Genomic DNA, 72,089 nt, shown 5'->3' on the forward strand with positions numbered 1-72,089 from the left:
GGAGATCAAATCATTGGGATATGTGCCTCAGTCAGATCACTGAGAAGAAACGACTGAGGATAAAGAGTGGAAACCCACACAGGTACTTCACATTTTTTTAGTTTTTGGGTATATTTTGAATTTTTACTCTTACAAAGGTGTAGATTTAAGTGTTTGATTCTTGAATTTGGTAGTTTTTTGAATTTTTGGAATTTTGGAGAAACAAAGTGTAAAGTGAATGCCATGGTGTAATTTTGGTTCATGGGCTACTCATTTTCAGTAGATACCATAGTTTCAATAGATTGAATAATTCAATAACTATGATTATAGTGCTATCTGATTATATATTTTGTAATAAACAATTGTATTTGATGATTTATTTATAAAGTGATGCATCTAAGTAGTTTGTAAATTTTAATTTTTATAAATAAATTAAATCTTGTTGTATTTGATTATTCTAATGTATTGGATTTATCTAAGTACTTTTTAAAAATTTAATATATTAATTAATTAAGTGTTACAAATTACATCATTTTAAAAATTTTACTTTTGAAAATAATAATAGTTTTTGTCGAATTCAAATTTTTTATTTTTTTTATTTTACAAAATAATTTATATTATAGACTTTAAATTTTTTTTAAAGATATTTTAATTATGAAAAATAATATGTATATCTATTTTTTTATATATAAATTTCAATTTATCTAAAATATGTGACTATCCTCAATAAAAATGTAGTATTAAATTTCAAAAAAATAGTTTAAAGAATAAATATTCATTAAATTTCAAAAAAACAATTCATAGAATAAAGTTTTACCAAATCTTTTATTTTAATTTTTTTTATGGAAAAAAAAAGACAAAAATCACCAATCAAGTTTGAGATTTTTTTAGTCCAGTGCCTTTTCTTAACTTCCAAATCAGCGGCCCTGATGTTGGCAATTTTGAAATGTATAAAGATACACAAACTCTCCTCTCTACTTCACAAGACTACAAACGAAAACTGTCTAGCAAATCAAAAGTGCAACACTTTTAGAACTTTCAGGCAAGATATTTTCTATTGGGTACGTGAGAATTCGCCTCGAGAAGTTTGTGACCACAAGTCTGGTGGATGATATATCCTCAACTTCATGCTTACAAAGTCTTAGTGTTTTATTACTGTCTGTGTGAATTCTTGGATGGTTTTTCTGCCTTCCTCTGCCCCTCTTAGCATTCATGATGGTCTACATATCAGAGATGGAAGATGGTAATTGCAAAGAAGGAGTTTATAATATCTTTGACATGCAAAATGAGACTGAAGGTGGAGAAATTGAAGGCTGGAATGGTACTCATCAGAAAATATTAGAAGAGGAATTTGAATTGGAGCCTTTTTATTCCTCCCAAAAAATTGACGGCTTTGATTCTCTACAAATGGAAGAGATAAAAGCATTGGAATGCAAACTAGATGCTGGCAAGGATGATGACTCGAAATCCACACAAGTAATATATTCATTTTTTTTTCATTCATACCATTTGAATAATTACCTTACAAAGATCTCTCTCTTTGTAGATTTTAACAATTCATTTCTTATATTTTGCAATTTTCTGAATTGCTCAAATTTTAGAGAGAGAGAGAGAGAGAGAGAGAGAGAGAGAGAGAGAGAGAGAGAGAGAGAGAGAGAGAGAGAGAGAGAGAGAGAGAATAAATGAAGGCTAAGTGTTGGTCAATCTCAATGGCGACTCCTGAAAAGTTGCATCTAACAAATAATGTATTTTACGTTTTCTTCTGATGCTCATTTACTAATGTAAATTTGCATCTGATAATGTGTTTGCTATTCTACAACTTCATCTAATGATGTTGTATTAGCTCAGCCTGTCTAACATGTCTTGTAAAACATTTTAGTAAATCTTATTTTAGAATGGTTATCAAATGATGTTTAGTAATTATCAGTGATGATTTTACTAATAAGATTAAAATTCTTCTAATACTTTTTATATATGTTTAAATTAAATATTTTATTTCATTATGTTTGGGTATTGCATTTAAAGAAACTTGATTTTTCATTGGTTCTTTGTGAGTCATTAAATTTCTTATTCCAAAGATCTATTGATAGTAATTTATATTCAGTAAGTATAATTCATTTTATTTAATTATTTGAATTAAAAATTAATTTATAGATTATATCTTAAATTTATAAAATCTAACATTTGTCATTATTCATTCTAATTGATTTATTGATGATAATGTTTTTTAGGGAAAGTGTTGATTCTCTCTCTCTCACACACACACACAAAAGAGATAGAACTATCATTCATTTCTTCATTCAATTGTCTTCCAAGTAATTGCCCATTTCTTCATTCGACTCAATGTTTTTCTGTGTGCACTTCACTGTATATAACTTTAGTTTTAATGAATCAAATCTTTGTCAATGTAAACCTCACACATTGATCATCCAAAAAAAAATTTAAAAATAAATTTGTTGTTGCAATTGGTTGCTGGGACAAGCCTTGCACTCGCAAAGACTTGATTTTAGATAGACTAATTGAAAAGCTTTGAATTTCAATATTAGCTTTGAAGAAGTTATTTTATAGATTTCAGGAATTAACTTAATTGTTAGAAATGGGTGCCTTTAGTCTTTGATATTTACCCATAATTAATGGATATGTTAACGGCATGCAAGGTCTAAATTTGTTCATGTAGTCATTTCTCACTTTTTAATTTCTAATCAATTTTTCGTATTAAGGTGGAGATAGATTTCCATTGTTATTGAATCTTCCCATCGACTCAAGACATTGTAGCTCCAATGATCTCTTTTTGTATACAATTAAATTATGGGTTTTTAATACTTTAATTTGTGGGGTAATTTGTATGTGTTGAGCTAAATAAAAGATACAGAAAATAAAGTAAAACTGAATCAAAGGATGGAAGATTGGACACAAATTATATAGTGGTTCACCTAACTAATTTGGTCTACATCAACTCTTCAAGCAGGGAAATTTCTATTATTCAGATAAATCACAAGTTACAATGAACAACATCATTAACTACCGTTTCTATTCTATACCAGTAATATTCAATGGAAGCCAAAAAGGTTGAGAAGAGGAAGAGTTGGCAATGATTAGACTGCACATTCAGAGCCATTACATATTCCCCTGTGAGAACCATTACAACCTCCCACTTGAAGTCCAATCAGTGCTACACAAACATATCCCCTACATGGAATTCTTATGGCTATGGTGTGACAATGCCAAGTTATGGCATGACAATGCTTAGAGAAGCTCAACAAAATTCAATATTCTCTTGAGGTACAACTTTTCTAAACATATGAGTTGGATTAATCTTTGTATCAATATTATCTAATTGTAGTCTTCCCTCTTCAAGAACATGATGGATGAAGTGAAATATGGTTTCTATATGCTTTGTGTGACTATGGAAAGATGAATTTTTAGCCAAATGAATGGCACTCCTGCTATCCAAAAATAGAGTAAAGTTGGATTTCTGAAATCCCAGCTCTCCAACCAACTGTTGTAACCACATCAGCTATTTAGTCCCCTCAGTAAGAGCAATATATTTGGCCTTGGTAGGGGAAAGAGCAACAACTTGTTGCTTACGAAAATTCCAGCTAACTATTGCCCCAACAAAATTGAACATATAGCTTGTTGTAGACCTCCTTTTATCTAAATCTCCAACCATATTAAAATCATCATATCTACAAATATAAGTGGTCTTAGTGTTAAAACATAGAACATGAGAAGAAGTGCCTCTCAAATACTGAAAAATTCATTGAATTTCTTGCCAATGAGTTTTAATTGGATTATTCATTTAAAACCACTTACAACTCCCACTTCATAAGCAAGATCTAGTAGCATGCTAACCATTGCATACATTAAACTCTCAACTATTGAAGAATAAGGAGTACCATCCATCTCATGTTTTTCTTCTAGAGTGGGAGGACACATCTTTGAAGACAATAAAAAATGATCAGCCAATAGAGTGACAACAGGTTTAACATTTGTGTAATTTCCTCACTAGCAAGGACAATAATAACTGTAAAATCAATGTTAGAATTTATACAACAATAAAATAGATCCTTGGTTACTATTTCCTCTTCTATGAAGTAGTCCCTTTAAGGTCCTTCCTACAAGAGATATTCTCTATCTAGGACCCTTGACACATATGCATATGTTAACATCTATAGAATATTTTGGCCGTATAACCATGTTAAGATCACTCTCTTCCTAGAGGCATTCTTTTGACCTTAAATTAATAAGATCACTCTCTTCCCACTAGACTCTCTTGATCTTAATAAATAACCATTATTTTCTTGTATATAAATAAGATTCAAAATAGATTGACATTTATGCTATCTTAATAACTCATTATATATTAATACATAGTATCTTTGCCTTGGTGAGATGGTCCATATTAACCTCTAAATTATTCATATCTTTTATGTATGGGTGGATTTGATTGGAGGAACTATACTCTACGTAATTGTATATCCTTGACTTTCTTGATTTCTTGGTTTGATAACTCTATATCGTAATTGTCTTGGCTGGCAAATTGGGACATGGTTGATGATTGAGTGTGATCTCTAAAATGTGTCTCGATTGCATATGGCCTAGTCAATGGTTGGTGTGAACTCTCCCTCATATATGTTTGGAGTGTGCATAACCTCCTTCTTGATTGCTTATGTGGCCATACCTTCCTCTTCTAATTTTCTTTCACTATACTCTCATCCACCATATTTTATATGCTCGGATCATAAGTGATGTGACTCTTCATAGGGTGCTATGGTTTTTTAATTTGGATTTAGTAATTAGCTTTTTAATTAAATGAATTCATATATTATAGTATTAGATTCTACATCATGATTCATCATTAACTTCATAATCTTTTATAATAATATAATGCAAAATTATAAGAAATTTTATATAAGTTCATCTTTACAAAAAATATCCTCTAGAAAGATCTCTATAAGATATATTATACTTACAAATATTTGGTAATAGTTTATTTAAAGGCTCATTTCAGTCCTTACTTCTTGAATTTTCTTGTTCTTACACAACTTAATCATTCATTTATTTTCCCATGTAGCATCTTTCTCAAGTAGGTTCTTCCACTTAATTAGGAATTTAGTAATGGTTCTATTCCTCATTCTTTTCTCACAACTGTCTATAATTACTTCTAGTATTAGAATGAGTTGACCTTCATCATCTAAGGGGGGTTACTCTTCACATGGAGTTACTTTTTGTCCTAAAGATTTTTTGAGAAGGGAAACATGGAATGTGTTATGTATGTTGCTATCTTGGGGAGGTTTGAGTTCATATGCTACTTAAGAAATCTTCTTAAGTCATTTATAGGATCCATAGAATCATGGCTTCAACTTCTTAGCACCATTTTTCTTGATTGGTGTTTGTATGTATGGTTGCAATTGTAAGAATACTAGATCCTCAACTGTAAACGTTCTTTCAGTTTGTTTCTTATCTGCATAAGGTTTTGTTGATTTTGTATTTGATGGAAGTCTTCTTTAGGTTTTGATGATGTCCATACTCTGTTTAACAAAATTTTGTGCTCCTAGTACTAAACTTTCTTGTATTATTAGGTTCCCAAAAGATGTAGCTTCATATCCGTAGAGTGTTTTAAAGGGGCTTATTCCTATTAACATATGGTGAGTAGTATTATAGAAATATTCTCCAAAATGTAACCACTTAATCCAAGCACTTTGATGTCTAGTAACATAGTTCCTAAGGTATCCTTCTAATCATTTATTTTCAATTTCTGTATGTCCATTAGTCTGAGGATTATAACTTGTGCTAGGAGTCAAGGTTGTGCTTGCTAAATGGAAGATTTCTTTCTAGAACTTACTGAGAAACTTGATGTCTCTATCACTTATAATATTTTGAGGGAGTCCATGGATCTAAAAATATCTTTAAAGAATAATTCAACTATGTGGTGTGCTTTTTATTCCCTTGAGATGGGAAAAGAAAGTGCATATTTTGTAAGTCTATCTATGACCACAAGTATGTTGTATTTTCCTTAGATCTTTAGAAGTCTTCTATATGAAATCCATTGATATGCTTTCCTATTTTTTATTTGGAATGGGTAACGGTTGTAGTAACCCTAAAGGGTGTTAAAATTCAACTTTATTTCATTGACACATCATACATTCTTCTACATATTTTAGTACATCTTTCTTTAACAGTTTCCAAGAATATTTCTCTCTATATGCTTCTACGTGGTGTAGTATCCTTGATGACTTGCTAATGAGTTGTCATGATATTATTTAAGTATTTTTCTTTTAATCTCTAATTGTGGGGCTAAATATACCCTTCCTTTTTAGAGGATTAAACTATCCCAGACTTTGAAATATTTATTAGGTAATTTCCCTTTTAATATTTCTTGTGTCTGAGGATCCTTTGTGTATTTTTCTATAATGTCTCCCTTCTAGTCCATGGTTATGCTACTGATATTATTGATATGGGATTTTCTCAAGAGGGCATTTGTAACCTCATTATTAATGCCCTTAACATGTTCTATATCAAAATCATAAGCTTGGATTCTGCTAACCCACTTTTGTTGTCGATCGTTATGATCCTTATGATTTAAGGAGAATCTTAAGCCATTATGATCTATTTTTACAATGAAACTTCCACAAACTAGATACTATTTGTACTTTTCTAGAGCATGCATGATGGCTAACATCTCTTTATCATATATTGAGTAATGTTTTTCTACTTCAGTGAGCATACAACTTTCAAAGGCTATTGGTTGTCTTCCTTGCATAAGTACTGCTCTGATTCCAACTCTTGATGCATCACGTTGTAGTTCAAGAAGTTTGTTGAAATTTGGAATCGCTAGAACAAGGCAAGTATACATAGTTTCTTTGAGTTTTTCAAAAGCTTGTCAAAATATGTCAGTGAGGGGTGATGCAATTTTCAAAAACCCTTTTACAAAATGTCTGTAGTAGCTACATAACCCAACAAACCCCCTTAGTTGGGTTAGGGTTTTGGGTCTTGGCCACTCCTCGATAGCTTTGATTTTTTCTTCATCCACACTTACTCCTTTTGCACTAATTTTGTATCCCAAGTATATAATCTCTTCTTATTTGAATTCACATTTCGACATTTTCACATATAAAAACTCTATCTCCAGGATGTTTAAAACCTCTTTAATATGTCTCAAATGTTCTTCCCATGTTTTATTATAAATAAGTATATCATCAAAAAATATGAGTATAATTTTTCTAAGTGTTTCCGAAAGATGTGGTTCATACAAGATTGAAAGGTTGTTGGTGTATTTATGAGACCAAATGGAAGGACTAGAAATTCAAAATGCTCATATTGGCACCTAAAAGTAGTCTTTGGAATGTCTTCCTTTCTCATTCTTATATGGTGATATGCAAACCTTAGATCAATTTTTGAGTAGCATGCTTCATGCAATTCATCAATTAATTTGTCAATCATTGATATAGGATACCTCTTCTTTATGGTTTTCTTATTTAGGGCTCTGTAGTCTATTCACATCCTCATGGTACCATCTTTCTTTTTTGCTAATACTATGGAAGAAGCACAAGGGTTTTTGCCAGGTTGAATATCACCCATTTCAAATAATTCTTGAATTATCTTCTCTATTTCTTCTTTGACCTTCCTAGGGTGTCAATGTGGAGTTTTTATCAATGGTTTTGCCCATTATTCTAGTTCTATAGAGTGTTCAAACCCTATTTTTGTGGGAAGTCTAATAGGAATTTCATCAAAAACCCTTTTGTGCCTTTTCAGTATCAGTTTGATATCTTTGTGCCTTTTATCCTTGTGGATTTGATTTGTCCATTACTAAACATTGTGCAATCAATTCATCTTGGTTATGACTAAGTATTTTGGCCATTTTCTTACAAGAGACTACCTTTGGAGAAGATTCTTGTAACCCTTTAAGTGTAATTTCCTTACCTTGATGTTTGAAGCAAATTTCTAGATTAGGACTATCCATTATGAACTACCTTAAGGAGTTTATCCATGGAATTCCTAAGATAATATGATTTTGGATATTCATTACATAAAAGTTCCTTTTCACAGTCTGTCCTCCTAGGTTGATTTTCAATTGGGGTAAAATAATGGTGCAATGGTCTATTGAACCATTTCAAAATGCTACTTTGAACCCCTTGAATTCTTCAGTTTTTAGCTTTCATCTCGAGACTCGATGTCTTCCAATTATCTCTTTTTTGATACAAGATTAAATAATCATTGCTCATTTTGGAAGTTTAATTTGTAGGGCAATCTGTGTGTGTTGAGCTAAATAAAAGATATATAAAATAAAGTAGGGGAATCTCTCTTATTTAGATAAATCACAAGTTACAATGAACAACATCATCAATTGTCTTTTCTATTATATTTTAGTAATGTTCAATGGAAGCCAAAAGGGCTAAGAAGAGGAAAAGTCAAAAATGATTAAACTACACATTAAGAATCATTACATATTCCCTTATCAGAACCATTACAATATCCCACTTGAACTCCAATTAGTGCTACACAGAGATATCCACTACTTGGAATTCTTGTGGCTATGGTGTGACAATGTCAAGAGAAGCTCTACAAAATTCAAACTTCTTTCAAGGTACAACTTTTCTAAACACATAAGCTAGATTAATCTTTTTATCAATCTACTCTAATGATAGCCTTCCCTCTTCAAGAGCATGATAGATGAAGTGAAATTAAGTTTCTATATGATTTTAGCCAAATGATTGGCATTCCTACTATCATAAAATAGAGTAAAGTTAGGCTTTTGAAAACCTAGCTCTCTAACCAATCATTATAACCACATCAGCTCTTTAGCCCCCTCAATAGAAGCAACATATTTAGCCTTGGTAGAGGAAATAGAAACAACTATTGCTTGTACAAGAAGTCCAACTAATCACCACCCTAAAAAAAGTAAACACATAGCCCATTGTAGGCCTCCTTTTATCTAAATCTCCAACCATATTCAAATCATCATATCTAAGAATATAAGGGATATTAGTGCTAAAACATAAAACATGAGAGGAAATATCTCTCAAAAATTGAAAAATCCATTAAATTTCTTGCCAATGAGTTTTAACCAGATTACTCATAAAACTAATTACAACTCCCATTGCATGAGCAAGATTTGGTCACATGCTAACCATTGCATACATAAACTCCCAACTACTGAAGAATAAGGAATACCATCCATGACATATTTTTCTTTTGGAGTGGAAGGAAGCATCTTTGAAAACAACTAAAAATGATTAGCCAATAGAGTGGCAGCAAATTTAGCATTTGTGTAATGTCCTTGCTATTAAGGATAATAATACCTGCAAAATCAAGCTCAAAATTTATACAATACTAAAATATAATTCACTAATATACCCTCTATCCTAACTCAACCTTAAAGATATCTCCACACTAGGATTAGTAACCCTTTTGAGGATCCTTAGATCCCTGGGTACTATTTCATCTTCTATGAAGTGCTCCCTTTATGGTCCTTTCTAGAAGAGATATTCTCTATCCAAGGCCCTTGACACATATGCATATGTTAACATCTATAGAATATTCCATCCTTATAACCATGTCAAGATCACTCTCTTCCTAGTGGTACTATAATGCAAAGTTATTTAATAAATGTTATATAATTTCATCTTTACAAGAAAGCTCCTCTACAAAGATCTCTATAAGATATATTATAGTGTATCTTTATAAGATATATTATAATTACAAAGATTTGGTAATAGTTTATTTAATCAAGGCTCATTTCAATTTGACATATTAAACTTTTCTAAACCTTTAAGAATATGCTTTTGTTGAGATACTTAAATTTCTCTTTTATGTCTATCACAGACCATATTCATCCCAAGAATCCTCTTTGTTGCCCCTAAATCTTTTATGGAAAAACAAAGAACCAAATGCATCTTCAATTCCTAAATAACTCTCATAGTATTTCTCACAGTTAACATATCATCAACATACAATAGAAAAATCGAAAACTCATTGGTAGGAAGCCTTTTGTAGTAAACACATGACTAATTCACAGTGTGTTAAACCTTTTTGAGTCATGAAGTTATCAAATATTAAATATTATTGATGTAGAGTCTACTTTAGCCCATATAGACTCCTCTTTAATCTGCAATGTAAATGTTCCTTCCCCTATTTAGTAAATCCTTATGGCTGCTACATATACAATTCCTCCTCAATATCCCCATGTAGAAATATTGTTTTGACATCAAGTTGCTCAAGCTTAAGATCCCAAGTTGTTGCTATGCCCAAAACCAAATGAATGGTTTGCATTTTCACTACTGGAGAGAAAATATCAATAAATCCCCTCCCTTTTGCTGAGTGAATCTCTTTACCACCAATATGGCCCTATATCTCTTTCATCCTCTATCTTCCTCTTTTATTTGATACACCCATATATTTTTTAGAGCTCTATGATTTGGTAGGAGAGGAACCAAATCCCAAGTTTGATTGGTATGTAGAGACTCCATTTCATCTTTCATAGCATCCATCCAATGCACTGAATTTACATAATTGTAGGCTTGCTTAAAAGTTTGTGGTTCTACGTGATCAGAACACAAAGAAAATAAAAGTTCATAATAATCCAATTTGTGAGGACATTTTTTCTCTCTTGTAGATCTCCTTGGTTATGGGACTACACTGATATCTTCTATATGTGAAACTTGAGAGTTAACATCAATGCCTTGTTCAGTGGCTCGATCTATGTTTCCAAATTCAAATTGGACACTATGAGTCCCCTATTGTAGAACTTGAGACTGGTGCATTTGAATTGGACTACCAAATTCCAATTGTAGTGGCTATGAGTGAGAAATATGGGTTTGGCCCTTTATGGAATCAATTCTCATCATGGAAGGACTGAGGGCTTTATCTTTGGAGTTGGGGGGACCAGTTAACAAATGAATTTGTGTAGAAATGGAGGGCTGAGGTGTATGATGTCTAGCCATCATGGATGTTGAGAAGTTGGAGTTGGGAAAAGAGGTATGATCTTGCATTAGACAAGTGGTAAGTGTGAAGGGAGTCTGACAAGATTTGGCTAAGGAGGATGGAAAAAACTAACATTCAGAAAAAGTAGGGTTATCACTACCTAAGATGGGTACATGCTAGATTGGTTATGGGGAGGGAATCATATGTGAGTGTGTTCCACATAAAGGGTCATGCTCGATATGAGGACCAATACTAAGTTTAGGTTGTTGTTTGGAAATTGCAACACTTGTAATGTTCACTTTGGCATTTTCAGCATGAGTAATATTTGGAATAATACACATTGTAGATTTGGGAATTGTAGGGATTCTAATGAAGGTAGGAGACATAATCATGGTGATGGGATTGAATATAACTTGAGTGGTCTTTGGAATGTACCCTATGTTATTGTAACAAATGGTTTTTTATAACAAAAACAAAGAAAATCTATGTAAAGATTTTCCAACATTCATTGACTAGATAATTGAAGTTTCTTTTCATTTGACATTAAATTTTTAAAGAATTAACTAAAAAAACTATAACCATATTAGAAAATAACTAGATTAATGATTAACTAAAAATAACTATATTCATGATCATCTAAAATAACTAGATTAATGATTAACTAGAAATAATTCTATTCATGATCATCTGAAATAACTAGATTGAAGATTAACTAGAAATAATTGTATTCGTGACCTCCTAAAATAAGTTGATTAACGATTAATTGGAAATAACTATATTCATGATCTTCTGAAATAAATTGATTAATGATTCACTAAAAATAACTAGGTTATTCATTAACCATCCTTTCTATATACAAGTAAATGCTTATATAAAAAAAAAAAACATACAAGTATCTTTTGAAGGGTCTTTAGTTGATCATGCAAACCTTGACTTTTGGTAAGAGGAGAAGCATTGACATAGGCTTAACCTCCCAACCTCAGACAATACTTATCCCCACACAATCTATTGAATTATAAAGGCCCTCACCTCAAGATTGGGCTTGGGATGTTCATAGTCCAGCCACCTAAGCATCCTAGTGTTTAGAATGTCCGCACAGTTATGAACATAGACATGTTTGCATAACTGGCACTACAGACATCAAGTGATCAATAGATTATAGAAATTCCTTTAAAATACCTTGGCCATGGATTTATGATCAGTTCAATTACCTAATCACCACCACTCAACTTGATAACAGTAGGTTACATTATTAGAAATGAGCATGAGCTATTAAGTAAGATTTATTTATTTTGATTTAAAATATCAATTTTTGATTTCACTCTCTTTATCCTTGTTGGATTTCATCTCACCTTTTCACCTTTTTAGTGGCTAAATGGCTGGTGAGTCTTAGATGTTCCAAATTTTAGAGTATCCAGCTCTGTTATATTAATTTATGGAAAATGGTTGCTTCCAGCATTTCACATTATCTGATTAAAGACTTAAAAAAATAAATTCTCTATATTTTAACTTTCATTGGCTAAATAATTTATGATTTCATGACTTGGTATTTTATTATGAATTATAGTAATAATTTCCTATGATTATTCAAGTAAGAAATTAGTATAACTTGCAAGCTATTGATATGGAATTCGAAAGCATTACTAGTTATGAAGGGAATATAGCAATATTGAAAGAATGATCATTCACATGACTTGGTATATTTTTTGGAAATGTCTGAGCTTTTCTAGATGTTGGATATTTTCTCTTCTTCAAATGATTTCATGGTGTATATACGCAACTTTAATTTCAACAAGGTGAAAAATGTACGACAACATGTACAAGGATGGCAACACATATATTCTACAAAAAAATTCTAAGTTTGGTAGAGGTTCAAAGGTTGTATGAACTCAAAAATATGAGCATGGAAAAATGGCAAAATAAGGGAGGAGTCAAGATTAAAAGGAGGAGCCGATCTTGAGTATGACAGTCAGGTGTATGGAAAAGGCAAAAATGCCTACTCAATATCGTAACATGCAAACAAGGTGGTTGGGTGTATTCAAAATATGTCTATCTTCTACACACGACTTCAATTAAAAAGAATAAATAATGATTTCTTGGCTTCTATAACATAAGAATATTTTTCAATTCATTATCCCAAGTGTTAAATCGGTTATAAACAAGGAAAGAATAAAAATGGAAAAAAAGTTGAAATGTTATAATTCAAATATTGTTATAATTTATATTTATATATGTATATGTAAATATATTAGTGAAGTGGCATTGTGTTATATTATAAGAAAATAATCTAATGGTGCCACTTCCTTTTTATATCTATATGTGCATACATATATATTATAATAATATAGTGAAAGATCATTTTAGATTCTTTGAGGTACTAAGTTTGGAAGGAATTCAACTCTATGTCCATCTCTGAGGCGAGTGATTTGGTAGATTGATAGGAGATTTGGACTTAGGTTTGGAACATAGAGAACATTTTGAAACTCTCCATTTTCTATCTCCACATTTTTTTTTCCTTCAACTTCCATTTTGCTATCATTTCCCATGAAGATGTGTGGTACCTTCAAGTGATTCAATGAAGAAAAGTCCTCCTTTGAAGAACCCATATGATATGAGGCACCTGAGTCAAATATCCATTCCTTTGAAGAGTTTGAATTATCCATGAGTGCTTGCCCTTTGCCCTTTGAATCTGAAGAAGATCCCTTCTCCTTGTAAGCATTAGGCAATGAAACATTATGTTTCTTCATGATTTTGGTCAACTCATCAATCTTCTTGAGATAACATGCATGCTCTTCATCACCCGATTTCTTGCAATAAGCACACTTTTTCTTCTCCTTATTGTTGTTTTCCCTCTTCATGTTGGAATTTGAGGACTTGCATTGTTGATTGGATTGTGTTGTTGTCTTTTTTGCATCCTCAAATTTGTCCTTCTTCCATTTTTGCTTACCCTTTCCTTTATTTGAAGACTATCTAGCTGAATTTTGGGAACCCTCATTGGCCACCAATGCTTTAGACTAAGGTGATTTGAGAATTCCCATTGATTTCAACTCCTTTTCTTCATCATCCAATAATTTAGAATATTCATCAAAAGTGAATTTCTTATAGGAAGACCCTAAGGTAGTCTTTGAGGTGTTAAAAGAAGATACAAATGTGAAATACAACATCTCTTTATGAGATACACTTATGTAAACTTATCCTCTCATCAATGCACAAATTCCTATACTCAATGGAGGATAATCGACTCTTGGTGGACATGTGCTTAGTTGTGATGTTTATCTCTTTGCTAACTCCTAGTCATTATAGTTGCCCTTATATACAAGACACTTATAGTGTGTATTCATATCTTTTCCAATTATCTCATATCCAATCATCTAATATATATTCTCATTTGATCACTATTTGTCTCTCTTGTGCTATCTATTGAGCTTCTTGATCTTGGCATTTAATTATTGCCTTAGGAAAATTCTTCCATGGTATCAGAGCTATATCAAATTCTTACATTTCTTACAACATTGGGCAGAATATTTTTTCTCCCACATCAAATTTCAGTTCGAGATAGGCTTGGCGAGACCAAGCCTATCCCTTGACCTCTCAAAATTTGCCTAAGGTATTACACTAAAAAATTCATACCTTGCCATAATTTGTAGAGTGTCTTCCAAACCAATTTTTTTCCTGAAACAAAAATCTGTTAGAGTTCTCAGTGTCCTAATTTCATAAATATAAATTTTATAGTGTTATGATGTTATTTACTATTTTTGTATTATTTTTTAATCAAAGGTGGTATGTAAATGTAAAATAGCAAGGTTAACTAAACCTTTAATAATTTTTTTATGTTATGATTTTTCTTAAATTAATTTATTTGTCATCCATATACATACAATTATTTTGAAGTTTAAAAATGAATTTTAAAAAATTTACTTTTACAGTCAATTAATAAATTAATAATAAATAGATTATTTAATAAAAAATTAGGAAAGAATAATTTTCATCAATCTTTGGTTGCTAACTTCCTTTAGAAGGATTTACAAAAAATTATTTATTTGGGTCAAATTATGGTGTTCGTACATGAGGCTGGTATGGTTCCGAAACAGGCATTTTGAAAAAGTGATTTTTAGATATCCATACCAAAAAATAAAATCTATCATATAGCTATACAAATGAATTACATATTCAAAAAGTAGTTTCCAAGCACTACAATTTTTATTTTTGAAGTTTTTTTACATTCAATCTCTAAATGCTTCAAATTTCGACATCAATTGACAGTAAATTTCAAAAATAGGAAAAGCACTTCCACCTTTTCCCCAAAAGTGAGACCCAACTTCTTGGAGTTACCCTACTTTATGATGATATTATAGCTTCTTGCAACAATATTGTGTTGTAAGAGATTACATATTGTAATCACTGAATAATAATGAAATTGGACTTCTTGTTGGTGGACATAGCCTAGGGATTGGGTGAACCATGTTAAATCCAAGTGTGTCTTGTGTTCTCTTATGTGTGATTTATTATTTTTTGATATTGGTTATTTTTTCATGTAATTGTTATTTCTATTTGTGGTTGATCCTAACACTTTTAATGGTAAATCACATAACAATTTATTTATTTGAAAACAATATTTCATAAATTTTGTATTATTCATCAACATTTTTTTGTATTCCATGGTGACTTATCAAATTCTAAAAACATAGTGTTCAAATAAGAGTCTAAAAATTGCATATCTTATTTTCTCTCAAATAATATAAAAAATATGTCTATATAAATATTTTTATAAAATTTTGTTTGATGAAGCTAAAAACACGACCTTCACTTTTGTATTTCTTTTTCATGTCATTAGACTATGTAGTTCCCTTCAAATGGATGTTAGAGAGTCATAAAATTAACATGCCCAATTATGTATATATGAATACTGTAGCTAGATATATAAGTCATATTTCTTTTGCAATGGTAATCTAAATGTTATTGGATAGATGGAATCATGAAATATATCTATCTCTATAGGTAAAAAAATATGCATGTTAAATACTACATTCACAATTTTTTTATCATTGAAAAAAATTAACAAATTACGTGTGAGAAAATAAATTATTATGTTACATTCACTTTTAATGCACATGAAATTTTTTCTTCTTGAGAGTTTACATAAGTCCATGCCATTAAGGTAGAATACAAAAGATTTTGGTTTCAATTTTAGCATTAGTTTGTGTCTAGAAAATTGTCTAACATTCCTTAAAGCTATTTATGTATTAAAGTGATATTTACATTTTCAATTTCTTTTTTTCCCATTACCTAGTGGCATTTTTCCAGTAGTTATCTTTTTCCATCCAAATATTATGAAAATATAGAAAATCATAAACCTCATAATAGTAAAGTTTTTGAGTGAGTTTGAAGCTACAAATAATATAGCTAAGAAGTATAGGATCACTTTTAAGGAAGTTAAAAGTTGGCACACTAGGTTGAAAGAGACAATTTCATATCTTGGTTCCTCATTGATTCACTGGTCTTTTTAATCTTCCTTCATAATTTCATTATTATATATTAAGGAATGTAGTCTCCTAAGGCCCCAACTATATAAGGGGAACCTATAAATTTACTCTTTAAAGATATATCCACAAAATTAATTGGGGTATGCCCCTTGGTCCTGGGAAAAATTGGAGGTTTTCTTCTTCCGTTCTTTCCTACTAGTGTCCATTTGAACAGAGACTTTGTAACTTTGTATTTATTCATTAATATAATATATAGGACTTCGATCTTTTATTGACGCAGGAGCATCCAGAGGTATAAGGGCAATCCTGTGTCACCCAAAAAAATGTACTTAGACTTAGTTTTTGTTTCATGTGTTTTCATTTTTGGACACCCATTTGGGTCAAATAAAGGTTCCAACTCTCACAGTTCAACTATCAGTGTGCTACAAAATCCTAAAAAAATAGGAGCATGCAATTTGGCCATCATTTTGGTGACCTAGAAGGTGTGAATTGGCCGGATGAATGTAATTATGATTTAGAGAATTCCAGGAAAAGAATCAGGTCAAAAGGCCCCATGGTTTGAAAGTTATTGCAGTTTTTCAAGTTTTGGAGACCACCTTAGAATGCTTCAAAGTTAGGTTACGGGCATTAAATGACCTCAAAAAGGGTTGAAAAATGGGGGACAAGTGAAGCTCATCCATAGGGCTATAGAGTGCTTCGAGAGCTTTCCAAAAATGTAAACAGTTCGTCAATCGGAGCTACGGTTCAAAAGTTATGCCTCCTAGAAGTTCGGTTATCATTTTTGGATTCTTCTAGATTTGCACCAACTTCTAAAGCAGCTTTTGGAACCTTCTATTTCATCGTTGGATGCCTACTAGCACTTTCTAGAATGTACTTGTAGTCCTTAACCCTCCGGGGTCTATTTAAGGAGATTTCTGGCATTGTAAAAGGCAGTTCAGAGTGGAGTTTGAGAGGAGGTACTGAAAGGAGAAATTATCTCTAGATTTATGCTATTGTAAGCCCTTAGGGCATGTTTCAAAGTTTATTTTCCTGTACTGTTTGTATTAGCTTATTTTCTCAGTTAATATAATTTTCCCTTTCTGTTGTGTCCATTTTGGTTCTTGGGTTGCGTCCCCACCATTTACCAAGCAAGAAAAATAAAATAGAGAAAATTGTTACAATTTGGACAAACTTATTTTTATTTTTATTTTCCAAATAAATCAATTTCAGGGATATGAAGGAAAACCATTGATGTTGTATGCAATTGAAAAATATAATACTTTAAGGTGAAGCAATTCTTTTTAATGGCTCTTCTTCGAGTTTTCAAAGCCTTCTAGGGGATTAAGGAAGGGAGATCTCATTTCTCCTATTCTCTTTACTTTAATGGTAGAATATCTTGGCCATTTATGGAAATCTACTGTTTCTTTAGTTTTGCTAAAGTATTTGAAACCTTCCTTTGAGGATGTGATTGACTCTCACAAAGAGTTTGTTGACAATACTATTATACTGAGAGAGGCTTTAGTAAAGGGAGCTTGAGGGTGCAAAAATCTCCTTCACTGTTATACCCCAGCCACTAGACAACTCATTAACTGATAGAAAGTCATTTTTTTCATTAATACTGTTGTTAAAAGGTAAAGGAAAATGCCTAGAATTTTGGATTTTCAAATTGGTTCTTTTGCAGCAACCTACCTAGGTCTTCCTCTAGATATAACTCACCCTAAATTTTTTGGGTTTCTTTGGTTGACAAATTCCATAAGAAACTCTTAGGATGGAAATGATCACTTCTAAGACAATTTGGTAAACTTTAATTAATTAAGTCTTCTTTCCAAAGAATCCATGAGTATGCTTTGAGTTTGTTTAAAATTTTGGTTAAATTCAAAAATTCTAAATTCTAAATAAATTTCTCTGGTTTGGGGTGGAAGAAAAGAAACATCTATCCCTCGTAGCCTGGGACATGGTTTGTAGACCTAAAAGGAGTAGTGGTCTTGGTCTTAGATCTTTGAAATCTACGAACTTGTCCCTTATGGATAAAAAGTTTGGAAGACTTATGGAGAGAAGAAAGATTGTAATAGTATAATGCAGAGAAAATACTTAAAAGACCTCCCCTCTCTATCGAAACTCCTTTCTAATGACATTTTGATGTTGGGTTCTATCTTCTAGAAGGGCATCCAAAATAATAAAGCCTTTGCTAGCCTAAAAGCTAGATTGAAATTGTGATATGGCTTAACCATTGAGTTTTGGAAAGACTAGTGGCTAATGAAAAAGCCTTATCATTGATTATGAATAATAATCTTCTTATGGAAATATGTCTTCACCACTTTGGATAAAAAGTGGCTAACTATTAGAAAGAAGGTAGGTAGTTTTGTATGTTAGACAATGATCCTATTCCAAATTCTATCCAAATCTATCTTAATGCTTCTATCATTTTTCCTATATAGGAGGATTCTTTAATCTAGGATGGAGACCCTTAAGGGGTTTTCTCTATTTCTTCAGTTGTTGGGGCTATGACTGAGACAAATAGTCATCCTCCTATTTAGGCCTAAGTTTGGAACAAAAACCTTATTCCTAAGATAAACATATTTTAATGGCTTGCCCTCCAAGATAAAATCATACCTTTGGATAACCTCACTAAAAGAGGTAGGTGATTTCCTAATAGGTGCTTTCTTTGTGTAGCTTGGCTTGAGTTGGTTGATCACATCTTTATTGATTTCTTTTATCCTTGTGACACTTGGATGGATATTTTGAATTCTTTGAACCTCTATTTGATTATGGCACAAAACTTGGTTGATATATGGAGATTGTGGAATGATTACAAAGGAATCGTAGATAAAGATCTTTGGATGCTCTTATTTACCCAAGTTTTATGGTCCCTCTAGAAAGAACATAACAATAGGGTGTTCAAGGATTAAAAATGACCTTTCCAAATGTTGGTTTATCATATCTACAACAATGTCTCTAATTTTTTTAACTCTATGTATATAAAAAAGTTGGATTTCAATGTAGGAGGAAACAGTCACTTAAGGAACAGATAGGAGGAAGGGATCAAAGAAAAGAGGGATAATGCTACATGGGAACATCCCCTACCTGGTTGGATGAAAATAAATTTTGATGGAGAAACTTAGGGTAATCTAGGCTTAGATTTGGTCCAATATTAAGGGATGAAGAAGGTAATTTGATTAAAGTTATGGCTACTCCATTAGGATCCCCACCACATGGCTGAAGTGATGGGTCTTCTTAATGGGGTTAAGTTGGCAATAAATTTAAAACCTAAAGGAATATGGATTAAAGGTGCTTCCCTTAATATTATTAATTATATATCTAAAGGTGTTTCTCCTTTAAGGACAATACAAAATATGATAAAGGAAGTTAAAGCCCTTCTAAGAATTTTTGAAAAAATCTATATATCCCATTTATATATAGTGGCGAACAAAGTTTCTTGCTCACTTGCTAACGTGGAGGTGATGAAGGGAATCTCTTCCTTTTGGAGCTATGAGGATTAAATTAATCATGAATCTAAGGAACTTATTAACTATGAGAAGACATTTAGAAAAAGTGGAAATATTCTATGTAATATTGTATAGGATGAAAAATTTTTAGGAAATGAAGAGTAATTATTGTGAATTAATATAAAGTGTGGAACGGTGTGGTTGTTTTTAATGCACACACTTTATTGGTGCTTTTGAAGCATTCTTATCTTTTTTAGGCTTTAAATTTTTTCTTTTTTTCAACAAATTTTCTAAGTGTTTGGCTTTGCATATTGTGAGAATTGATGGAAAAGTAAGGAAGAGGGAATCTAGTAATTGTATCAAGTGGAGAAAAGAAAAAGATGTGTGGGATAAAATAGAAGAGGGAGGGATCATGTAGCATATGAAATACCAGAAACCTATGAAACTTGATGTGATGGATTCTTTCATTAATGGATAGATAAATGGAGATTTTAACCTAGGGGGGAAGAAGTTGAGGCTCAATGTTACAGTAATAGCTAAATTATAGGGTTGAGTTCTCAAGGTAAGTGTTTCTTCCAAGACCTAAAGTATTCTAAATTGGCAGTTAGTAATTTTCTAAGGGATCCAATGGCCAACTTATCATAGGGGAGGGGATATTTTTGTGACTTCTTCTATTAAGTTTCTTTGGCATCAGGTGATCACTCTGATTATAGTATATTACTCTAGATGGGAGGTGTGAAGGGTCCATGCTTACCATTTTGTCTTACTCAACCACTTTTGTTCTAAGAAAAAGATATTTTTCCCTTTTTTTTTTGTTTTTTTTTTTTGATGAGAGTAAATTCCCTAATGTCTAACCCTAATAAACCCATAATGCATGAGGGTTTGATAATTCATTCCTATGTCAAAAAAATTGTCTTGGATCCAATCCTGAAGAAAAAAAACAAAACAAGTGTTAAAAATTTGGAGTCAAGGAAAAGGGTAATAGAAGATTTTGGGATATCATGGTTGACATAAACGATGTCAAGAAAAATAAAATATCTAAGCTGAAAGTAGATATTTTATTGGCCAATGAGGAGGGAAGTGATAATGAAGGGGAGGAAGAGGAGAATGTGAGGGAACGAAATGTGGAGATGGAAACACACATTTTTTAGGAGGAAGAAGAAAATTTTGAATGGAAGAAAAAATTTGTTGGAGGAGGTTTAGAGACTCCATCTTCATCAATTTCTAGGCAATATGTTCTCCCCTACTCAGCTAAAAAAGGTAAAGATTCTCAAATTAATTTTGGTGAGATGAGTACCTTGGTTTCCCTTATGAACAAGAAAATATAGAACTTTATCCTTGGAATAAAAATAGTGAGAAGCATGATGAACCAAAAGAAGCTAAAAGATTAGTTAACTATGATGAATCTATCAACCATGATGTGCTCATTTCCCTTCCTACACATGAGAACAAGGACTTTGAGTACCACTCTAATAAAATTGATAGAGACTTTTGGGAGAAAGAAATGAGGAAGAAAAAAATCCCTATGTTCCACGTTATGGATAATGATGAGGTCAATGAAAAACTCACAAAAAATGACATTAAAACTTTCCTATTGACCCTCCCTATGGAGTCTTGGAGACTAGAAAAGTCATCTCTCTATGTTCCCTTAGATTGGGGAAATGATCCTTCCACTTTATTAAATTTTTGAATCTCAAACGCACTTGTAGGGATTTAGGGGGAAAGTTGAATAATTTGAGATCAAGAGTGCTCAAAAGGATAACACAAAAAAGAAGCATGGGAATTAGGAGGCCTTATATGATTTGAGAAAAAGATTTCCTAGATGGAGAAGAGTACAGAGGAAGTTCTTGTAAAGTATTATGGGTTAATCAACTCTTTAATTAAATGTTTGAATAGGATTTTAATTTTCACTAATAAGGGGAAGGAAATTAACATGGTGCTAGATCTGAAGAAAATAGAAAATGATGAAAAAATGATAGGCTCCAATACAAATAAGAAATAGAAGAATAATTTTTAGATTTACCAAAGTGAGATAAAGAAAGTTGTAGAGGAGATTAAAGTGATAGAAGAAAAAGTTAAAGATCTAGCCTAAGGTGCTTTCATTTGTGCTGGTATTTTTGTTCTTTTTATCTATGTTGTTTTAGCTAGGTCAGTAGCTAGTTTTTTTCAATCTATTTTTTAGTGTTAGTTTTGTTTCTAGGGTCTATTGGTTGTGGTTTTGGGTGTGTCTACTACTCAAAACACTATTCCATTTCAAGGCTTAATGAGTTTATTTTATTGTAAATATTTTAGAGTTTTGGGTCCACTGTAAGTAGCTTGTTTTATCCTTAATCAAAAACATTCCAAATGTCACTAATACATAGTCTATTATATTTATTACATGCAAATGTGTGGTTACATCAATCTTTTTTCTTCCAAATACTCTAAAATAACAAACATTAGCATCTAGCTTTCCTTACATATTTTGATATATAACATTTTCTTCCAAATACTCTGAGATAACAAACATTAGGCTTGTACCCATACCATAATTCATAAGGTAATTTATTTGTACCATTTTTAAGTTCAACTTGATTAAGTGTATGAATTGTTGTGCTAATTGCTTCTCTCCAATATTTTGGTGCTATATTCTTCTCAAGTATTAGTATTCTTACACACTCCATGATGGATCTATTCCTTCTTTCTACTATACCATTTTCTCTGGAGTTCTAGCTATTGATACCTATCTTTTGATTCCTTTTTCATTCTAGAACTCATTGAATTCATTTGAGATGAATTCTCCTCCTCTATTTGATCTCAAGAATTTCAAATTCTTCCCTAATTCTTTCTCAACACTGGTCAAATACCATTTAAACTTTTGAAATCATCATATTTTTATTTTAAAAATATTACAATCACCATCCTAGAGAAATCGTCAATAAATAGAACGAAATATATTTCCCTAGATGGCCCATAAATATTTGTATGTGCTAGTTCCAAAATCTCTTTAGAATTGTAGGACATACTTCTGAAGCTTCTTTTACTCATCTTTCCAATCAGACATTGTTTGCACATGCCCATCTCAAGTTTCTTCAGATAAGGTGTGCCTCTTACTCTTTTGTTCTTTCTTATGGTAACTAGGTCATCACAGTTAACATGGCACATTATTTTATGCCATGGCCAAAACTCTATTATTTGTGGTAAAAAAACATGTACTTTAACTGAGATCTAGGTATAAAACAAGTTACTTTTTTTCTAATTGCTAATTCCAACAAGGTTTCCTTTTCCATCTAATAGTTTAGCTTTTCCATTCATGAATTCTATTTTATATCCTATATTTTTAATCTGAGCTACAATGAGTAGATTATGTCTTAGTCATTCAACCTAGTAGGCATTTTCATATTTGATTCATTATGTTAATGCTATGATTCATTTTCCTTTAACATAACATAGTTCATTGTTTTGCAAATCTAACACTTCCACCATCATACTGTTTTGAATGTTCAAACTTAGTTTTGTCACTAGTCGTGTGAGGAGAAAAACCATTATCTATGATCCATGTATCATATTTTCTAACATGAGATATAAGTGCCATCTTTTATTTTTTCTCATTATCAGATTAATGTTTAACAAAAATGTAAACTACTTCTTCTTTGTTAGCATCACTATCAGAATCTTTAGCAATATAACAATATTTCTTATCTCTCTCTTTTTCATCCTTGTAGGCTTTGAAATCCTTCTTTCCTTTCAACCTATGATTCATTTTTTCATCTTTATCTTCTTTATTTGGATATCTTCCAAAAATATGACTAATCTCTTCACATAAGAAATAGATCAATGTGATTTTGCTTCTGAATTTTCCTTTCCCTTTTGATACTTTTTCTGTAAGTAGGGCTTCAACAACTACAAGGTATTAATATAAATCATATTCTTCATCACTTTCAACTTAATTTCCTTTTAATTTTTCTCTTTTCTACCAAGGGTTATTTTGGATTTGAATTCATATTCAAGATTGCTAGAAGTAGGAGCGTAGTTAACAAAGTTATCCAACTCAAAAGTACTTAATCTTTCCACAACTACATCCAAGGTTATATCATTTTTAGGATTGCATCTTGAATCTCTTGAATTTATTAAACTCTAATTGCATAAGTAGGAAGAAGTGTTCTTAGCACCTTGCCAACTACTGTTTCATCATCAATTCTCCCTCCTATAACTCTAATTGCACTCACACTTTCTTAGATTATTTCACCATATTGGATAATTTTCTCACCTTATTTCATTCTCATTTGATGAAACTTTCATCTCAAGATTTATGAATTGGGTCTCTACTCAATTTTGTCACCTCCATACACTCTCTACATATTTTTTCACATGTCAAATGCACTAGGATAATCTTTCACCTCATAAAATTCAAAATAGTTCAAAGAGGAAGCTACATAGATCATCATTACATTGTGATCCTTTGACTCTTTCATCTATTCCACAATCATAGGTTTAGGTTGTGGTATATATATATATATATATATATATATATATATATATATATATATATATATATATATATATATTCCAAGTATAACAAATCAATATCAATGATGCTTGATAGATGTAACTTCATCAATTCTTGCCATGCTAAAAAGTTGTCTTTGTTAAGCTTAGGAATCTCCCTTCTGAATGACATCTTAATCTTTATTTTAGGTCCTTAAAACCTTTCTTGCAACCACCAAATGCTTTGATATCAATTGCTGAAAATTTAAGATTAATACTAAATGTAGGATTTTCTATTTTTGAGCTCTGGTCATTTTACTGGATATTTGTTTAAAAATATTTTCATGATTAATATTAAACATTTGAGATTAGATCTTTTATTTTACATCTACCAAAAGATTACTTATATTTAAGATGAAATGAAACATTTGTGACTGGTACTATCTTTTATATCTTATCGGTGATTTTGTCTTGTTTGTGATGGACTAAAATGTTTGTGATGGGAATGTTTTATGTGTTTTTGTTGATGATTTTCTAATCATAATTCATGGTACCAATGAAATTAACAATGCCTGATATTGCATGTTGGACGACATGCATTAACCAATTGTTCTTAATCTAAGGAGATATTTTTACTCTTAATCTTAGTCTTTTCCCTAACATTATTAGAATTTTTTATAATTGCACTCTAATATTTTTTAAAAGGTTATTCAAAGTGGGGTAGACATCACTTAAAAAACATATTTGTACACTATTTCCAAAGTACCCATTCCATATGAGGAAAATATGAAATACCAAAGAGTCAGGTAAAAGATTAATTTGTTGTAGGAGATTTTTGTTGCCCAAAGAAATCCAAAATTAAAGAAGGAAAGACCTAACATAGATTCCAAAATAAAAAAACAAAAAAAAAAACTAGATTGAAAAACCTCTTTAGAAAAATCATAATGAAGAAGATGTCAAAATTCCTTGATATCAACAAACCAAATATAAAATCTATTGGGAAATTAGAAAATTCTATTGCAAAGATTATAAAGATTTGGCAAAAAATTATTTACTCAAGTAGAAGCCCAAAGGGCATGAGGTGGATGAGAAAGAGAAAGAATTAGAAGGAGACCATCAATTCCGTAGAGAAGACCCCGAAACAAGACTCTAGTCAAACAAGTATATCCCTTTCCAACTATTGACCAATCATCAAAGATTTTAAGGACAATTGGAGAAACAATATATATCTCCACTAATTCATGAGAATTTTAATCACTATGCATTAGTCAAATACTCTAAAATAGGATGACAAATATGGTAAAAAAATCCATAAATTATCACTAAAGATTGGGATTATTTCACAAAGGCTTGTGATTTAACTAATTATCCTCCTAAATTTTAATATTCTTTCCTAACCTAATTTATCAATAGCATCCTTTATGAGCCACCTCCCTAGCCTATATCACATTATTCTATAACAAGAATGTATAATAGAAATCTTATATTTCAAAGAAAGACTTCATTGTGTTGACATTATATAAGTATTTACTCCTCTAAATAAATTTTCATTCCTACTTCATATTAAATATTTTACAAATTTATTTTGCAACAAGAAAATTAATGAATAGTTTTACATTTCTTGAACCAAAACCTCACATTTTCTTGAGTCTACACAAGTTCCAAGCAATAGGGGAGTCTTATTTTCTCCTCAACCCCTGACCATAGAAAATGTTTCTCAATTTTCTTGATAGTTTTAACATGTTTGGAAATAATCTTCAATGTAGTAAGAGCACAAAATATCAAGTTCCAAAGGGAAGACTTTAACTAGTAAAATTTCCCATCTTAGCTAAAAATAATTATTTCCATCCAACAATTTTTTTCTTAATCCTATCAATTAAGGATAACTAAGATGAATCTAGAGATTTAGTAAAAAAGAGGGGTTATGATAAATCAAAGGAAAATATCGAATAATACTACCCAAAATATTCAAAATATTTCTTTGACTTCTTTATGGGCTGTTGAAAGAGAATATAAAGTGTTTGACATGATTAGTTTCTATCCTTGAGATTCCTCACACATTTGTAGAATGCACTTAATAGATCTTAGCACACTAGATTTGCTTGAAAATGCTTTACACCTTTCAGATACCAAAATTTACCAATTTTTACATAACCTCTCCATAGAGTCCTCCATGATAGCAAAAAGGATAGGAGACAAGAGATATCCTTGTCTGAGAGCTCTTGAAATCATAAAAAATCAAAATGGAATAATTAACCTCCCCATAGAGTCCACCTGGATAGCAAAAGGGATAGGGAACAAGAGATCTCCTTGTCTTAGAGCTCTTAGAATTATAAAAATTGGGAAGGGAATCACTAAAAATAATATGTTTAAAGAATCATTTAATATTTAAATTTTAAAATTAGTTATAGTTTCCATATAAAGATGATAATATAATGTTGTTGGAAAAAAAGGAAATAGATGTAGTTAATATAGTTAATTTGTGCTCCAAGAATGACTCAACCTTTTGGAAATAAATAGAGAACATAGACATAGATAATAGAAAATATGAAAAAGTATAAACAAAAGAAAAGATTTGCTTAGACTTACAAACCCTTCATTTAAGGTTGATCAAAGCTCTTTAGTAATATTTTATTATATTAATAACTTTCTAAGAATATATAGTATCATAGTGTTATACTGCTATCTAATACCTAAACATGTAGCATCCCAAACTTAAGCCTCTATTATAATTTTGAAAAATTGTATTGTTCTTGTGTTGAATTATTTATTTTAAATAAAAGTCATTTTGCCATGCACTATATCTTTTATTTAGAAGAACCACAAATCTACAAATATGATTGCAAAGTTAAAAAATGATCTTTAATAAATAAATATCTATCATATAATAATAATAATAATAATTATTATTATTAATGATTATAATGATGTTGATGATGATAATCATAATCATAATGATGATGAATATCATCATCATCATGATCATCATCATAATCATAATAATGACAACGACGACGATGATCATAGGCAAAAGCCTATAGCACAATAGTATTTAACACAATTATAATTAATCTCAAAAAAAAATAATAATAAAATTAGGCTTAGACCCATTACCAATAAAAAAATGATGATAATAATTATTAAGTCAATAGGCTTATATGTGGGAACTTTATTCCCAGATTTTATAAATTTATGCCAGGAAATTGTAAGCCCAGTTATAAAAAATTATTTCCAATTGTTTTAAGCTGCTTCCCAATTTTTTAAAAAAATTACTTTAGATTTCTTTCTATTCTTATGTGTTGTGTCTATAAATTTCCCTTCTACTATAGCTCACTGTGGTTGTTTGGGATATTTCCATGTTCAATATTGATTTTCTGATAACTAGTCTTGAGATATATCTTTTAAAAGAGAGAGAAGTTAATCATGGCTAGAAGAGAAGATTTTCCTGAGTGGAAGAAAAAACAATATGTAATGGGATAAAATTTGGAATAATACAATTTTCTATGCATTCTATTCATGTTTGAAAAATAAATTCCATTGCTCTTTTAAAGCCTTGGTATCTAAATTTGCATCTTATTAGGCATTTGCATTTCTTTTTTTAACTCTTCATGAGCATACATGATAGTGGTTTAGTTGGAATAAGATTCGACTATGATTAAAATTAACAAATCTGCATAAAATAAATTTGTCCAAGTTGTTTATTGGTCACCAAATCTAATATTTTGGGCTACAATAATCTGTATTAATTGAAAATGGATGGAGGTATCAGGTTGTAGAAGCCAATTTTGGTGTTGGCGAAGCACAAAATTGATGCTTAAGAGAATTTATTTTCATATGAATTTGTTTCCTTGGATGCATTCTATACAAATACATAAAATTTCATATGTCTTGAATCAAATTAGAGCATTTTTTTTTTAGAAATCTTTTTTTTTTTAATGTTTTTTAGGTAAGAGTTTATGTTATGCATTTAAGGTTGTTAAAATAGGAAAAGTAACTCATAATCAATTCTTTTAAGTTTCCATATTAAAAACATAAGTCCAAATATTAATAGAAACTAGATATTGGTGCAGATTTTATGACATATATTGTTTACCTTAATGTTTTAAAGTGAGGGAACCAAATCTAAGTTTGAAAAAGGATTTAGAAGCTCTATTTTATGAGCATGAAATTGATTCAAAGTTTTCTTTAAAAACATGGATAAACAAATAATTCTTTTGTCTAATTCAACCCAAGATAGAGTATATCCAAGTTATGAAATTATTTTCTTGAATTAGATTTATGCCATTATTTTTGAAGCAATGAAAGTGGTGTGGATTCCCTTGATTCATAGTTGAAGCTAAAGTTCTGTGATTTCTAATTATGCAGATCCATATGAGATATTTGACACTTGTGTGTTGTGAGAAGTTGACCACCAATTGTTTGACAAAAAATAGGTTGAATGAAATGATCTACAATAAGTTACTCTCCTACAAGATTTTACATTAAAAAATGATTATTATTTGTGTTGACTATTGTTAGTATTATATATTTTTTTAATGGTACAAAAAATATCACCTCTATTGACTTATTGTTGCATGTACACAAATGAGAAATTTTTAGTAAAGCCAATAGGCTTATTATTGGAGCTTTGCTCCCACAATGCTGAAAATTTTGTAAGACCATGTTGGTCTCTTAAATATTGTAAGATAGAAACTCTATTAATATTATATTTTGACTAACTTTAAATATAAAATTTTACTTATAAATTTTAGATTTAACATTAAATATGATAGAGTTGTTTGGATGTGATAAGGAATAAATCGTACAATTAAATTTTTAATGTGACTGTGAGTTTATCTATTTTTATGATAATTATATATTTAAAAAAATCATGTTCCTTTTCAATGAGTTTAGTTTTGAATTCAGACTTTTCTTAGAATGAATTTGCTACACACTTCAACCTTAAGTAGTTTTGATTGCTTTATAGAATGTCATATTTTAGCAACATGGATTTTCTTTGATAATCTAGTTAAAGGCAATAATCTTTAAGAGTTCTGACAATGTTGTTTTTAAAATAATTTTCATAATTCCTTTTACAAGCCACAACCTATCGGCTAATCATTGCATGTACATAAACATGCAACTACTAGTTTAATGATGCATTAGATTCTAGGAGTCATAATTATTAACTTAGATGTGGGTTTTGGCTGAAATTTTATAGGTAGTTGCATGAGGAATTATTTGGATTGCTGATGGAGCTCAACTCAATAGGTGGTTGTTTTGACATATTTTCGAGAATCTAAAGTTTTGTCTTGACCTTTGAAATTGGGTTTTTGTATTTTCTACAAATTTTTTAAATGTTTTTTTTTGTAATAAATTCAAAATCATATTCTTGACTTTGTAGATTATTTTGCACTTCAGCTTGCCTTAGTTGGGGGCTTTTCTTGGGAAAAATTGGGATTCGTAGGATGGGTTTTGGAAATTACCAACAATGGAATTTTTATTTTATTTTTCTAAAAATTTGCCAAAAATGGTAATTTTTTAGAATTGTAATAAGTAGGCATTTTCTTTCATTGTAAAGTAGACTAGAGTTGGAAAAGTTTAATAAATAATCTTGTATTCTAAAAATCTATGTTGTGTTAATATTTTATGAGTATTATTTTGAAAGGGTTTGGGCTACATCATTTAACCTATTCAATATTATTTATTAGTCAAGATCTTTGCATGTTTGTAGCATACAAATGTGTTCTAGACAATTTCATAGTGTCCTCTTATTTTAGTAATAATAAAAAGGGCTTTAATAGTAGGTAGACATGGTGTGACCCCCTAGTAGCACCATGGGAGATGCCCATGCTAGGATCTACTTCCTTACGCTAGGTTATGGTGATTGCCCTCCATTAGAACTCACTCCTCTCAAAGCCTCTTCACTTTTTTTGGCATAATTTCTTTGTACTTTTCAAACTATAACATCAAAGGTACATGATTAATTATTCACTAGTTGATGGAAGAAGTGACAAGGAATAATGTGATGGTGTATCGTAAGGCAATGATATTATCCTATTTATATAGAGTTAAGGGAAGGGATTTGATAGTTGTACATTTTAGTTTTATATATTTTTATATTATAAATGTTATGTTGGATTCCATAAATTTTTTAGTATGTCTTTATATGTGAGTTAATTGTCTATAGATAAGGTTAATGGGTATTCGTGGGTCTCATTATAAAGGCAATCAAACATGTAATAGTCAAAAAATGGTCATTTCAAAGTGTCACTCGATACCTGCAATGTTCTTGCACCAATAGTCAATCATTCAAAAATGTCAGTACTTGTGGTCAAATGTCCCAACAGTGGTGCATGAATGGGGGAATTATTAACCAAAAAAGCTAAAAAATGATTAGCTATTAGTATGTGTGACTGACTATTGTAGATATATTATTATTTTTGGGGGGCATCATTGGTATTAGTAATTGTGGGGTCAACATGACAAATAGGTCACAGTTATCGGACCTCCTAACAGTTACTCGCTCCTTTCCCATAATCAATCTTCATGGATAGGGTTAACTTGTTATAGGCATTAATAACAATTATTTATGTTAGTTGATGTCTTCCAATGTATGGGAAAGATTCAATAGTTGAGCACCCTAACTTCATGCTTCTTAAAATCTTATGTGGTAATTTCAAATTATTGTCATTGTTTTACAATAGCTTATGTGGCAATTCCCCTACTTGTACTTAAGATTTCAAGGCCACATCATCACTATGATGACATATCAACATGATTTTTTTGGAAATATATATGAAAGGCTAAGTTACTGAGAGGGGAGGGGTAAATCAGTAACTAATAAAACTTAATCCTTAATTACCAATCAATCCTTTATGTGTCTTATGATCTCATTGCATGCATGAATAACTAAAAGCCTTAAATCATTCACAGCACTTTAACACACAATATGGTGATCCAGAAACCTTCCTAATGGAAAGTAAAACTGGGTTCGGGATGATATGCACAAGCTTTAGTACTATAGCATAAAGTTGGCTGATTAAGGCTCACAATGATCACTTATGATGATTTTCCCTATTAAGAGCAATAAGGACTACTAGGTCCACCTTGCAAAAGGATTTTCAAACATACAATGAAGTGTGCACTCGGTTACGATATTTATAAAATATTGTTTAGTCTACATTGTGAAAGAATTTAACTGATCCATCTATTAGGATGAAACTGTGGCTCATCTCTGATCTACAACTTAGTTTTTTGAATGAGATTCCTTTGAGTGCAACAATAACCTTCCTATGATAGATAAATATTTGTTGCTCCTTATACTGTTGTAGCCTTTTTATTTTGTACTTTTTCTCTTCTCTTCTAGTTACATTATATATATATATATATATATATATATATACATATATATTGGATGTAATAAAATACATTACATATATACCAATCAAATTTGCAAATCATGGATGAACATTTTAGCATGTGTAATATGTTTCTACAATACATCCATGTTTGGGAGAATCATACCCTGTGTATATACCAGTGTAGCTCTTATTCTAACTTCTTCTCTTAGTAATTCTACCTACATATTAGTTAATAATCTAATCTTTGTGTAGTGGATAGAGCTATAACTCGAGTCAATTTGTAGCTCTTGTGTACTTGCCTTCAAATCTTTGTCAATCTTTGAAATTTTATCTTTAATTTCCTTGGTGAAAATTGAAGTATCATAGAGTTTATAGAATAATGAAGTCACATAACTACAAGAGGTCTCCAATGAGCCTAGAATATTAGACAAGTCTACTTGATGAATAGTAATCTACTGTGCTACTAGTTCCAAAAAATTATTTTCAAAATTCTTCCTAGCTCTCTGCAAAAATTTCTCCTATCCATTCAAATCTTCATTGAATTTCTAGACTACCTCTACTAACTGAGCCAAAATTAGTTAAGAAGTGTCAACCTCTATGTTGAGTGCTTCTTCTGTAATATTCTTTGCATCATCAAGCACTTGAAATTCCTTATTTCTTTCATCTCTAAGCCTCTATTGCTTAGCTCTCTTTTGGAGAAGTTCTCCAAATATATACATCTGATAGGGATTCAAATTGGTTGTATCCCAATTTGGAATAACAATCTCCTCATCAAGATCTATTTCTTCTTCCTTCTTCTTGACTTTACTCAAAAAATTTGTGCTCAGTTGAGTTTTGGTCTCAACTATTCTTGCACTTATTAATTACATGCTAGGAATGTAAAAAATAGTAGAAATATTAGGACTAGTTGAAAAAATAGATATTGCACTTATTGATGGAATATCTTGTGTAACAAAAATTTATGGAGGAGGAAGTGTCATCTTCTTGGTAAATGAAGTTCTTGTCACTTCTTTTAATGAAGTACTGAGCTAAACAGGTGCAAAAATTGATTGAGTGCTTGTACTTACAATGTTTGATAGAATCAATTCTGCAGAAGCTTTCTCTAGGCTTGATGCTTCTAATGCTTCACTCAGAGAATGAGGAAGTGAGGCTATGGCCACTACTTCAATATTCTCTGGGTCAGTCTCCTTAATGTTCTAAACTTTATGTATTTCTTCCTTAGTCACTTCCTATTCTTGTTCTTGTTCCTCATCATCTATGTTGTCAAAATGTGTTACTTCTTCGTCATCAATTTCCTCATCTTTTTCATTGTCATCATCATCTCAATCCTTGTCACTCACATTGACAACAAAATCACTCTACTTGTGAAGATTGAAAAGGTTCTTCCATGTGATGGTGGCATTTCTTACCATATGTTCAATGTCATTCATCAATATAAGACAAATGTTTAATCTCAAGGTAAGTTTTTCTTCATTCTTCTTAATGGAATATTTTACCTCCTTTTCATTCAAGCTTGGCATTAGTTTCTTTAGGATCTACTCATATATGTCTTTAGTAGTTTTCATAACATTCTTCCATCTTGGCCTAACCTTCTCCATTAAGTCACTCAAAGTCTACTAAACAAGTTGATCTGGGGAATACTTCCAGTTACCCATCTTAGACATTATCATGTCTTCTACTTGCTTCTGCTCCTACAATCCTAGTCTCATACTTTAGTGATCTAAAGTTTGTTATGCCAACTCCTGAATCTATTTATTTTAACCTTTCTTGAAAGGTGGTTGGAGGCCATTTAAAGATCACATCTCCTCCTTTATAGGGTTTCTTCCTAGATGTCCTCCTTATGAACATAGCAGTAGATGGTTTGCTAGGTTTGGTTATAATAACCTTACCTCTCTTCTTTATAGGTTCTTCTTCTTTTGACTTATCTTCATCTTCTTCTTTATCATCCTCAATTCCATCACCTTTTCCTTCAGTCAATAGAAGAGTCGAGTTGATCTTCAAATTTGTAATTCTCTTCTTTCCATTGTTGACCACTTGAGAGAGTTTTATTTCAAGTTCTATTGTTACCTTTGGTTTATCATAGGTGCCAAAGTATGTATCTTTTGGGTCAATAAGCTCATTAATCAATATTTCAATGATGTCCTTGGTTTCATCTATGTTAATCACATAACCTAGAGGCTTTACCCATACAATTCTTGGTCTTACTGCTTGTATATATGTACTTTGTTACTATCAACAATGAAACAAATATCATCTTTGTAATCATCAACAAGTGTCTTAAGGATCCTGAATCTATTATTCATCTTATCCTTGAATGCATCAAACTAATTTTCCATAATACTAACATAGTTTTCTCCCATTTCAGCTATATATTCATTGATCTTATAAAGATTAGGTACCTCCTTCCTCCATACTATTGTACCTTTTGATGGGAAAAAATTTTGCACATAGAAAAATAAAAAAAGTTAAGAGTGAAACAAACTTGCAAGGATTGTTCTTTGAAGTTCTTATACTCTCAATATTCTAGTTGAACTGATTCAACATCAACTCAACAAGGTCAAGTGACAGGTTATTCTTGAACACTTTGTATGCGAAATCCACTGCTTCACATTATGCATTGTTGAGTCTACTCGAGCTGTATATTTTTTTCATGATGACATGTATCTCATACTTCAATTCCATATATGTGAAATAATTGATCTTCATTCTCCTTCCATCCCACTGAGCAAGGGTTTCTTTTCTAGTTTGACCTGACTTAGGGTTTTAGTCATTTTAGCTTTTGTCAACATTTGAAGACTAGTGATCCTATGGATCATCTTCTTGGTTATCAAAATGGGTTGCTCCAACCACAACTGACCATTATGCATATGGATAAGGATAAATCTTATCCATTTGATTTGAAAATCTCATGGCATGTGTGGAATGTGAGTCAAATCCTTCACTTCAAGATGTTGATGCTCCAATTTTAACACACCATTCACACATAATTCTCTCAGCAACTAATCTATTTCCAATGTTCTAATATCTTGAATAGCACAATGGAAATTCAAAAAAAATATTATTAATCAATATTACTCTTGGTGGAATTTGAGATTGAGCTCCACTCAAATCTATTTCTTTTGCAATAGCCAAACTCAGCTTGAAGTCTAGTGCCTTCCATTCAATGCCTCAAACCAACATATCAGATCATTTCTTTGATTTTCTACTAGTGGATATCATTTTTTTCAGTAGGGTTTGACAGAACACAAAAATATTTAATAGTAATTCACAAGTTGCTCGAATGCATTAAGAATGTTTTGTACAAATAGCTCTTGAACATTCATGGTGAGAAATGAATTCAATTTCATCTTGTAATCAATTTTAGTAGCTCCTAACCTTTTTTGGTAGGGTCTTGCAACCTGACCTCACTTAGTAACATCTAAATCTAATCTCATTCGATAATGATTTGAATCCTCTTGATTTCTCAATGATCCTTTGCATCTTGAATGTTGATACGGATCCTTCATTCTACTTACTAGAACTTATTTGAGATGTCTTCTTCATAATCCTAGTTCTAGTACTTCTTTTGAGAGATCAAGTAGAAATACTTGAGTCACCCAATTCTTGAGTGACATGTTCATCATTGCTTAGACTTGCATTCTTAGAAGATTTTGGAATCCCTTGTTGTCTCATTTTTTTTCTAATGTTTTCAGCCTTGGCTTTCTTTTCATCTTCAATTCCTCCAATATTCATATAGTTCTTGGAAAGATGAGCAAGTTTTGTACAAATAAAACATCTTCTAGTAGCTTCTCTTGTCCTTGTGATGCTTTGCACAATTCATTCCAATGTGTCCAAATTCTCCACAGTAGTGACATCTTTACCAAGTTTTATACTCCCAACCAAATATAGGTTTTAAAATCCATTCTACTAGGTTCAATATCTTAGTTTTCCATTATAAAGATTTGTGCCCATTCTTCTTACATTTCTGACATTTTCCTTCAAATTTAGGTTTCTATTTGCATTCATTAGCTCTATGACCATGCTAATTGCAATTGTAGCATTTTTCATTGGATTTAGCTCTCTGATTGCTCCAACATTTGTTTGATGTATGACCTATCTTACCATAATGACTGCGAGTAGATCTTTGATTCTTTTGAGTTCCTTTCTTGGATGATTCAATATATATATCCAATTCCTAGTTTTCCTTTTTATGTGTAATGGCTTTTCTCATCCAATTGATTCATGTCTGCTTGAGATTTCATCATTCTATCATTGATTTGTCTTTCAATATTTAGATCATTCTACAATCTTTCATTTTCTAATCATAGATTCATGATTTCTTCATTTACATTGGTGATCTAATCAATGAAATCTTCTTGAAGAAGGGATAGGTGTTGAATTTCATTATTCTTTTATTCTATCTCTTTTCTTATCTTGTTTTTCTCATGCATGATTTCACACAATCTTACTCATTGAATTTTTTTTCTCTTTTCAACTTTCTTACTTCTTTTTGAAGTGTACTATTCTTTTCTAATAGTTCTTTGATTGCTTCATTAGCTTTATCTGAATTGCTTTCTGAATGAATGTCTTCAATTATCTTTTCAATGTAGAGATGGTCATTCATTTGGATTGCATGATCTTTTCTCCTTTTTAGTGATTGAGAGAGTTTCTCCTTTGCTTTCTTGAGTTGTCCAATAGCCAATTCCAAATCCAACATTTCATTGTCAATAACCTTATCAAGTCTGAATACCTCCATAGCCTTTGATCTTTGCTCAAGTTGCTAAACTTCTTTCTTGAGAAACACAAAGCTCTAATTCCAATTGTTGGAAATATATATGATAGGCTAAGTTACTGAGAGGGGAGGGGTGAATCAGTAACTAATAAAACTTAATCCTTAATTACCAATTAATCCTTCATGTGTATTTTGATCTTATTACATGCATGAATAACTAAAATAATTAAAACATTCAGAAAAATTTGACACACAATATGGTGACCTAGAAACCTTCCAAATAGAAAGTAAAACTATGGTGGGGATGATACCCAAAAGCTTTAGTACTGCAGTATAAAGTTGGCCTATTAAGGCTTACAATGATCACTTCTAATGATCTTCCCTATTAGGAGCAATAAGGACTGCTAAGACAACCTTGCAAAAGGATTTGCAAACATAAAATGGAGTATGAACTTGATAAAGACATTTACAAAAGAGTGTTAAGCATACCTTGTGAAAGGATTTAACTGATCCACCTATTAGGATGAAATAGTGGTTGATCTATGATCTATAATTTGGTTTACTAAATGAGATTCCTTTGAGTGTGATGATCACCTTCTTGTGATAGATAAATCTTTGCTACTCCTTATACTATTGTAACCTTTGTATTTCACACCTTTGCTCTTCTCTTCTAATTGTATTCCATATATATGTATGTGTGTCTGTGTGTGTGTCTATATATATCTTAATGGATGTGATAAAATATTATACATATATACCAATTCAATTTACAAATCAACAAAGTCAGCTACAATACAAGCTTACAAAAAAATGCACAAGGTTAGTTCAACTACAGGAACTTAGATTCTATAGAATAGCTCAATGAGGTTCTAATGCTCGCCATCTATTATCAATGCTTGGCATTTTCATGTATTTGGTAGACATAGAAACTTGGTCCATATTGATCACTTCTAACTAATTTGAACTCAGTTTGCACTAGTGACTTGATGAATACGATGAAACTTGGCATATAAATTGAATCACTTGATTCACACTTCATAGCTCGGTCAATATTATCACAATGAGCTTGGTATAAACTGAGTCACTTGGTTAATATTGAGTGGTTTGGTCAACATTAGATTCCCATCACTATAATTGCAAACGCAAGAAGCATTGCACAACTTGGTTTGTAATGAGGAACTTGATAAACCTTATGAAGCTCAGTTTACACTGTTGATTATCATCATGGTAGAAATTACTCAGTGCAAACTAAATATTATCCCTTCAATTTGGTAGCAACTGTAGAACTCATTAGAGTCTGAAATGCTTGGTTAACTCGATTAACTATATAATATTCTTGTTAGATACTTACAATATGAATAAGTCTGTGTCACTAATAACAAACCTAACTATAATGTCAATAGTTTTTTGCAATGGCATCCAAAAATTGAGACTAATACTTGTGTAATGTTTTTTTCTGTGTTGATGTAGCATCACATGATTTTTTTATTTTAGATATGAGGAATGCATTTCATTCAATTATGGGTAGTCATAGTCAACAATAAAAACTTTAGAATCACAACTATTGGTCTAATATTATTAAAAATATTGGAGCATTAAATCAACAAGTGTCTCCTCAAGTATTAGGTCATCTCCTCTAGATGGTGATTTGATAACCATGAAGCATTTGTGTGTCATAGTGTTATAAAGTTTGTATAGTTTAGGAGTGAAGAGTAACATATGAGTACATTATAGTTAAAATTTATCATAGTTCAAGCACGTAACACCTCATTCAGGGTCAAGGATGAGGTTTGTCAATCGTATTATCCCCAAATGATCAACACAAAAAATGTAAATAAGTATTTCAAATGCATTGTTTATGGGACTTTCATGGAGTTATAAGTTGTAGTGTCTATTTTGAAATAATAGAGGCTCAAAATTGTTGGAAGCCCTTAGTCCATGTGAAAATTTCTTGCAAGGTTTCTTGTAGACACCTAAAATTATCTTATGCTTATAGATGTTTTCTAACTATTGTTTTTCTTTATTATTTGAATATTTGTTTCATTATTTAATTGATCAAAATTATTATTTTTATTCTTCCTAAAATCAATCATGAGATTAGTTAGTCATTTTCATGTTGCATTAATTAAATAATTAATATTAATCAACTAATTATTCTTTAAATAATTGATAATTATATTAAATGTGTATAGTTCTAAAATTTAAATATTTATTCCAAATTATTTTCATTAACTAATTAATTCATTTAACTATACATTAATTTTTAAAAATAAACTTAATTTCAATTTCATCTCATTTTAATTAATTTTATTCAGATTCTATTTCTCTTCAAAATTTTAATTTTAATTGAATTTAATTCAAAAATCAAATATTAGACTTATGAGTTCATTTAAATCATAGAAATATTAAAATCCTTTTCAAATCTAAACTTTGATTTTATCTCAAAATCCCATTTTTGGAAATTCACAGTCTCAAATATCTTAAAAATGTTCTTATTTTTATCTTCTCATCTTTTTTCCCAATTCAACTCACCCTTTTTGAGTTGAAAATGGAAATAAATCTTACTATCTCAAGAAAAATTCCAAACTCAACCTGTCTCTCATATTCTCAACCATTTATCCTAATTTTCTCATATAGTCTCGGTCCTCCATGCGATCTCAAAAATCTATATAAATTCACCTTATAACACATTTTAAGGATCCTAAGTTTTATGCAAGTTATCCAAGTTATCAATATTATCAATGAATCAAATTCTCAAATCTCTATTTCAAGACACTGCAAAAGTTATCTCTAAGTGGCTCACATATATGAGTCCCAAAAAAGTGCAAAGAAGCAATAGATAACCTAGATAGGAACTATAACTTTGATTTGATTATCTTGTTTGAATTTATCTCTCTCTATGATTATGATCTATCATTTGTAAGGTTTTATGATGGTTAGTGGTGTTACTAATCTTCTTTCTAAGCCTTGTGCATATGAAGTCGATAGATTGAGGAATTTTTCTTACTTATGCAAGAGGAGTTCCTCCTTGTCATTGAGTTAGTTATAGAGGGAATTTGAGTCTTTGATCAGTGGTTGATCCCTTCATCGAGTCACTATAGATCATCTAGATGTCATTTGTTGGGAGAATGCTCTTACATCAAAATTTTGACTACCTCGAAATTTATGCTTTAATAAACTCTAGTAACATGATTATCCATATTTAAAATGCAATAAAATATAATATTCAAATTTTAATTTTTTTAAAATGGTAAATGATTCATTTTTATTAATACATAAATTTAAACAAGTACAATGATAAATTTAAGCTTGATAAACTAACCACGTTAACCCTACTAGCATCAATTTATATGCTCCATCAACATATATAAAAAGCTTAATCTAACCAAGTTGCTAACCTTACAAGTCTTATTGGCATTAAGGAAGGTAATTGGTGTTGTTAATATCTTTCACACCAAAGTGTTTTCGTTGATTAGTACCCAATCGAGTATGAAGCATGTCATCAATGTCATGATAATGACAAACATCTACACTAGTCATTTTAAAGGTGAAGACAGGACAAGACAGTGTGTTATAGTTAGCATGATGAGTCATCATTGTAACATGACAAAGTGGACATGGTCTACATTGCAATGGAATTAGCATTCTAACAACAAAATAACAAAAAGATGAAAGGATAGGGAAGCTAAGGCTATACCTATCATAGATTGGTAGTGTTACTAGTCTAGACCCTATGACATATCTATCACAAGTTCTTCATGAGCTACTTAGATATGCGATTCAAATTTTCAATTCATTTTTTTGGACAAGATGTTTTTTTAAGGTTTTGACACTCAAAAAAGAAAGATAAGCTCCCGGAAATATATTGTTTTGCTGAAAAAATTGTAAGACTATGTTGATTTCTTAATTTTTCGATTAATTTTTTGATGTGATATAAAAACCCATTTAAAAAAAATTCTAGAAATGAATTATTATTTTTTATACTTTCCTTTTAACATTACAATTTATTTCATTTAAAAAGTTTTCCAAAACTTCAAGTATATATTTTTGTAGATTTTTTTTTAAATATTGAAAGATAGAAACTCTATTAATATTATATTTTGAGTAACTTTAAATATTAAATTTTAGATTTAACATTAAATATGATAGAGTTATTTAAATGTGATAAGAAATACAACATATAATTAAAATTTTAATGTGAATGTTAATTTTTCTTTTATGATAATTATATATTTAAAAAATTTATGTTCCTTTTCAAAGAGTTTTGAACTCTAATTTTTCTTAGAATGGATTTGCTACACACTAATTTTGATCGCTTTATAGAATGACATATTTAAAACAACCTTGATTTTCTTTGATAAACTGGGTAAAGGCAATAATCTTTAAGGGTATGTTTTGCAATGAGAATATCCTTGGAATAGGCATTCGTGTATCCCTATTCTTTTTTTGGGTGCAATAACTTTGAAACTGAAACAGGAATAGGACTGGAATAAGTATTCCAATTTTACCCAAAAAATGAACTTATACAATCCACGAAAATAGATGGAATAGGAATACTTAATCCTATTCCGTATATTACTTTGTTAGAAAATATATAATTTCAAGTCTATGCCCTCAACTTTCCCTTTCACTTCGATTTGCTGCTCATTTTTCAACTCACATTCGTTGTAATCGATCCTCCATTTTTATTAGGTATGGAGCAGTGTTTTATTTTTCATTTTCATGATTTTTTACACTTTGATTTTGGGTAGTGCTTTTTCTATGCTGAATTTGGTGTGTTTGAATGGATGTGTTTAGGGTTTTCTCTTACGACATTGGTGACAAGAAGCTTCTACAAACTTTTCATGGCATTGTGTTTCATAGGGGGTTTGGTCTCACAGCATTGGCAACAAGAAGCCTGTACAAACTTTTCACGGCATTGTGTTTGAAAGGTATGTAAACAATGGATTTCCTGAGTCTGGTGATTTTACCTTTTTTATACATGGGGTTTCTGTATAAGAGTTTGAATCTCTTAGGTGACGATGTTCAAAAATGAAAACAAAATTAGGTTTTACAAATCTTGAGTGATGCAGGACCATCCAGAGGTATAAGGGCAATCTTGTGTCACCCAAAAAAATGTACTTAGACTTAGTTTCGGTTTCATTTCTTTACATTTTTGGATACCAATTTGGCTCAAATAAAGGTTCCAATTCTCATAGTTCAACTATCAGTGCGTTTGATAATATCAAAAAAATAGGAGCATGTATTTGGGCCATCATTTCAGTAAACTAGAAGGTGTGAATTGGCCAGATGAATGTAATCATGAATTAGAGCATTCCAGAAAAAAAATCAGGTCAATAGGCCCCACGGTTTGAAAGTTATTGTAGTTTTTTAGGTTTTTGAGACCTCCTAAGAATGCTTCAAAGTCAGGTTTAGGGCATTAAATGACCTCAAAAAGGGTCAAAAAATCAAGGACGAGCAAAGCTCCTCCATAGGGCTATAGAACGCTTTGAGAGCTTTCCAAAAATGTAAACGGTTCATCAATCGGAGCTACCGTTCAAAAGTTATTCCTACCAGAAGTTTGGTTATCGTTTCTAAATTCTTCTAGATTTGCGCCGACTTCTAACGTAGCTTCCAGAACCTTCTATTTCGTCGGTGGATGCCTACTAGCACTTTCTAGAATGTACTCCTAGTCCTTAACCCTCCGGGGTCTATTTAAGGAGATTTCTAGCATTGTAAAAGGCAGTTTGGAGTGGAGTTTGAGAGGAGGTGCTAAAAGAAGAAATATTCTCCAGATTTATGCTATAGTTAGCCCTTAGGGCATGTTTATAAGTTTATTTTCTCTGTACTATTTGTACTAGCTTATTTTCTCAGTTAATATAATTTCCCTTTTTGGTTGTGTCCATTCTGTTCTTGGGTTGTGTCTCCATCAAGCTGTATCAGAGCGAGTTTTCCTGAGTGTGTAGACAGAGCGCTGACTGTGAGGCAGTTTGCACCAGGACTGTGTGGTTGTGGGTTCAAGTTAGAAGATGCCTCCATGAAGAGAGTGTGGCGGAAGGGCCAGAGCTATTGATCCTGAGGAGGTTGGAGCTCTCCAGAGGTAGGTACAAGCATTGCAAGAGGAGCTTCGTAGAGGAGCAAATGTTGCCGCAGGTGATAATAGTGAGGATGACAATGAAGAGGAAGTAATGGGACCAGAAGAGGAAGTTGACAGGGAAGTTTTGAATCCTGTAGAGGAAAGGCTTTTTAGGGCCATTACTAAGTTTGGGAAAAGACCTACAATTGAGGTGGGTATATTTTCAGGAAATCTGAAACCAAATGAGTTGATTGATTGAATCAATGAACTGGAAGAATACTTTGAGTATGAGGATATAAGGGACCCAGATAGGGTTAAGTTTGCAAAGGCCAAACTGAAAGGCCATGCCAAAATCTGGTGGCAAGAGATTCAACTGGAAAGACTTAGAAGAGGAAAGGAGAAGATCACAAGATGGGATCGCATGGTGGACAAATTGAAGAAGCAGTTCATTCATGTGGACTACGAGCTTGATTTGTTTAAGAAGATGCATGGGTTAAAGCAAGCAGGAAGATCAATCCAAGAATATACAGAGGAGTTTTACCGACTGTTGATTAGAGCGAGGCATGCAGAAGAAAATAAGGAGAAGGTTGCTCGTTATATCAGTGGGTTGCGACCTAGCATCTAGGAGGAATTAAATCTGGGAAGAATGACCAGCGTTGAAGAGGCATACTAGTTTACCCTACGAGTTGAAGAGAAGCTGAATAAAATGCTTGAAGGAAGAAAAAAAGGGCATGGTCAAGGAGGAAGGGGAAGAGGTAGATCACTTGGAGGCCACAATGAAACCCAAAAGAAAAATGAAGATGTGGGTACTAGCAGGAACTAGAGGAATGAGGGTTTCAACCACTCCCATGATCAAGACTTCGGAAATCAAAGAGGAAGAGGTAGGGGACGTGGAAAAGGAAGAGGAGGCTTCTGTGGTACCTTTTTCCATTGCAATGAAGAAGGTCATCGTGCCTTTGAATGACCTCAACAACAAGGAATGACAGATAGGAGAGCTGAGGGCCAAGCTAGGGTTGCTCATGTGGATGAGGATGCACAATCATCACATTCAGAGGATGCAGAAAGATGAGAGACCTTGGTAAATGAAAGAGTCCTACTAAGTGGTGAGAATGAACTAGGACAACGGAGGAGTTTGTTCCGTACCAGATGCAAGTGTGAGGATAAATGTTGTGATGTGATCATTGATGGTGGTAGCACTGATAACTTGGTATCAGAAGAGATGGTCACTAAGCTGAAGCTCAAGAGGAAGAAACATCCCTAGCCCTATCGGATTTCTTGGGTAAAAGATAATCATAAGGTCCTGGTAAGTGAACAATGTTTAGTAAAATTCAAAATTGGGAGTTACCATGATAAAGTTCTCTGTGATGTTATTTCGATGGATGTTTGCCATCTATTGTTGGGTAGACCATGGCAGTTTGATAGACATGCAATACATGATGGACATGCAAACACATACTCTCTGAAAAAGGATGGAGTTTGCCACAAATTGAAGCCCATGAAAAACGAAGGTGAAAAGGTATGTAGCAGTGCTAGGATTTGTCTTGTTGATGGAAGGAAGTTTTTAGATGGCATGAAACATCAACATATGTGCTATGCTTTGATTCCTAGAAAAGATAAAGAAGGTAGTAGTGAAATACCATTTGAAGTCTCAGATTTACTAGGGGAATTTGGAGATATCATCTCTGATAATGTTCCAGATGGATTGCCACCAGTAAGGCAAATCAGTCATCAGATAGATCTGATTCTAGGAGCTAGTGTGCCTAACAAGCCTGCTCATAGGATGACTCCTACTAAAACATAGGAGCTAAATAGATAGGTTTAGGAGTTGCTGAGGAAGGCCTTGATTCGAGAGAGCCTAAGTCCATGTGCAGTACCTGTATTACTTGCACCAAAGAAGGATGGAGAGTGAAGGATGCATACAAATTCTTGAGCTATAAATAGGATAACCATCAAGTACCGGTTTCCTTTACCAAGGATGGATGATCTTATGGATTGCTTGAGTGGAGCTCAGTACTTCACAAAGATAGATCTGAAGAGTGGCTATCATCAGATATGGATTCGAGAAGGAGATGAGTCGAAAATAGCCTTCAAGACCAAGGATGGTCTTTATGAGTGGTTAGTCATGCCCTTTGGATTGATGAATGCCCCAAGCACCTTCATGCGGCTCATGAATGAGGTACTTAAGAAGTTCTTGGGAAAATTTGTTATTGTCTATTTGGACGATATTTTAATTTTCAGCAAGACTTTGGAAGAACATTTACTGCATATTCATAGTGTTCTTGAAAGGCTAAGGGAAGAGAAACTGTTAATTAATCTAAAGAAGTGTGTCTTTGCAAAAAGGGAGTTAGTCTATTTAGGATTTGTTATATCACCTGAAGGTCTCAAAATGGATCCAGAGAAGGTAAAAGCCATCTTGGAATGGCCTACTCCAAGGTCTGCTACTGAGGTAAGATCATTTCATGGTCTGGTTAGTTTTTACAAGAAGTTTATTAAGAATTTTAGTGGTATATGTGCACCCCTAACTGATACAATAAGAGGGGATAGAAAAGAGTTCAAATGGACTGCAGCAGCTACGAGAAGTTTTGAATTGCTAAAGAAGAAGGTGACTGAATAGCCTGTGTTGGCACTTCCAGATTTTAGAAAAGTATTCCAGGTGGATTGTGATGCTAGTGGTAGCGCTATTGGGGCTGTATTAAGCCAAGAAGGTAAGCCTATTGCATATTTTAGTGAAAAATTGAATGATGCAAAGAAGAAGTATTATGTTTATGATCAAGAGTTCTATACAATAGTTCAGGCCTTAAAGAAATGGAGGCATTATTTATTTTCAAAGGAATTTGTTTTGTATACTGATCATCAAGCATTACAGTACCTAAATAGCCAAGGTAAATTGAATCAGAGGCATATGAAGTGGGTAGAATTCTTGCAAAGTTATACATTTGTGTTGAAGCATAGAAGTGAAAAATCTAATAGGGTTGCAGATGCACTAAGTAGGAGATAGTTGTTGCTTACAACAATGCAGGTTGAAGTAGTTGGGTTTGATGAACTCAAGAATTTGTACCCCAAGGATCCTGATTTTGCTGAAGCATGAAAAGCTTGTAAAGAACCTGTTGCTGTAGATAGAACCAAGTGGTTAGACTATTTGATTCAGGATGGCATGTTGTTCAAAGGTAATCAATTGTGCATTCCAAGGAGTTCCGTGAGGGAAAATCTGATTAAGGAAAAACACAGTGGAGGGATGTCAGGTCATTTTGGTCGGGATAAGACCATTTCCATTCTTAGAGAATATTATTTTTGGCCTCAAATTACACAAGATGTGAATAAGTTTGTACAGAGTTGCCAGGTTTGTCAAGTTGCCAAGGGGTTTAGTCAAAATACTGGCCTATATTAGCCATTGCCTATTCCATCAAGGCCATGGGAGGACATAAGTATGGATTTTGTTCTTGGATTGCAAAGGACACAAAGGGGTAATGACTCAGTATTCGTGGTGGTTGATAGGTTCTCCAAAATGGCACATTTCATTCCATGCCACAAAACTCATGATGTTGTCTATATTGTAGACTTGTTTTTCAAAGTGGTAAGACTACATGGTCTTCCAAGGAGTATAGTTTCTGACAGAGATACTAAATTTGTGGGGTATTTCTAGGGGATATTGTGGAAGAAGTTGAGAACAGACTTGAAATTCAGTTCCACGCATCACCCACAGACTGATGGCCAAACAGAAGTGGTAAATAGAAGTTTGGGCAATTTTCTAAGATGTTTAGTTGGAGATAAGCCCAAGGGATGGGATTTGATTCTACCACAGGTAGAGTTTTCTTATAATAAATCTATAAATAGGAGTACTGGAAAATCACCATTTCAAATTGTATATGGGAATAGCCCAAGGACTGCACCAGAATTGAGGAAGATAGAACAAGGGGAGAGGAAAAGTGCTAAAGCTGAGGAATTTGCTGAACACATCAAGCGTCTACATGAGGAGGTTCAAGCACACATTATCAAGATGAATCAAGAGTATAAAGCTAGGGCTGATCAAAGGAGAAGAAATAAGGAATTCCAAGTAGGGGATCTAGTCATGGTGCACTTACGAAAAGAAAGATTTCTAGTTGGTACTTACAACAAGCTGAAAATGAAGAAATTTGCCCCCTGCAAAGTTTTGAAGAAACATAACTCTGGAAATGCATATGAGGTGGATCTGCCAGGTGGTATTCACATTTCTCCCATTTTCAACATTGCAAATTTAACAGAGTATCATGATGATGGTGCAAATGAGGAGCTGGTTCCAACTCTCATAGTTCAACTATCAGTGCATTTGAAAATCTTGAAAAAATAGGAGCATTTATTTGGGCCATCATTTCGGAAGACTAAAATGTGTAAATTGGCCTAATGAATTTAATCATGATTTAGAGCATTCCAGAAAAAGAATCAGGTCAATAGGCCCCACAATTTGAAAGTTATTGCAGTTTTTCGGGTTTTGGAGACCTCCTAAGAATGCTTCAAAGTCAGGTTTGGGGCATTAAATGACCACAAAAAGGGTCAAAAATGGGGGACGAGAAAAGCTCATCCATAGGGCTATAGAGCACTTCGAGAGCTTTTCGAAAATATAAATGGTTCGTCAATTGGAGCTACGGTTCAAAAGTTATGCCTCTCGGAAGTTCGGTTACCATTTCTGGATTCTTCTAGATTTGCACCGACTTCTAACGTAGCTTCCGGAACCTTCTATTTCCTCGGTGGATGCCTACTAGCACTTTCTAGAATGTACTCCTAGTCCTTAACCCTCCGGGGTCTATTTAAGGAGATTTCTGGCATTGTAAAAGGCAGTTCGGAGTGGAGTTTGAGAGGAGGTGCTAAAAGAAGAAATATTCTCCAGATTTATGCTATTGTAATCCCTTAGGGCATGTTCTGAAGTTTATTTTCTTTGTACTATTTGTACTAGCTTATTTTCTCAGTTAATATAATTTCCCTTTTCAGTTGTGTCCATTCTGTTCTTGGGTTGTGTCTCCATCATTGAGGTTTCAAGCTAGTAGATCAACCACAATTGAAAAGATTCTGGTGACCCCTGAATATTGTTTGGGAGGTTTAGGAGCAACTTGTTTTATGGGGGGTTTTGTAGGAGTGAGATGGGTTTGGCTTGAAATCTCACACTAATGTAACTTATTAGCTAAAAACTTTTAGGAAAAAGGGGGAAATTAAGATAGCCATCATCATTTGCTCTCAAATTCCCAACATTGCAGTCATCAACGGAAAAACAAAACTGAATGCACATAAATAGAACATTATTGACTTTTAGTAAGTAGACATTTAATTATTATGATCATTCTAAATGTAATTTCAACTTTTTTCTCAAGTAGAAGACAATATAGATCAAATTTTATGTCGAAGAGCATGTGCTTTCATCACAACAAGCGAATTGTAGTTTACATCAAACTATCAAAAAAATCTTTTTAATGATTTTCTCCGCTATATATATCTGTAGTTGTGATATTACTGATAGTATTCAAGTGTGTTGTTTTCTTTTTGACTGTAATTTAGAGTTTTTTGATCATTTTGTTAAACATCTGGGCTATCAGTTGTAATTTTTCTACAAAATATTTTAATACAACACTGATCTATGTTTATTTTAAAAAAATAACTTTCTAGAGTGAGGCAACAAGTGTTTTAAAGATCTCATGGGCATTGCATGATTAAGAAAAGAAAGACTAAGTGGGAGAGTGGAGAAATAGAACTTTTCTTTGGAAACATTGTATGATAATTTATGTGCCTTTGTCTTTTAAAAGTAAGGATTTCATCATTAGTTGATTAGCTCATTTTTGCAATTAAAATGGTGAATTTGAGGAACTGAACAACTATGCAATGGGCTGATTAGGTGGCTTTACATCTTTTTTCCTCAAAACTCAACACCTATGATAAACAGAGGATTTTGTTCAATTTTTCCAAATGACATTGAGTAAAACATTTTATATATAAATGTGTAGTTGTTTAATGTATACCTTTGGAAGTTACTTAGAAATATGCTTTTGTTTTATCTCTTGAACATCCCACTTAAAAGAAGCATTTAATCCAAAATGCACTTCATATTTGTCTAAAAGGCATGGAAGCTTTGGCACCTCAATAGGAAATTATGATTGTTCTTCCACCTAAGGGTGTTGGGCTTTTACACTCTACTTTAATGGTTATGTTTGCCTTCATTTGCATTTTTATAGGTAATATATAGGAACTATCACAATTGAAGTCTACAAAAACCACTTGCCATCCTAATCATATATTTATGAATCACATAATTTGATTTTGTCCCTATAAATTTTTTATCTTCTTTTTACCATAATTACTTATTGCTGAGTTTATGCTTCTTATGATAATTTTTGTAATTAATGTCTTCAAAAATCCTCACATATCATATGAGATATTTACTATATCAACTTAATATGATCTACTAAAATGATGAATAGTTTCAAATTTAATTTGGTGATTTAGATTTTTTAGATCAGTTTCATTTTTATTAATGATTGAACTAGATAAAGTATAGGGGATAATTGTGCACTGCAACCTTGTTGCCCTCTCTGAATGTGTGCTACAACCTTTCTTTGAAGTCTTCTCATAGGGGATAATTGTGTTGCCTCCCATTTGCACATTCCACAAACCTTCCATGTATCTATCCCAACTTAAATCAAAATATAATAGCTGAGTGACCTATTTACTCTACCAAAATCATGCTCTGGCATTCCTTTGATGAACTCAATTCTTGACACTCCTAATTCAGCTACCCCTATATCATATTCAGTCCTCTAACTTGTTTAGGGTAATAATTGTAAGGATAAATAGGTTACATATGGGGAAAATGTGTTTTTATGTTTTTATCTCAAACAATAACTCCTTTATGTGATTATAGGTAATTCAATGGATCCTGCTAATGATTTAAAAGTTCAAGGAAGTATCATTAGGAAGATCACACTCTTGATTGTTCTTGTTGTTTTGCTTTCCACCCAAGCAATATTCATAGTAGCATCTTATGAAGATGCTAAAATACATAGGCATAAGCAAAGAAGAGCTACTTGTCCTTTCTATAAACATATTATATATTCCAATGACACAGATTGTCATGACGAACTACAAATGAGTAGAGGAGCTTTCTTCAAGCTTTCCAATATTCTAAGGGAGAAAGGGAGCATTCAACATACAGTAAAATAAAATTGGAAGAACAATTGGTCATGTTGCTTCATACCCTTGGCCACAATCTAAGGAATTATAAAATTGGCCATAAATTTGGTCACTTAGGAGAGACTGTAAGTTGCTACTTTCATAAGGTATTGAAGGCTATCATATCACTCCATAGCATTTACTTTTTGCCCTCTTCTCTAGCTACTCCTCTAGAAATTATTGGGAAAGAGCGTTTTGGTCCATACTTCAAGGTACATCTCCTACTGACATGTATTTTGTTGATTGAGTCTTAAGTATATTCATATATATTTGAAAATAATATTTTATACACTAGGATTGTATTGGAGCAATCGATGGAACCCATATACCAGTTACCGTTGATGTGGAGAAGTAGACAAAATATCGTGATAGAAAAGGAAACTTCTCACACAATGTACTAGGCGTGTTCTTTTGACTACAAGTTTCAATATCTTCTTGCTGGTTGGGAAGGGTCAACTATAGATAGTTGTGTTCTTGCTTCAGCCCTATCAAGAGCAAATCCCCTACTAGTTCCCCCAGATATCTTAAATCCTATAATAAGGATTATATTGTCATTATTGTAATACATATTTTTTATGTGATTTCTAATCTATAACTTTTCTATCCCTTTGTATAGGAAAATTTTATTTAGTTGATGTCAGCTATCCAAATGTTCTTGGATTTCTCAACCCTTATCGATGTATGCAATATCACCTAAAACATTTTTTCAAGGCAAACCCAATCAACAATGCACATGAGTTGTTTAACCACTGACACTTCTCTCTTAGGAATTTGATTGAGTGCACATTTGGTATTTTGAAGCAATGATTCCCTATCCTGAGGCATGCAACTTCCTATAATATTGTGACTTAAATAAAGATCACGTTATCATATTGCATACTACACAATTTTATTACGATAGAGGATGGGGTTTCACCCGATGTGGAAATTGAAGATGAAGATGATCATGATGGGATAAATGGGCCAATCCTTGACACTTATGGGATGACTCCATGAGATAGAGATGACTAGGGAAAATTTTGACATGAAATAGCATGAAGGATGGGGGAGGGATATAGATCTCAATATTAGTTTTATTTTACTCGTATTGACACTTTTAAATTCAATTTTGAAGAACTAAAATACTTGCATTGACACTTTATATAGACTGTTGAATCATTAACACTGTCACCATTGATTCATCATGTACATTACTCTGATATGCATTATTGTTATACTCTATTTTATTTCTGAAATGACTCTAATATGCATTATAACATGATGTATTCTAGACCATTCCACTGGTGAATAAGTATAATGTGATGGAATAGTGGAATATGTGCATCAAACCATCAAATTTTTGTTTCCTTGGTCCACAAAACTCATTCCAATGAACAATTTGTGTCAAGTGTAAAACTAGCCACACATACATGACAATATTAGAATTATTCAAATTACATTCATTATTTTAGTTGTTTAAATTATGTAATATGAAGTTGTATTGAATTCCAAGCAAGTGACTACTAAGGCTGACATGTACTCCACTATGGAATGCTCTTCTTATCTATTATTTCAAAATTCAAACCATTCACTCTGTCAACTGTAATCTTCCAAAACAAAAATATTAATTTAATATGTGGGTTGGTCCATATATTTCATTTTTTTTTTAAGGACTTTAGTCCTTGGATCCTAAAAAATTTAATATCTTATAATGTGGAAAGGAGACCATGGTTATCTCAAAGCTATTTCAATCGTTTATAAATTCTTGATTGGGTACATGCACTTCTAAAACCCTTGACATACACTGCAACATTCCCAATGTGTTGGATAACAATGGAGACGTGTGGAGAAAGATTGAGAAGTGTGGAGAAAATTGAGGTCGTAAAACTCCTTTCTTCTTAACACGTTTTATATGCAATGAAACAAAGATGGAAATTTGTCTGACAAGTTGAATTTGGGGTAAAACATCTCAGAAGTTACTAGATGTTTAAATCAATTCTCTTGTCAGTTCTAATTTTATAAATTGTTTGAAAGAGGGAAAACCCAATTCAAATTGGGGGTTTAAAGTTTTACTGAGAAGAGCAGGAATTGAAATAGATTTTTTGAGGTCTATGATTGAAGAGATGAAAATGCCTATGATTTCAGCTCACTATTTTGCAAACCATAGAGGTGGAGTGGGGAATACCACTTTAGCTTATCAGGTGTCTTTTGCTTATGCAACTGCTCATCCTAGTCACAAAGTGCTAGTTATTGATAGAACTGAGGTAAGTATTTTTGAGCCATTGCTCTTTTTATGTTCAGTGATTTGTGAATTGGGCAATATTTGTTGTTTTATATTGAGTTATGATTATTGTTGATAGTATTTTGTGGCTCTTACGTATTCTTGGCTAAGTTAGTGACTTCGTAATTGGACATTATGGCTGTAGTAGTAGTAGTATATTAATTTATTATGATTGCTATTGATAGTGTTTAATGGCTTTTTTTGTTGGTATATTGAGTTAACATGATTGTTATTGATGATATTTTATGGTTCTTTTATGTTCTTGGCTAAGTTAATAACTTGTTAATTGGGCAGTTTGGTTATAGTAGTAGATTTATACTGATTTATTATGTTGGTACTCGTAAGTGTTTAATGGCTCTTTTCTGTTCTTAGCTAAGTTTGATGTTGTCTAAATTGGGCATGCCTTTTTTCGTTGTATTAGTCTGTTGAGTTATTTGATTGTTGTTGATGGTGCTTCATGGTTGTGCTATGCTTTTATTAGTGACTCTAGACCTTTGCACATGCACTTCTAAATTTTAGTGGCTATATCATCCATGTGAATGATTTGTTATTGTGCACTCTCTCTTTTGGCTTACAATATGGCATAATTTTTTAATATCCTTTATGCGTTATGCTCGCGATCAGGCATAATATTGAAATCTACATGCTTTGTTGTATAATAGAAATTTGTATAATGCTACTTATTGAAAGTGTACATATTTGAATCTAAATCTGAAATCTACATGCTTTCATATATAATGGAAATCTATATAATGTTGCTTACATGAAAAATGGAATCTATATAATGTTGCTTACTAAAACCTTATGCTTGTGAATATGAAAATTTTTGGAATCTACATGCTTTCCTACATTATTATAAATAGGTGATGATAGTGAGACTGATGACTTATGTGCCAATCCTTGCACCAATGGACTTGTTCATATTCATTTTTTTGAAACAATATAATAGCTGCTTATCTTTGAGGTAAAAATGTCTTTCGCTAATCTATTGACAACCATACATGAGGAGGTTCATATACCCCTTGTTGCCACCCCCACTTTTACCCCTATAGGTACCCTTGTTGTTAGTTCATCTAGAATTTCAAAAGTGGTGTGGAGTAGAGAGATGGAGAGAAAACTATTAAACTTGCTCCGTGAGCAAGTTACTCTAGGAAGGAAAGCTGAAGATGGTTTTCATAAAGAAGTGTAGAAAGTCATAGAAAGGAGATTCAATGAAGAGCTAAAGTTAAATCTTGGAAGAGATAGCTTCAAAAAGAAGTTGAAAACATGGAAGTCGGTCTATAGAATAATGAAAGAGTTGCATAATACAAGTGGGTTTGCTTGGAATGAAACAACTCAATGCCTGGATGTCGAGGATAGTGTATGGGATGACCTTTTGAAGGTGATGTTCTCTTCAAAGTTTTTTTCAATTCTAATATCAAATATTTATCTAGTTATTTAATTTTTCCAATGTGTAGAGAAATAAATTTAGGATTGCAAAAGTTTATAGGAGGAAGCCATTCACCTATTTTAATGATCTAGTAGTCATTGTTAGGAATGACATTGCAAAAGGAAATGAAGAGGCAACATCACAAGATATTGAAGATGGTAACCTTTTTAATGAGGCTATTGATTTGGATGATGATGAGGGTTTTAATACACCTATGAAAATTGTTGTTGATTTAGATGAAGATTTTCTTCAGTCAAATCAATCCATTACATTTGCTAGAAACAATTGTTCGACGTCTACAACTAGAGGGCCAAAGAGGAGGAAGAGAAGCATGGCCGCTTCTTTGGATGTGATTTCTGAAAGTATCCATATGATATACGTGCGAGTGAAAATGCCTCACACTAGAAGAGTTGATAAAGAGGATATTAAGACATATGCTTCCAATTTTTTTGCTGCCTTGAAAGCAATCCCTAAACTTAGTTGGGAGGCTATGACTAGGGAATCTGACAATTTTATGCATGAACCAACAATAGCTATTTGGTTCTTAGAGATGGATGTAGAGGCGAGAGAAGATTATATCATATATAAATTTGGACAATTATAATATTTTTACTAAAACCAACATTTATGCTAATGTGACTCTTTAACATTTATGCTTATATTTGATGGATCTCCATACAAACAACATTGTCGAAGATTTGTTGACTCACTTGCTGCTATTATTATGTTTGCATATCCAATCCAATCAATGCTTCCAATGAGTTGTCATCTTTACATTCTATAGTATGTGACGATGATCCTCAATGCACACAATATAATCTTTACTATATCTCATTATTGTGGGTTGAAAACCATTGAAATATTTTACTGTTCATTGGAAATGTTTTGCATTAGCAACATTTCAATATAATTTAGAAAACAATGAATGGATAAGTATTTTTTTTAAAACCTCAAGGATTAAATTGAGCTTAATGGCTTTTGATTTAATAATTTGCAGTGGTATTGGATTCTATTATGTTATATCAATACTTGTGACTGCTTTCAACTAAAGATGAAAGGATTAAAAAAGTGTCACTTTGTAGTATCTATGAGTGCTCAAATTACTTGTTGAATGGTGTCTTAAAGCTAAATGGTGTGGTAGTTCTTAATTTTCCTATTCCCTCCTACCGTAGAAATGATGACTTATGTGCCAATCCTTACACTTCTTATCATTCATTTGTCGAATATGCTTGCATATAGCCATGGTTACAGCCCAAATTTTTGGTTTTGCTTAAGCATATTTTTTTAACATGAAGATATTCATTTAATGAGACAATTTTCTATTTTTTTAGGTGTTGATTAATTGAGGTATTATGAAATATTCTAACTAAATATGAATAGTTGTTAATACATTACAATTTGATGAGTGAATTTTTCTCATCTGGTCATCTAAAAATATCTTATTTTTTTATAATTTTGTCTAGCATCTGTAAACATTGTAGATGGTTTTAATGGTTTGAAATATGGAGTAACATTGATATCTACTAGTTTTGGTGTTTTAATGTATGTGTAAAATTATATCATCTTCCTAATTGAATGTAATTTTTAATGTTTTGTATGTTTATTATTTATACAAGGTTGATGGATTTAAATTTACCAATGTGTGAGTGTGGTGTTGGCCCTGTAGTACTAAAGACTATGCACATAATGAATTATTCATAACATAAATTCTTGTGTTGTCCAAATGCCAGAAATGTGGTTACTAATTTTTTTGTGGGTTTACATTTTATGTAACGACTAATTATTGTGGCAACCACTAATTTAGATTTGGTACTATAAGGGGAAAGTGGCTGTAATTACTTTCAGTGGGTTAATGATGTCCTACCCGCATCAACCATAGAAAAATCTATAACACATGAAAGTAATGATTGCAAGTTGTGCAAATTACGAGAGGATGAAAACATGTCTCTTTGAAGCATGTCATGTATTATAATTGTTTCAGTCTTACTAGCATATTGGGACCATATGCATAAATGAAGTTAAAAGTCAAAGTGACTATGTAGACTGTTACTTATTTTATGATTTTCTATAGAAACAATGGACATATTTAATAATGATTTGTCTATTTTTTTGTTTAGGACATATTTATGATCATGGTAACTAATTTATGATTGTGCTTTGTAGAAATAATGAATATATTCTATGAACATGATTTTTTGTCATGATTGTGTCTAATTTTTTTAAGAAATAAATTCCAAAAAAAATAGTTTCACCCCATAAAATAAAAAATTTGAGAAAAACAAAAAAGATCTCAATAAAATGTAAGGGAAAGAATATATATATATATATATATATATATATATATATATATATATATATATATATATATATATATATATATATATATATATAAACGGTATTCCAATTCGTGTTGTGCACAACCAAACATAGAATAAACGTATTCCCAATCAAATTCCAGATGACCCAAACATAGAATAGAAATACATATTCCCATTTTCTATTCTTGGAATAACAAATCTGGAATACATATTCCTATTCTCTTATTCCTATTCCTGCCACCAAACAGACTCGAAGAGTTGTGACAATGTTGTTTTCAAAATAATTTTGATAATTCTTTTTACAAGCCCCAATCTATACTCATTACATAAACATCTAAACATCTGCTAGTAATAAATGTTTTCACAAGGGAATCTTGTATAAATGATTGATACACGTTGGCATATAACTCATTTATGATGGCCGATATAAGTTGAAAGATAATTTGGGTAAAAATGATTTGTGGCGCAGAGGGAGCAATTGATATATTAATAGAAGCTAATGCTGCGAATTTTTCAGGGCCCTAACTTCAATCTAATTTAGAAACATTGCAGCAGCTTCCTTGTTTTTGAGCTACCAATACGCCTGAACAAAATTTAGAATGCAATCATCGATAAATGCCCAAAAGTGTCGCTGACAAAAATTTTGCTGCAACAGAAGCAAAATATACCACCAAGAAAACAGTCGAACCATTCAAATTACCCGGCAAAATATTCACCAATGAAATCAGACACGGCGTAAATTCAGCCGTGTAGCTCTAATTTAGCGGTGGCACCTCGGAATCAGCGTCCCTGATGTTGGCAATTTTGAAAGTTATAAGACAGAGAGGCTCCTCTTTCTGCTTCACAAGAATTCCAAAAGAAAATTGTATATTGAATCGAAAAGCTGTTGTTTCCTAGCATGATGGATTTCGGGAGACGTTTGACTCAATGCTATTTGGAGATTTGCGAGAAGAACTCTGTTGCAGGTCGGGTGAAAATTGTGTAATGAATCTAAAGCTTCTTGGTTTCATTTTGTTGCTTGCCCGCATATTGGCATGGTTTTTCTCTGTTACTCTCCTCTCATAGTTGTCATAATGGGTTATATATCAGAAATAGACGATGATAATTGGAATGGGAGAGCTTATATCTCAGACACGCAACATGAAAAATGCGACAAAGTTGAAGGAAGGAATGGTACTGCGAATAAGAAAATCTCAGAAGATGTAGAAGTAGAAGTGGCAGGGAAGTTGGATTCAATACTCGCTACAGATAAAGAAATTGAGAGGATCATCAGAATTCTTGGCCGAGATGAAGAGAAATTCCTTGGTGATTGGAGAGGAGATGTGCCAAGGTAAGTTGTATTTCTTCTTGTTGAATTAATTTGCACTTTGAGCACATTGAGATTGATGGAATTTCTTTGGGATGTTTCAATAATGTGGTGGATGTAATTGGATTGATAACATTGGTTCAAAAGGAGGTTAGAGATAAGATAATCCTTCTTATACTACATTTCAGGACAGCCAAAGAGAGAGTGAATGAAATCTGTTAGTTGAAGCAACAACATGAAGAATTGATGTTTATTCTGCTGCAGGAAGAAAGTGAGATGAATTTGGCTAAAAAATATTGGTTTTAGACATGGGGCATTTAAGGAGATTGATGCGGCGATAGCTCGTTGTGATACTGATCTATACAAAATGTAATGACATTATAAATCGTACGCCAGAATTGAGAGTATGTTTGAGTTTTTCTGTTGATAATTTTACCTCTTGTAATTGTACGTAAGAGTTAAATCAAGTGGGAATGTGGTGTTCTATATTTGCGTGTTATTAATACAACAGAAATTGAATTTGTAGTGACAGTGCCATGATTGCACAAAATTAGGGATATATTGATGTATTTTACGTTTTCATGGAGGTGCTCAGTCGTTTTACTTTTATTTTACAGTGTTGTTATATTTAGGTGAAGTAGAGTATGTGTACTGAACATCTTGCTTCAGATAATCGAGGATGATGAGTGTAAACCCATACAGAGAATACAATATTTTTCGTTGTAATTTGAATTTCTACAGTTTCAAAGGCCTTCGACTATGTAGATTTAATACTTTATTTCCTTTATTTGAGAGTTTTCAGATTTGCTGTAATTTTGGAGAAAGAAAAGAGTATAGGTGAAGGCCAGGGTGTAAATTTCATTCATGAATTGGTCATTCTTAGCAAAGAAGACACTTGGAGACCCATGCCACACTGACCATTTTAGGTTAAATGTGTGGTCGGTTTCTTCCACTACTCGATTATGAGGGTTGGATTTTCTAAACTGCTGATCAGCAATATCTATTCGAATATTTGGTAATAAAAACCTCCAAGTTGATCAGATTGTCTAAGTGGTTCTGTTCTCCCTTTTATGTATGAAATTGGATATATATATATATATATATATATATATATATATATATATATATATATATATATATATATATATATAAACCTTGTTTGATAATTATTGTAATAAATGACTAGTTAATATTAGTGATAATCATGATTCTGTGTAAAAGTCACAATTTACATATATTTGAATGGAAATGTGTTTTATATTTTCTATTCCAATTAATAAATAAGTTGTATTTGTTAGAAGTTATAAAAGTTTAATTAGTTTAATTAAGCAGCTTAGTAAAGTTTAATTTTTTTTAAATATTAGATTCATTAAAAATTTAATCACTAGTTAAAATGTCAAAATTTTGGTTCTTTCATATTCATAAAATAATTGTGTGTGTATGTATATATCAACACACATACATATATATTGTGTGTGTGTGTGCGTGTGTGTGTGTGTGAGAGAGAGAGAGAGAGAGAGAGAGAGATGCATACATATTAATCATTTGATAGTGTATTTGTTATCTAATAACTTTTAGATATTAATTAGAAGCTTGGCATTGTGTATATGTTTATCATTATTCTCTAAGTTGTTGTTTGATTCTATATTTCATTTTATAATTATAACCACTAAAAACTCATTTTAAAAATATGCTCAACTATATATTTTAAAGTTTTGATTAAGTAAAGTTTGAAGGGCCCAAACCCATTACATCAAAATAACATCAAATCCTTAGCAAACAAAAATAAGGTCATGAGAAGTGACACCTACAAAATAGAACCTGAACTAGAACAAACAACTACAACCAAACAAAAAATTAAAACTAAAAATAAACTAACTGGGCTAGGACCTAAGCATAAACTAGCTACCAAAAAAAAATGCCCAAACTCAGACCAAGCCTCTACTAATAGAAACAAAAATAATAATTTATAACAACCACCTCCTACACCAAACATAGAAATTGTAACAACCACACTGATGCAAACCATCTAATAGCATCATCATGAACCAACACACAACAAGAACCTAGCATAGACATGCCAAAGGCAACAAAACATCGCCCAAACCATCACCTTTTCAACTCCTTGAGTTGATCTGGTACAGAAAACTTGGGGGACAAGGAAGGGTTAGTCTAACTTCCTCTTCATAGATTGCTAATATCCTTCTCCAATTTGTGCTTAACCAAATTACTTTATTAGACCAAATTTTTAATTTTTTCCCCAAGCTGATTCTAAGTTTTCTTTATGGAAACCATAGCCTTTGGCATTTCATCTCTCTCTTCATCCAAAAGAAATTTGTTTTTGATGTCCTCCAGATGTTCCTAGTTCTAAAGCTTGTCACCCAACTCCCTACCAACATTCCACAACACTTCATCCCTATGGCTTGATGCCCATTCTACTGATTTTACCTCTACCTCCACAATGGATTCTAGCCTATTGATCTTCCTATAGTGCATCTGGAAAAGGGTCCACCTGACCACCACTTTCAACCTATTGTAACAAGATGCCATCTCAACTAAATGTAGGGTAAGACAATCTTGATCAATCATACCACACTTTTAAAATTTTAAAGTGTCATTTTAGTAATTGATATTATTTTAAAATATTCTATTTAATTTTTATGGATATTTTTAATAGTTTATATTTTAATGTATATCTTTTACAAATATTGAAGATTGTCTTTTTTTTATAGAGGTCCTTAAAGACCTTTCAACCTTACGAGTAGACCAGCACCCCATTGACAAAGATTGTCTAATTTAAAAATATTTAAATGCACATTTTTTTCATCTTTCCAATTTAATGTCTTTAAAAATTAACATAATGCATTTTCCTATTGAGATATTTAAAGCTTATCTATTTATATCCTTTAAAGTAGTTTAAAGTAAATCTAATGGAAAATATTTAGAATACAATGAAAGATTGTATAACAATAAATAAATTTTATTTTCTATAAATTTTTCTAAGTCAAATTCTATGTGTTGATTAGATACCTTTTCGAAAGATGTATTCTTGTAATGAATAATGCATACATTTTTCTTTAAAATAAAATCATTTTAAACTTCAAGATGATAGTTTTTTTCTTAGACATGAGAATTATCATTGCACTATTTTCTTATCATCCCAAAAATGTAAGGAGATATCTAGAGTAAGTATTTATACTTATGTTTGGAAAAAGAGGGGTAAAAATTTATTAAGACAGAAAGGATTACAACAAGGAGATCTCAACAAGGAACTCTATCCTAATCAACAAGATCATCAAATTCTTGTAATAGATTAAGGGGTCAGTGCCCCCTATCCATAATATTCCAGCCCAGTCCATGAACATAAGCTTATTTTTCCAAACTATCAACAACTCTATTCCATTCACAATGAATGTAAGTAAACCTAATTAACTCAATAGAGGTACAAAAGAGAAGAGTCTAATTAACAATAGTAGCTATTTTCTAGCTAACATCCTCAAGCTCCTATGAAGTAAGAAAGTTCACCACCACTTAGGAGTTAGACTCACATATAATCTTCCACCATACCCTCAAAAAATAATATTCAACAACATATAAAATGGCTAGAGCCTCCATGAGATTTTTATTATGGAAACTCTTATGCATTGAGAAAAAGAATTTAACTTCACCTGCGCTAAAATGATCCACTCCCCCAATACTAGTAGGTCTTGGATTCCCCTAAGAAGAACCATCAATGATAATTTTAAGAACTCCATGAGGATGAGGATTTCAATTCTCCTCATTATTCACCTATCCCTTCCCCTATTGATGAGGTTGTTTGGGCACTTTTTGATACCATTGAGCTACAACCCCATCCTGAAGATCAAAATTGAGGTGATTGCATATGGAAAGATTGGCCAAATCAATACCCCCATCTAGCTGACACTTTTCGTGAATAATTTCATGAAGAGAATGTGTGATCTTCCACCAAAGATGCATAACACCAATTTTGACCTATTGAAAGACTTGTTGTTTCCTCTCCAGCCAAATATGCCAAAGAGTGAATGATGACCAAAAATCCAAGTAGCATGGAGAGGAGAAGCCTTGGTGGAGTTCTCCTCGAGTGGACCAAGAACTTAGGCAAAGTGGAAGCTTGCCAATAAGCACAACTACAAGCACTACACCAAAGGTGCCATAACTAAGTAGAAAAGAAGAAATGGAAGAATAGATGGGAGATAGAATCCTTCCCATTACCACACAAAACAAAAAATGAGGGGCCCTAAAATCCATATTTACAAAGATTATCCCACATAAGAAAATGGTTGTTAGCTAGTAGCCACATGAAAAAATTGCACTTGGACCAAGAAAAAATATTCCAAACATGGTTCCACCAAGGGACCTCAACATCCCCTAATAGTTATCTAGTTATCTCCTGATACCTAGCAAGGATAAAATATTTACCAAACAAGGTACCTCCTCAAGCTAGAACATCTAGTCCTTGTAGAGAGAAATTTTCCCTAGAGGCTAAAATCTAAGAAAGCTCTTGATGATTGATGGGGACACAACCCAACAACCAGAATAGACACAATAGAAAGGGGGAATTATATTAACTGAGAAAATAAGCTGGTACAAACAGTGCAGAGAAAATAAACTCAAAACATGCCCTGCAGGCTTACAATAGCATAAATCTGGAGAATATTTCTCCTTTTAGCACCTCCTCTCAAGCTCCAATCCGAACTGCCTTTTACAATGCCAGAAATCTCCTTAAATAGACCCCGGAGGGTTAAGGACTAGGAGTACATTCTAGAAAGTGCTAGTAGGCATCCACCGACAAAATAGAAGGTTCCGGAAGCTGCGTTAGAAGTCGGTGCAATTCTAGAAGAATCCAGAAACGGTAGCCGAACTTCCGGGAGGCATAACTTTTGAACCGTAACTCCGATTGACGAACCGTTTACATTTTCGGAAAGCTCTCGAAGCGCTCTATAGCCCTATGGACAAGCTTCGCTCATCCCCCATTTTTCGGCCCTTTTCGAGGTCATTTAATGCCCCAAAACTGACTCTGAAGCATTCTTAGGGGGTCTCCAAAACCCGAAAAACTGCAATAACTTTCAAACCGTGGGGCCTTTTGACCTGATTCTAGTTCTGGAATGCTCTAAATCTCGATTACATTCATCTGGCCAAGTCACACCTTCTAGGTCACCAAAATGATGGTCAAATTGCATGCTCCTATTTTTTCAGGATTTTTAAATGCACTGATAGTTGAACTATGAGAGTTGGAACCTTTATTTGAGCCAAATGGGTATCCAAAAATGAAAAGACATAAAATAGAAACTAAGTCTAAATACATTTTTTTTTGGGTGACACAGGATTGCCCTTATACCTCTGGATGCTCCTGCATCAGACACCCAGGGTAGATTGAAAAGTGACCCTGTCACTTTATGGATGGTAGAGGAAATCCCAAATGGGAAACCTCAGCTGCTGAAATCCAAGTTGAGTCTTCGATCGGTCATCCTTTCCATTTGACCAAATACTCTTCATACTGCCTGTTTCTGGTACTCCTACCCACACGATGATCTAGAATGTCTTCTATCTCCTCCTTCTTAGAAGTAGGAATTGGACACGGCTCTAAAACCAGCTCCTCATCTGCACCATCATCATGATACTCTGTCAAATCTGCAATGTTGAAAATGGGAGAAATGTGAATACCATCTGGCAGCTCCACCTCATATGCATTTCCTGAGTTATGTTTCTTCAAAATTTTGCAGGGGCCAAATTTCTTCATTTTCATCTTGTTGTAAGTACCAACTGGAAATCTTTCTTTTCGTAAGTGCACCATGACAAGATCCCCTACTTGGAATTCCTTATGTCTTCTCCTTTGATCAGCCCTAGCTTTATACTCTTGATTCATCTTGATAATGTGTGCTTGGACCTCCTCATGTAGACGCTTGATGTGTTCAGCAAATTCCTCAGCTTCAGCACTTGTTCTCTCCCCTTGTTCTATCTTCCTCAATTCTGGTGCAGTCCTTGGGCTATTTCCATATACAATTTGAAATGGTGATTTTCCAGTACTCCTATTTACAGAGTTATTATAAGCAAACTCTGCCTGTGGTAGAATCAAATCCCATCCCTTGGGCTTATCCCCAACTAAACATCTCAGCAAATTGCCCAGACTTCTATTTACCACTTCTGTTTGGCCATCAGTCTGTGGGTGATGCGTGGAACTGAATTTCAAGTCTGTTCTCAACTTCTTCCACAATGTCCTCCAGAAATACCCCACAAATTTAGTATCTCGGTCAGAAACTATACTTCTTGGAAGACCATGTAGTCTTACCACCTCTTTGAAAAACAAGTCTGCAATATGGACAGCATCATGAGTTTCGTGGCATGGAATGAAATGTGCCATTTTGGAGAACCTATCAACCACCACAAATACTGAGTCATTACCCCTTTGTGTCCTTGGCAATCCAAGAACAAAATCCATACTTATGTCCTCCCATGGCCTTGATGGAACAGGCAATGGCTGATATAGGCCAGTATTTTGACTAAACCCCTTGGCAACTTGACAAACCTGGCAACTCTGTACAAACTTCTTCACATCCTGTGTAATTTGAGGCCAAAAATAATGTTCTCTAAGAATGGCAATGGTCTTATCCCGACCAAAATGTCCTGCCATCCCTCCACTGTGTTTCTCCTTAATCAGATTTTCCCTCATGGAACTCCTTGGAATGCACAATTGACTACATTTGAACAACATGCCATCCTGAATCAAATAGTCTAACCACTTGGTTCTATCTACAGCAACAGGTTCTTTACAAGCTTTCCATGCTTCAGCAAAATCAGGATCCTCGGGGTACAAATTCTTGAGTTCATCAAACCCAACTACTTCAACCTGCATTGTTGTAAGCAACAACTGTCTCCTACTTAATGCATCTGCAACCCTGTTAGATTTTCCACTTCTATGCTTTAACACAAATGTATAACTCTGCAAGAATTTTACCCACTTCATATGCCTCTGATTCAATTTACCTTGGCTATTTAGGTACTGTAATGCCTGATGATCAGTATACAAAACAAATTCCTTTGGCAACAAATAATGCCTCCATTTCTTTAAGGCCTGAACTATTGCATAGAACTCTTGATCATAAACAGAATACTTCTTCTTTGCATCATTCAATTTTTCACTAAAATATGCAATAGGCTTACCTTGGCTTAATACAGCCCCAATAGCGCTACCACTAGCATCACAATCCACCTGGAATACTTTTCTAAAATCTGGAAGTGCCAACACAGGCTGTTCAGTCACCTTCTTCTTCAGCAATTCAAAACTTCTCGCAGCTGCTGCAGTCCATTTGAACTCTTTTCTATCCCCTCTTATTGTATCAGTTAGGGGTGCACATATGCCACTGAAATGCTTAATAAACTTCCTGTAAAAACTAACCAGACCATGAAATGATCTTACCTCAGTAGCAGACCTTGGAGTAGGCCATTCCAAGATGGCTTTAACCTTCTCTGGATCCATTTTGAGTCCTTCAGGTGATATAACAAATCCCAAATAGACTAACTCCCTTTTTGCAAAGACACACTTCTTTAGATTAATTAACAGTTTCTCTTCCCTTAGCCTTTCAAAGACACTACGAATATGCAGTAAATGTTCTTCCAAAGTCTTGCTGAAAATTAAAATATCATCCAAATAGACAATAACAAATTTTCCCAAGAACTTCTTAAGTACCTCATTCATGAGCCGCATGAAGGTGCTTGGGGCATTCGTCAATCCAAAGGGCATGACTAACCACTCATAAAGACCCTCCTTGGTCTTGAAGGCTGTTTTCCACTCATCTCCTTCTCGTATCCGTATCTGATGATAGCCACTCTTCAGATCTATCTTTGTGAATTACTGAGCTCCACTCAAGCAGTCCATAAGATCATCCATCCTTGGTAAAGGAAACCGGTACTTAATGGTTATCCTATTTATAGCTCGAGAATCTGTACACATCCTCCACTCTCCATCCTTCTTTGGTGCAAGTACTGCAGGTACTGCCCATGGACTCAGGCTCTCTCGAATCAAGCCCTTCCTCAATAGCTCCTGAACCTGTCTATTTAGCTCCTCTGTTTCAGTAGGAGTCATCCTGTGAGCAGCCTTGTTAGGCAAACTAGCGCCTGGAATCAGATCTATCTGATGACTGATTTGCCTTACTGGTGGCAATCCATCTGGAACATTATCAGAGATAATATCTCCAAATTCCCCTAGTAAATCTGAAACTTCCAATGGTATTTCACTACTAATTTCTTTATCTTTCCTAGGAATCAAAGCATAGCACATACGCTGATGTTTCATGCCATCTAAAAACTTCCTTCCATCAACAAGACAAATCCTAGCACTGCTACATACCTTTTCACCTTCCTTTTTCATGGGCTTCAATTTGTGGCGAACTCCATCCTTTGTCAGAGAGTATGTGTTTGCATGTCCATCATGTATTGCATGTCTATCAAACTGCCATGGTCTACCCAACAATAGATGGCAAACATCCATCGAAATAACATCACAGAGGACTTCATCATGGTAACTACCAATTTTGAATTTTACTAAACATTGTTCACTTGCCAGGACCTTATGATCATCTTTTACCCAAGAAATCCGATAGGGCTGGCGATGTTTCTCCCTCTTGAGCTTCAACTTAGAGACCATCTCTTCTGATACTAGGTTATCAGTACTACCACCATAAATGATCACATCACAACATTTATCCTCACACTTGCATCTGGTACGGAACAAACTCCTCCGTTGTCCTGGTTCATTCTCACCACTTAGTAGGACTCTTTCATTTACCAAGACCTCTCCTCTTTCTGCATCCTCTGAATGTGATGATTGTGCATCCTCATCCACATGAGCAACCCTAGCTTGGCCCTCAGCTCTCCTATCTGTCCTTCCTTGTCGTTGAGGGCATTCAAAGGCACGATGACCTTCTTCATTGCAATGGAAACAGGTACCACGGAAGCCTCCTCTTCCTTGCCCACGTCCTCTACCTCTTCCTCTTTGATTTCTAAAGTCTTGATCATGGGAGCGGTTGAAATCCTCATTCCTCTGGTTCCTGCTAGTACCCTCATCTTCATTTTTCTTTCGAGTTTCATTGCGGCCTCCAGATGATCTACCGCTTCCCCTTCCTCCTTGACCACGCCCTCTTTGTCTTCCTTCAAACCTTTTACTCAGCTTCTCTTCAACTCGTAGGGCAAACTGGTATGCTTCTTCAACGCTGGTCATTCTTACCAAACTTAGTTCTTCCTGGATGCTAGGTCGTAACCCACTGATATAACGAGCAACCTTCTCCTTATTTGCTTCTGCATGCCCCGCTCTAATCAGGAGTCGGTAAAACTCCTCTGTATATTCTTGGACTGATCTTCCTGCTTGCTTTAACCCATGCATCTTCTTAAACAGATCTAGCTCGTAGTCCACAGGAATGAACTGCTTCTTCAATTTGTCCACCATGCGATCCCATCTTGTGATCTTCTCCTTTCCTCTTCTAAGTCTTTCCAGTTGAACCTCTTGCCACCAGATTTTGGCATGGCCTTTTAGTTTGGCCTTTGCAAACTTAACCCGATCTGGGTCCCTTATATCCTCATACTCAAAGTATTCATCTAGTTCATTGATCCAGTCGATCAACTCATCTGGTTTCAAATTTCCCGAAAATATACCCACTTCAATTGTAGGTCTTTTCCCAAACCTAGAAATGGCCCTAAAAAGCCTTTCCTCTACAGGATTCAGAACCTCCCCGTCAACTTCCATTACTTCCTCTTCATTGTCATCCTCACTATTGTCATCTGCGGCAATATTTGCTCCTCTATGAAGCTCCTCTTGCAATGCTTGTACCTGTCTCTGTAGGGCTCTAACCTCCTCAGGATCAATAGCTCTGGCCTTTCCACCATGCTCTCTTCGTGGAGGCATCTTCTAACTCAAACCCACAACCACACAGTCCTGGTGCAAACTGCCTCACAGTCGGCGCTCTGTCTACACACTCAGGAAAACCCGCTCTGATACCACTTGATGGGGACACAACCCAACAACCAGAATAGACACAATAGAAAGGGGGAATTATATTAACTGAGAAAATAAGCTGGTACAAACAGTGCAGAGAAAATAAACTCAAAACATGCCCTGCGGGCTTACAATAGCATAAATCTGGAGAATATTTCTCCTTTTAGCACCTCCTCTCAAGCTCCAATCCGAACTGCCTTTTACAATGCCAGAAATCTCCTTAAATAGACCCCGGAGGGTTAAGGACTAGGAGTACATTCTAGAAAGTGCTAGTAGGCATCCACCGACAAAATAGAAGGTTCCGGAAGCTGCGTTAGAAGTCGGTGCAATTCTAGAAGAATCCAGAAACGGTAGCCGAACTTTCGGGAGGCATAACTTTTGAACCGTAAATCCGATTGACGAACCGTTTACATTTTCGGAAAGCTCTCGAAGCGCTCTATAGCCCTATGGACAAGCTTCGCTCATCCCCCATTTTTCGGCCCTTTTTGAGGTCATTTAATGCCCCAAAACTGACTCTGAAGCATTCTTAGGGGGTCTCCAAAACCCGAAAAACTGCAATAACTTTCAAACCGTGGGGCCTTTTGACCTGATTCTTTTTCTGGAATGCTCTAAATCTCGATTACATTCATCTGGCCAAGTCACACCTTCTAGGTCACCAAAATGATGGTCAAATTGCATGCTCCTATTTTTTCGGGATTTTTAAATGCACTGATAGTTGAACTATGAGAGTTGGAACCTTTATTTGAGCCAAATGGGTATCCAAAAATGCAAAGACATAAAATAGAAACTAAGTCTAAATACATTTTTTTTTGGGTGACACAGGATTGCCCTTATACCTCTGGATGCTCCTGCATCAGACACCCAGGGTAGATTGAAAAGTGACCCTGTCACTTTATGGATGGTAGAGGAAATCCCAAATGGGAAACCTCAGCTGCTGAAATCCAAGTTGAGTCTTCGATCGGTCGTCCTTTCCATTTGACCAAATACTCTTCATACTGCCTGTTTCTGGTACTCCTACCCACACGATGATCTAGAATGTCTTCTATCTCCTCCTTCTTAGAAGTAGGAATTGGACACGGCTCTAAAACCAGCTCCTCATCTGCACCATCATCATGATACTCTGTCAAATCTGCAATGTTGAAAATGGGAGAAATGTGAATACCATCTGGCAGCTCCACCTCATATGCATTTCCTGAGTTATGTTTCTTCAAAATTTTGCAGGGGCCAAATTTCTTCATTTTCATCTTGTTGTAAGTACCAACTGGAAATCTTTCTTTTCGTAAGTGCACCATGACAAGATCCCCTACTTGGAATTCCTTATGTCTTCTCCTTTGATCAGCCCTAGCTTTATACTCTTGATTCATCTTGATAATGTGTGCTTGGACCTCCTCATGTAGACGCTTGATGTGTTCAGCAAATTCCTCAGCTTCAGCACTTGTTCTCTCCCCTTGTTCTATCTTCCTCAATTCTGGTGCAGTCCTTGGGCTATTTCTATATACAATTTGAAATGGTGATTTTCCAGTACTCCTATTTACAGAGTTATTATAAGCAAACTCTGCCTGTGGTAGAATCAAATCCCATCCCTTGGGCTTATCCCCAACTAAACATCTCAGCAAATTGCCCAGACTTCTATTTACCACTTCTGTTTGGCCATCAGTCTGTGGGTGATGCGTGGAACTGAATTTCAAGTCTGTTCTCAACTTCTTCCACAATGTCCTCCAGAAATACCCCACAAATTTGGTATCTCGGTCAGAAACTATACTTCTTGGAAGACCATGTAGTCTTACCACCTCTTTGAAAAACAAGTCTGCAATATGGACAGCATCATGAGTTTCGTGGCATGGAATGAAATGTGCCATTTTGGAGAACCTATCAACCACCACAAATACTGAGTCATTACCCCTTTGTGTCCTTGGCAATCCAAGAACAAAATCCATACTTATGTCCTCCCATGGCCTTGATGGAACAGGCAATGGCTGATATAGGCCAGTATTTTGACTAAACCCCTTGGCAACTCTGTACAAACTTCTTCACATCCTGTGTAATTTGAGGCCAAAAATAATGTTCTCTAAGAATGGCAATGGTCTTATCCCGACCAAAATGTCTTGCCATCCCTCCACTGTGTTTCTCCTTAATCAGATTTTCCCTCATGGAACTCCTTGGAATGCACAATTGACTACCTTTGAACAACATGCCATCCTGAATCAAATAGTCTAACCACTTGGTTCTATCTACAGCAACAGGTTCTTTACAAGCTTTCCATGCTTCAGCAAAATCAGGATCCTCGGGGTACAAATTCTTGAGTTCATCAAACCCAACTACTTCAACCTGCATTGTTGTAAGCAACAACTGTCTCCTACTTAATGCATCTGCAACCCTGTTAGATTTTCCACTTCTATGCTTTAACACAAATGTATAACTCTGCAAGAATTTTACCCACTTCATATGCCTCTGATTCAATTTACCTTGGCTATTTAGGTACTGTAATGCCTGATGATCAGTATACAAAACAAATTCCTTTGGCAACAAATAATGCCTCCATTTCTTTAAGGCCTGAACTATTGCATAGAACTCTTGATCATAAACAGAATACTTCTTCTTTGCATCATTCAATTTTTCACTAAAATATGCAATAGGCTTACCTTCTTGGCTTAATACAGCCCCAATAGCGCTACCACTAGCATCACAATCCACCTGGAATACTTTTCTAAAATCTGGAAGTGCCAACACAGGCTGTTCAGTCACCTTCTTCTTCAGCAATTCAAAACTTCTCGCAGCTGCTGCAGTCCATTTGAACTCTTTTCTATCCCCTCTTATTGTATCAGTTAGGGGTGCACATATGCCACTGAAATGCTTAATAAACTTCCTGTAAAAACTAACCAGACCATGAAATGATCTTACCTCAGTAGCAGACCTTGGAGTAGGCCATTCCAAGATAGCTTTAACCTTCTCTGGATCCATTTTGAGTCCTTCAGGTGATATAACAAATCCCAAATAGACTAACTCCCTTTTTGCAAAGACACACTTCTTTAGATTAATTAACAGTTTCTCTTCCCTTAGCCTTTCAAAGACACTACGAATATGCAGTAAATGTTCTTCCAAAGTCTTGCTGAAAATTAAAATATCATCCAAATAGACAATAACAAATTTTCCCAAGAACTTCTTAAGTACCTCATTCATGAGCCGCATGAAGGTGCTTGGGGCATTCGTCAATCCAAAGGGCATGACTAACCACTCATAAAGACCCTCCTTGGTCTTGAAGGCTGTTTTCCACTCATCTCCTTCTCGTATCTGTATCTGATGATAGCCACTCTTCAGATCTATCTTTGTGAAGTACTGAGCTCCACTCAAGCAGTCCATAAGATCATCCATCCTTGGTAAAGGAAACCGGTACTTAATGGTTATCCTATTTATAGCTCGAGAATCTGTACACATCCTCCACTCTCCATCCTTCTTTGGTGCAAGTACTGCAGGTACTGCACATGGACTCAGGCTCTCTCGAATCAAGCCCTTCCTTAATAGCTCCTGAACCTGTCTATTTAGCTCCTCTGTTTCAGTAGGAGTCATCCTGTGAGCAGCCTTGTTAGGCAAACTAGCGCCTGGAATCAGATCTATCTGATGACTGATTTGCCTTACTGGTGGCAATCCATCTGGAACATTATCAGAGATAATATCTCCAAATTCCCCTAGTAAATCTGAAACTTCCAATGGTATTTCACTACTAATTTCTTTATCTTTCCTAGGAATCAAAGCATAGCACATACGCTGATGTTTCATGCCATCTAAAAACTTCCTTCCATCAACAAGACAAATCCTAGCACTGCTACATACCTTTTCACCTTCCTTTTTCATGGGCTTCAATTTGTGGCGAACTCCATCCTTTGTCAGAGAGTATGTGTTTGCATGTCCATCATGTATTGCATGTCTATCAAACTGCCATGGTCTACCCAACAATAGATGGCAAACATCCATCGAAATAACATCACAGAGGACTTCATCATGGTAACTACCAATTTTGAATTTTACTAAACATTGTTCACTTACCAGGACCTTATGATCATCTTTTACCCAAGAAATCCGATAGGGCTGGGGATGTTTCTCCCTCTTGAGCTTCAACTTAGAGACCATCTCTTCTGATACTAGGTTATCAGTACTACCACCATCAATGATCACATCACAACATTTATCCTCACACTTGCATCTGGTACGGAACAAACTCCTCCGTTGTCCTGGTTCATTCTCACCACTTAGTAGGACTCTTTCATTTACCAAGGCCTCTCCTCTTTCTGCATCCTCTGAATGTGATGATTGTGCATCCTCATCCACATGAGCAACCCTAGCTTGGCCCTCAGCTCTCCTATCTGTCCTTCCTTGTCGTTGAGGGCATTCAAAGGCACGATGACCTTCTTCATTGCAATGGAAACAGGTACCACGGAAGCCTCCTCTTCCTTGCCCACGTCCTCTACCTCTTCCTCTTTGATTTCTAAAGTCTTGATCACGGGAGCGGTTGAAATCCTCATTCCTCTGGTTCCTGCTAGTACCCTCATCTTCATTTTTCTTTCGAGTTTCATTGCGGCCTCCAGATGATCTACCGCTTCCCCTTCCTCCTTGACCACGCCCTCTTTGTCTTCCTTCAAACCTTTTACTCAGCTTCTCTTCAACTCGTAGGGCAAACTGGTATGCTTCTTCAACGCTGGTCATTCTTACCAGACTTAGTTCTTCCTGGATGCTAGGTCGTAACCCACTGATATAATGAGCAACCTTCTCCTTATTTGCTTCTGCATGCCCCGCTCTAATCAGGAGTCGGTAAAACTCCTCTGTATATTCTTGGACTGATCTTCCTGCTTGCTTTAACCCATGCATCTTCTTAAACAGATCTAGCTCGTAGTCCACAGGAATGAACTGCTTCTTCAATTTGTCCACCATGCGATCCCATCTTGTGATCTTCTCCTTTCCTCTTCTAAGTCTTTCCAGTTGAACCTCTTGCGACCAGATTTTGGCATGGCCTTTTAGTTTGGCCTTTGCAAACTTAACCCGATCTGGGTCCCTTATATCCTCATACTCAAAGTATTCATCTAGTTCATTGATCCAGTCGATCAACTCATCTGGTTTCAAATTTCCCGAAAATATACCCACTTCAATTGTAGGTCTTTTCCCAAACCTAGAAATGTCCCTAAAAAGCCTTTCCTC

Source organism: Cupressus sempervirens, chromosome 3 (genome assembly GCF_028749045.1).
Source record: "Cupressus sempervirens isolate cs-2001-9-10 chromosome 3, ASM2874904v1, whole genome shotgun sequence".
Classification (NCBI taxonomy): domain Eukaryota; kingdom Viridiplantae; phylum Streptophyta; class Pinopsida; order Cupressales; family Cupressaceae; genus Cupressus; species Cupressus sempervirens.